We start from the raw sequence: 67,589 nt of genomic DNA, 5'->3' as shown, positions 1-67,589 counted from the left end.
GATGGACACACACTTATGGGATTGTCCGGGTCAGCTGTATCTTTGTCGTCTTCCGCGACATGCTGAACTTTTCCTCTGACTTTCGGAGAGACTTGCAGACCTTTCCAAATGGCCAATCTGTCCGCATTTACGACACTTGTGTGTCTTAGCTTTGCAGAGAGGGCAAAGTTTGCCCTCTCTGCAAAGCCTACAAAGCCTATAAGACGCAACTTTCAGTTTGCGTCTTATAACATGTGCACGCGCCACAGTGCTTTTCTCACCTATTCGAAGTGTTTGTGTCTTTAACGTGATGCACTGGTGCTTCATGTCGTGCAAGTTCTCTGGCTTCTTTTGTTGCTTGATCATGCTGTTTCGCAATGGTTAGGGCCCGAGAAAGCGTAAGAGACTGTTCCAGTAGAAGACGTTCGCGCAAATATTCGCTGGTAAATTTTTCTATGAGCTGGCCGCTTGTGATGTCGTCCGCCAAGTCACCGAAATTGCACGCTCCTACGAGACCTCGTAGTATGGTGTAGTCGTAGCAGCCTCACCTTGGGCCTGTGCACGTCGCCGAAAACGGTGACGTGCTCCAGTGACGTAGACAGAGCTCTTGTAAGCATCGCAATGGCGCGGTCGAACTCATCTGGGCCAGGAGACGTCAACGTCCCTCCAGCGACGCTCGAAGCCAAAAGGCGCAGGTCGTCCTCCGACGTCAGTGTCTGGAATATAAGTTGTCCTTCCAAGTCCAAGCAGCTGAGCAGAATCGCTTTCCGACGCATGGCAGGTAAGTCGGAGGCGCCCGACGCCACCATGCAGTTCTTGAACGCTTGAATCCGTTGCTCCCATGCATGGGACGACCGGGTGTCCAGGTGAGGACGGGAAAGGGGGTGGCGGTTGTAGCCCCGAAATACTCATCGTAGAGGATGATACGCAGCAATCGAAGGCACAGATAAAGGGCAAGCCGGTAGCACATGGGCTTTTAAATCCTCCTCGCCAAATATGTTGTATTGTGCATAATACTCAGTGCGATATCAATGGAGACATTACTCAGTCCCTGGCCGTTTATTCTATTTTCTTTCCTCAGGCGGCTCCCAGCACGTGCCTTCTAATGGCACTGCAGTCGGTAGCGACGCCCTTATATAACAATTATGATAACCATTGTCACTCATGGCACATACCCACCAAGAGGGATTGGTCAAGAAGCGAGGGGTACGTATCGTACCAACGCCACCTAGTTCTTTCAGCTGATCGCCGCGGGTTGACGACCTGGGTAATTTCCATAATATAAAACTTACCTACGACCGAGTATTGGTCGCGAAGCGGCAGGTACATTTAAAATAAGTTCGAAGAAACAAGTAAGTACAAGCCAATATAAGTTTTGTCCCATTTGTGTAGGACGGGTGCGCGAGAGAAAATGTCCATGTCAGTTCCCTTTACGTCAAAGAACAGTGAAATCGGCTATTTTAAGACGTTTCATTAGCGGCTTTACAAATGTTTCGCTTTATATCAATTTCAACATGCGAATTTTATGCGCACAATTTTCACCATAAGAACGCTTGCTTTATTAGACGAGCTTGATATCCTCCATCACGATGCTAATTACTGAGGCATCATACATCATACGTTACTGTATATCATGCGTTTGCATGTGCAGTTGAATAGTGCGGGGCTTAGCGTTCAATCATGAGGGACCTCGAAGGTACGTGTTTTGAAGACGAGCTTGATCCGCCGATTCTTCCATGAAAGCGTCATTGAGAAATTATGGCAATGTTTATATTCGTCTTTGTTAACGTTTACACATCCAATACACCTTTGAACTATTTTAGGGATAAGAACGATACGCCGAGTGGACTCACATGAACACCCTTAAACAGAAAACGCCCGTGCAATCAACACAATGGTAAAACTCTAACCGAACCAACCACCAAAACTTTGGTAATACTGGCTTATTGCAACACAAGTGCAAAAGCTTTGCTCACATATCATTGGCGCGCTGCTGCAGAAAGTGGTCATCTGGTATAGTGATAATCTATCGACTACGTCTTTGCGTTTTCACCGGCACCCCAGTAACCCAGATTGTTCCGATCTCTCACGCAGGCTGTGTTGCAGGCGATTCAAACTCGATACTCACCACCCCACCAGCTTTCACCGCAGCTGCCGATTGAAATGTTAGCTAAGTTTCATATTACAGATAGTAAAACGTGACGTGAGGAAAAAAACGAATTACTCACTTGTACAAGTCTCGCAAACAAATAGCCTATTTGAGTAGAATATACGAAAGGTAACTTTTATTTTCTAATAGTTGACAATTACGCTTCAACGCTTCAACGCAGTTGTCTTGCTGGCGCTTAACTGACATTTCAGAGCGACCATGTGTCTGCACAGCCGCATTATTCGACGACCTTCGCCATGCGAAAACGGTCGTCGAACTTCACCTTTCCTTCCCACGAAAATGCAAATAAAAGTTTAGGAAAAGAACTCTGACACTGCTGCTTCTTAACCTGCACCCTCCTCATGACGCTTTCGGTGCTCTATTATAGTTCATTCCCAGCGACATCTGTTCTTCCGCCCAAGTCAATATATGTGCTTACATCTTTTGTAGCCTTTCCGCCGGGCCCTGATGGTAGTTGAAGCCACGAATAGAGATATTTATTTAACGCTCTAATGCCCTATCAAGCACTTAACGAACGCCATTGATCTCGTTACGAGTCTATCAGATGATTATTGTAGGAGGAAGCCCTTGTGGAGACAAAAAGCTTGTCCGATAGCACTTGCAGGTGGCGCAAAAGTCTAATACATATCTATCGCATACTTGCGCTCGCAACTAAAACGAGTTTCACCTTAGATTCTGCCTGCTGAACTACTTCACCAACCTCTTTCTTTTACAGTGATATTTGTCCTTGCGCTGCTACAATTTTAAAATAAATTGTATGACTTTACCGACCCTGAAATTCATATAATCATTCAAGATCACCTCTCATTGTTACTTTTACAAAGCCAATTTTGTATATACACCCAGACAAAAAGAAAGGTAACTTCTATAACGTCGAAGACCATTCTAGGCCACCTATGGTTATGCCTAGATACGACGAGCTAAAATCTTCCTCCTGAATGCAATACTGTAATAGTAAAACCTTTCAAGTTTTTACTACTCCATTCAAGTGTGTCAGGACATTAAAAAAAAACTTGTGAGTGAAATGTTATTAGCAAGTATAGCAAAAAGCCATGTTTTCACCGTACTGTTTTCGCAAAAACCTCTACCACGGTAATTCACAGTGCAACGTAGTAGACATATATATATATATATATATATATTATATATATATATATATATATATATATATATATACTGTGCAGTGTAATATTCCTTAGAAATTGAACTCCATCAACAAATTCATAGCAAATACAAATTACATGAAACGTTTGGTCACAAACTGCTACGCGGGCGAGTGTTGTTTAGTATTATAAGAAGCGGTAGTTAGCCCATGAGTGAGTGTTATCGGAAAAGCAACTCATGCTTTTGTTTTATCTTCCACCAAATTTCGCTTCATATTTCGGGAAAAATATCTCGAAACTAGCCTCATCCTGAGATTTCGTTCCAAGTGGATCCGCCTTGCGAACTCCACGGCTACAATTTGTAAATTGCAATATGGGCAATCAGGTAATTAGTTAAAAACTGAATTAGTGATTTTTTGTTGATTAGTCGATAATGCATTTCAATTTTTTGTGCAATTAATGTCCGCCTCTTCGAGTAGACGAGCTCATCAACTAGAATTGTGCTATCTGCCAAAGGCAACTTTAAATAAATTTTGAAAGTGTTCGCCGAAACACCCTGTATAATCACATTGTTTCTACTGCTAAACAAAGGACTTTCAGCGATCTTCAGTTACTGTTTTCGCGCACCGTATCTTATGCCTGATAATGTATTCATCTCCTCACTCAAGCCAGGGTCCTTCAATGAAAAGTATTGAAGGACTCTGCTCAAGCTCTCTGCCATCTGCGACTAGGTTCCCCTCGCATGGACACTTCTCTCATACATAAATACACAACCAAGCATAGACAACGCCAATAAGCTCTGGTTCGTACTTCTATTGTAAACTAGAATACATACCACTCTGTACATAATCTGAAAAACATTATTTTCCACCGTCTACAGCCTGCACCTTCCGGTGTAATTCCATGGCTTGTTGCGTAATCAACCGCGGTTCATTTCAAGATCTTTCTTTTCCGCCATGTACTGCTTCGATAAGTTACTAGAAATATAATGCATTGATTATACACTTTCTAGCTAGCCTCCAATGCAGTTTGTTTTAGTTCTTAATAAATATAAGGCGTTCGTGTTTTCTGTAAAAATTTATTTCGTGGTGACGCAATTGCTAACAAATCGGGCTCTGAGCAGCGAGCATTTTGCTTTGAAAAATAATTCTTTTAATGACTAGAATGCTGAAATCTATGCAGTTGCACGTAAACTGTTGCTCTTAACTTAATTATCCAGCTCTTATATAAATTAGTGTGAATTTAGGAACTGTTGACATATATTTAAAGAAAGAACGTCCTTCATCCATTTATACCAGTATGCTGTCATCAAATATATACTTTTGTTAAATTATTGAGCGACATATGGTATAAGGTCGACATTTACAGGCAATGTGCGTCATAAGCGTTATCGTATAGCTTAAGATAGCACTCGAGGCAATTTCTGAGAATACGCCGAATGGGTGCCAATGCCATCAGTTGCAGTTGGAAGAGCCTCGCCTAGTTATACCTAATTTTTTTACCACAAGGTTTGAAGACCTGTGCAATACACTAACTACTCTATTAGAAAGAGTTTCGGTTATTTACTATTCAAAGAAATAGAACAGTCAGTATAGGTTCGTTCTTTCAAATTCTAGACGCGCCTACTCTTTGGCATTGACAACAAAACATACACCCACATTGTCTGCCATATTAAAGCGCTACTCACAAATCCACCTGCTTGAATCCCTTAGCAATGATCTATGAGAGGTCATTCAAATAGGTATATATCAATTTGCCTGGCCTTTGAAGAAGTAGGCCATGTCGTCTTTCTAGACATTTCAACGCTTGACTTATAAATCAGTGCTTATGAAGCTCACGTGTTTGTGTAGGCTTTGAGCCTTTGAAGTGTCAAACGAGGTATTACTATGCCTAGACTGTGTATGATTTTTCTCTGCATCATTATGCAGGGATGCACTCAAGGCGCCAGGCACCCTCCCTTGAAATGGAGTAAGTTATACTTCGTCCATAGTGCTATTATGTGCCAGTTCTTAGACCGGAAGTGCTAGCGATTATATGTTATGTAGGGTGCTACTCCGCATTTCCGTTATGCCAGGATGAATTATATTGTTTCTGTAGAAATGGAAATGGAGAGACTGAAAACCGTTCTTAGAACTAACTAGTTTCTTTTCCACTTTTACTGTATGCAACTTTAAGTCAATGGTTCAGAGAAAACAAATTATACCGGAGGGTAGCATCAAGCTGCAATAGAAAAGACAATGTGTCGGCCGGAAGTAAATCACCGGAGTTCATAAAAAATACTCAATATTCGGGACATTCATACCAGCTCCACCATTTGGCTGGGGCCGCCCTTCTTCCAAACGAGCTAGCTATTCAGCAGGCTAGTGAGGAGCGCGATGGCAACACAATGTCGAAATCAAAGCACCGGAGCACAGCTTGACTAAATAGTAGGGAGTTTTAGCGCCTGCGGTTTTCGGGTAAAAGCAAGTGGACTGGGCGTTTCACTGGATGAGCGGAGGCGCAAAGGTGAACAGCCTGCACAGTGCTCAGCCACGTGGTGGCGCAGAGCTCAACCAGACAAGCACAGCTCTATATTGCAGTAACCAAGTCTATTTTACTTTGCGGCTGGTGTAAATTTTGGCCGCAGCACGATTACGCCGCGGTGCCATGGCGGCTCCACTTTTTTCTGCCAGCTTTTCGTCTAGAGGTATTAATGTATAGTAGCTCTATGTTGACATGCACTTGACGCTGAGCTTAGCTACTTCCCTTCCTTAACTGCAGATGGCGCTAGTTGTCTGCTCCTTATGGGGTAAGTAGCTTGGTCTAGGGTACCTCAATGCGCTGCTGCTTTTCCCACGATAGGGGAGAACGCACGCGTCAAGGCTCTCTTTACTCGTTGAATGCAGACAGCGAGACACAAAAAACCGGCATGGTTCGAAGAAAAAGGCTTCGCTTTTAATGGTTAGATTTATGTGTATTGTGTTAGGAATATGCACTTAGTCTGTTGTGGGGAAGGGGTTGGCGCAAAGGAAATAAGCTGTGCCACTTAAACTCGGCCGTAGTCAAAGGGCTAGAGCCAGTGTACAAGGCCATTCTCTCTGGCTTACGCCAAGAAGTCGAGCACGGACAGTCACTTGTGAGCCTCTGGTTAAAACAGCAATGAGAAGTGTATTTTTTCCCCTCGATATATTTGAGATGGGAAAAAGATTGCAGAAGTGGCTAAGTGCACAATAAATCTAAGGATTCACTCATGCAGTAGCCAAAGTACAGAATATATGTATCTGTCAAGCATTTTTCTTAAGACATCTTGCCGGTCAGTTATTTATCTAGACGCTAAATCAGACTTGTTCAGATCTGAAATATGAAACAAAATGGTTCCTAATGCTGTAGTGTTGTGTAGACCTGTAAAAACGACGTTACCGAAAGTTAGCCAGTGCATTGTAAGCTTTATACTAATTCTTGCAAAAGGAATACAATGCAAGGCAGCGCACCCTTATTTTAGCAACGCTTTCATAGTGGCGTGGCTAAAACAGTACAAATAACTGTAAACAAGGAGTAGCTGTGACAAAAATTTTACGGTAGAATATGTGTGTGGATTATAACATTATTATTGTGCATATATTTATTCAATTCAGGTACTGGTGAGAAAGATATTGGTCAAGGTGTCAAATTAAAGGCATACATAATTTATGACACAAATAATTATACAAAACAAGCGCCTGAGACGAACGTAACAAAATACTTCACAGTTTTGCTCACTAAGGTAAGAACATTGAAGAAAACATACGATGCTGCACAAAATTCTTCGATAAATATTACGCTCTAAACATGTCATGCTAGAACGGTAAAAATAGGCGATGGTGATAGTGTGAATATGTCCCAGCTGAATGCCTAGCCCAAAGCTTTCTGTTAACTGATCACTGCAACAACACGCTATGCTTCCCATCTTCTTGTGTGTATAAATGTCTTTAATAATAGCCAGCGCGACGTCACGAGGCATTTCAGACAGAGCAACAGCCGCCGCACACCGCCTCTCTTAACAAGCGCCCAGACTCTCAATACTGCAACTTTAGAAATACACATCTTTTTACTTTAGGTTCAACGAAATAAATTTCATTTCACCCTTTATGATTGCAGCGGATAGACACAAATTAAGGGATTGCAGCGGATAGACACAAATTAAGCGCTTCCAAGGCAAAATAATTCTTAGGCAGCTTGATTAGTCCCAGGTAAACACTAAAATCAGAAAAACCCAGACGGGCGTTTTTCGGTTGTCCGCTAGCGCATTCCCACCTGTACATGGGTTTGCCCCCGTTGAATGGGCGTACAATAAAACTCTCATGTAGGTGGGCATTTCTTGCTCATACAACGGGAGTACCGTAATATTGCGCCGGTCAAGACTGACGTAGTTCATGTTGCCCGCTAAAGCCGTATCACCCGTCCGCTGATGCTGCACTCTGACCTGCCCGGATGATGCGCGTGTTTTCGCCCAGGGGGTAATGCCGCGAGACAAAAGAAGAAGACCGGCACCGAAGCAGAGGAAGTAGAGGTTGCTCCTCGCCATATTGGCTATTTCGTGCTACGCCTGTGCTACTCGCCTGTAAATACTTGTAAATATACTTTTTTGTGCAACAATATGACCAGTTTGTCCCCATTTGAGTGGGAAAGATTGCCTGGCACAATGGGAGTTTTATGATCCCGATATGGGAGCATGTGTGTGAAATAAGGTGGCCTTTAGGCCATTTTTAGTATAAATTCGAGAGTGTATTTATAGAACTCAAGGCGTTCTACTTTACGGGCAGCAAGAACGTCGCAAAACGCTTGCGCCGCCGGTCATGCTTCTAATCAGGAGCACACGGAAGACCACAACGCGATATGTCGGACCCCAGCGATGACGACACGAGCGAACGCATCCGTCCGGCGAGCTGCCGCTCGACCATCGCCGTCCAGAGCAGAAGGCGTTTCGATAGCATGAATACCGCAGTTTAAAACGGTCGCCGGCGCCTGACACTTCGTTTTCCTGTGTTCCGTCGGTCGCTGTGACGGCGCGCTTCACGCCGCCAAGCATTTCGCTGCGTGGCACAGGGCCATCGTTGATTTGACCAAGTCACGTGCACATGTGATCTAGGTGCGACTAAACTGCATCGTCATCTTTTCCTTTCACTAATCAACGAGCCCCTATTTGCAAACCTCTTGCTGTGATGCTGTCATCCTTGCGAAAATCCATGTAATCGGCAACGCCTCCGAGGACAGATTGTGCCTTTGAGAGCAGTTGCTGCGTGCTCAAATGAAAATTACATGAGACGCGTGCACCGGCGGAAAGAAACATTTATTATATACACCAAATGTAACAAATGAAATAAAATATTCTTGTTCACTTTCTAGAAAAAACAAGCACTTTCCCCTACTGTGAAAAACTCTCTAAGTGTAGATGAAAAATATGCTGTGCTTTGTAAACGGTGGCAGTCACTAGTATTCTACAGTTGCTGACACCGTAAAATTAGTAAAAGAAAGAAATGCAAATTTAACAATTCATATCTCGTCCAATATTGAACTGTAAATATAAATCCCGGTGGTTTAACTATCATTTTGTACAAAAATCCGACACTTCTGCCTGGACTATACATTGAGCTTGCATCACAAAGCCACCCAAAATTAACAGTAGATTTAACAATTCGGCAAATCTGTGGTATTTTGCATGGACTGGCCCCCCAAAATGTAATGATAAGTACCTTATTGCTAAATAAAAAATTTCAACTCATCTGACAAAGGAGCTATTTAATTTGGTCAAATGATTGCACTTTATTTCCGACCTCGCTATGCTTCGCGTTTTTGCTCATTTCTTGATTTCAGTAAGCTCCAAACAGAGTCTTATATGTTTTAACTTTGTACTTCATAATTGTGCGCAAATTGAATTATGCAAGGCCCATCACAAGCTAAAATCTATAATATTTCTCTTGGTGTGCTAAAACTTATTACAGGTCTTTGGACTTGATACCACTGAAACCAAATCTTTCTTGAAATTCGCATATGCCTTTAAGGTGGCGTCCATCAAAACATTAAAGCCAGATTTGTAGCTTGTCGATTGTTCATAGCCTTGTGCATTTCAACACAATTAGCCGCAAAACTATCATACAATATGTAATAAAGCAGTGCGGCAATTCTAGGAAAAGCGGTCATCTCCAATTACGATATATATTTGCCAGTACTATTGACAGTAATCAGTTATTTTAAGCAACATGCTTAATTTTTTCTGCAAGATTAAACAGCTCAAAAGAATGACAAAGATCACTTGCACACCGGACCAGTGCTGCACTACCAACTGGAATTACTATTAAGAAAAGCACACTTATATATATGTCACTAAAGCGGTGGGTGGTGGCGTGGAGCAGAGGTATGAACACCCGGCTTGTAATCTGAAGGTCGTAAGGTCGAATCCTCTTCCAGATCACTACATTTGCAGGCAAGGAGTGGCACCTGACACCGACAAAAACATACTAGTGGGCTCGGTAATAGCTAGCTATTGCCAGTATGAATGACGAACTAGCCCAGCCAGCCACCTTAATAAGCTAGTGGGGCTATACTAGTCCAGGTGCAACCAAATTAGGAAGGTCCACTAATCTTTAATAAAGACACTCCCTCACCAGAACAGAAATTGACCACCCTGGTGCAGTATCCGGCCACGACCTCCCATATGACTTGCAATTAGCCCATGGCCCTCAGTTGTCAGCAGCTACAGAGCACCTGACCAAGGCGGTGGTCTGTGCGACGCGACAGAGGGTGCTGAGAATCTCTGGAACCTGACACGCCGTCACTGCAAACTCAGCCTGCAACGTTTAACACGCGAACCCTATCTGGAAAGGGTAGGTTAGCAGGGCTCCTTTGAGGAATTATCAGGAATTGCCTGGGAGGTCATTGGCCTTACTGAGGTTACAACCTAGTGGACCACCAACGTCCAACAGATGTCGACCAGATGTCCGTAGTGGGACATTCGAACGTTCCTGGAACATACGTAGAAATGCTCTGGATCATCTCTGGATGTCCACAGGATCGTCCCACGCAGGCGAATTGACGTCGCTAGAAACGTCCCACGGACGTCCTTATGGAATATTGGGACGCCCTAGGGATTATAAATATGAATATTTCTTAATGCATCATCCCGAGAACGTCCTAAGGACCTTTTTGTCAGGATGTAGGGCGCTTCTGGGACACCTTATGTTAGAAATCACGCAAAGGACGTTTGTGAGACATTTGTTTGTAGATCTTGGACATCCTCAGGACGCACATAATGATCATAAATTAACCTAATAGGGACAATCCTCAGAATGTGCTCCAGGCGTCCAGCAGGCCTGCTGGATTTAAAACTGATGAGGCTTATACAGTGCTGACTAACAGCCACGTCCTCTGCTATACAAGTCCTTCAGATAAGAGAGAATACCGGGTAGCATTTCTAATTTATGTTCACAAAGCGGGAAACATTAATAATTCTACAGCGCCATTGAGAGTGTAGAATTCCGCGTAATAAAGTAAAATAGGAGATTAGAGGTAGCAAAAGCCCACATTACAACCTCCAACCATGATGATGAAGAAATGAAACAGTTTTATGAAGATGTTGAATTGCTAATAAGAAAGGTGCAAACTCAGTCTACTGTAATAGTGGGCGACTTCAATCCAAAAGGGGGGAACAGTCAGGCTGGCAAACAAGAAAGTTGCAACTACGCCATCGATCCTACGAACACTAGAGAAGAGATATTGGTAGAATTCGCGGAAAGAAATAGACTCCCAAGAATGAATACCTTCTTCAGGAAGCGCAGTAACAGGAAGTAGACCTGGAAAAGCCCTAATGGAGAAAAAAATTAATAGATTTCATACTCTCTGTGATCCCAGCATAGAGCAGGATGTAGATGTGTTACGTAGGGTAAAGGGCAGTGGCCATAGGTCAGTGAGGTCTAAGATTTATCCCAATCTACAGAGAGTAAGAGTAAAATTAGCCAAGAAGAAACAGGTCAACTTAAATGCGCTACATTTTGACTAGTACTTCCAAAGTGTCTTTTCGAAATCAGATAAGGGCTAGCAAATACCCATCTCATGATCGATTTTATGACGATCTCTTAATCACCCAGGCCAACATTTTAAGAATGCTTCTAAATCTTGACGTCAAGAAATCTGCCCGCCACGTCGGGTTTCCTAAGCTTTTCTAAACGTTATGCGGAACAAATCTCTGTGTTTCTAACCAATACTTTTTCCTGTAGTTGTGAAGTGCAGAACTACCACGTGATTGGAAGAAGGCTCGTGTTGTGCAAACATATTGATACATGCACATTGCGTGTTTCTTGTGACAGATTATCAGTTCGTATTAAGAAGGTGACGGATAATCAGTTCGTAACTATCGCACTGTTTCGCTCACGTGAAGCTGTTGAAACTTATTCAAACACACAATCCTTTCCGAACATAATCTCCTATCGCCGTACCAACACGTCTTTCGAAGGGGGATGTCGACCATAACGCAACTTGTAACATGCGCACACGAGTTTCCTTCTGTCCTTAACTTGGGTGGAGGCCAGTCATTGTATTGATCTTCGAGTTTAGCCTAGCGTTCGACAATGTACCTGACGGAAAGCTGCTCGTCAAGTTAGAATGCCATAAGCCTCCCTGTTATTATTTGGTTGATTGTAGCGTACCTTGTGAACAGGATGCAGTATGTACAAATTTGTTCTTCATCATCTGAGGCACTGAACGTTTCCTCGGTTTTCCCTCAAGGAAAGTAGTTTGGGTCTTTATTATTCTTAATGTATGTAGATGACTTAGTGTCTGTAGTTCCTGATGATGTGGCAATGAAATTATTAGCGGACGGCTGCACTTGATTCCAACGAATCTCATCACAAAGCGACCATTGCTCAGTGTACAGTGCAGTTTCCACTATTCATGAGTGGCGGCAGCGTTAGGACATGTCCCTTAACAATAAAAAAACTGCTTATGCGTATAGCACGGAAGAAACCTCCCGATTGTTAATCCTTTCAAGTACCAGGTAACTCTATTTCTGACATAGGAAATTACCAATACCTTGGCGCGATTATGGCCAATACCTTCACTGGTATTCCCACGTATTTGACATTTGTGCAATCGCGCTTCGCATAATATGTTATTTAAATATAAAACTGAAAAGAGCACCGGAAATGTGAATCTTCTCACTTTTAGCGCATACCAAAGAAGAAAGCTTGAATACACTTCTATTGCGTGGGTCCCGCCTACTATGATATATATTGACTTACGAGGTTAGATATATCTTTGGTAGTTACGGAAGAGAGGACTCACTATCTCATTTAATGCAAACGAATAATATCCGGATGCACGATGTTCGACGTAAACTTATTCTTCTAACATTTCTTCATATTATTCTATGTAAAATAATTTATTAGCCCCTTAATATCTGTAACCTCATATAGGAATCGACGGACTCGTCAAAGCTACAGCCACTCATTACCTCGAATATTTGCAAGAAGGGACAGTTTTTTTTCTGCGATCAGTTGAAGAGGTGAACTCTTTATTACTCGATCTTTTCTAGATAACTACTTTTATCTGCAACGGAATGCCACATTTATTAACCTGTGTTTTCATATGATGCTAACGGGAAGGGGGGGGGGGACATTTCGTTTGGTCCTGTTGATTTGTCCGTTTGAACCACTTGTCATCTTGTGTTATGTAACCCTTCAATCATATGCCAATTTCTGGCTTGCAGTGTAGTGAAGTTAAAAAGTTGTCGCAGTTTCACCTGAAAGGCGAAGCATCAATTGCGATAGCAAATTTGTAGAGAGCTATACGGAGTAATGATATTAGCTTTATCAGCTGTATAAACTTGGACATGCAGCAGCACCGGCAACACGCAGAACTGTTGTCGACGCCGTCGGCGTTTTGCCCGCGTTCGCTCAAAATGCGTGCGGCGTTGGTGACTGTTGCTGGAGCCTCTGATATAAATAGGCACTTGGTGCCGCAGCTAAACGTCGCCTCCCTTCCCTCCCCTCCCCCCCTCTCCCACGGCCTCTCGCGCGTCGGAAGAAGGCGCGTTTGCTCTACATACGTGGTGATTGTAAAGGAGGAAAGAGACGCCTACTTCTGCAGCCCTTAAGCGAACACGGTGCAGAACGCGCGTTTGTTCTCCGCCGTGCGTTCACTCCCCGTGAAAGCGCGCGCCCCTTGCGCCCTTTCACTCGCACATACAGCGTTCGGCGCGCGGCGACGATTTCATCTCCATTGACGTCATGCGGAACCTCACGGCGACGGCGACGGCGACGGAAGAAATCTTCTTTTGAGTGTCCATATAATTGCTATCGCAATAAAAAAAGAAAATAGGTGTAATGTTTTGGAAACTAATTATATTGATGCCAAAATATCATTTTTGCTTAAACTGTGCACTATACAAACGAAGTGTAGTGCAACAAACTGTGATTGTCATGGGAGGTGTCATTTAGAGCATGCGTAAGTTGACGACGGGTGCTTAAGTGCATCTTACTCCTGCAAATGTAAGATTATTGATGCTACCCTTTGATTTGTAGAAATATAAACAAAACTCCCAAGATCACCCTGCTCTTGTTTGTACGGCTGGTAAAAGTGCTGCTTACTGATAAAATTGTAATAATCTTTATCAAATTGTTAGAGAGTGTATGCGTGTAAACTTGTTAGATATCTTGCTCGCTCACCGTCTTTCAAACACGACCACCCTCTTCTAGAAGGCTAGCTGATCGCACACGTTGTCGTTGGCTCCAATCTCAACTGCACTTTCTCTCCTGGGCTTCCTGCCTATATTTCAAATATGCATTCATTCTTTGAACATGGATTGCCGCTTTTCACGCCGCAATTGCTTCAGAAACGCTACCTTTAGATGAATGTGAGAGCCGTAGAAACCACTTAGATGAATGAAGAGACCTAGGCACAATACTTAACAATTTACGAACGTTGAAGCTGTGGTTTCGGACGTTGTGCGTTGGTATCCTTTGTTGGGCTGGGCTCCAAGAAATGTTTTGTAATTGAAAGTACCGGTTCATATATTCAACGCTACAAAATATGATACATGTGTTAACTGTTTCATGTGATTCTGGAACAACGTTACGAGTGTCCTACGACCTCCACAATAATAAACAAAATCTTGTATATTTTTTTTCTTGTAGGTTGAAGAACACTTCCGAAATAACTCGATAATGATATCTATAAAAGTTGAAAACGTCAGTATGGTGAGTCGTAAGTCCCTATTTAGTGGCCTATTAATACAGTAATGTATCTAAAAACATATCTATAACGTTAAGAACAATATATTTGCCTTCAAGCAAACTAAGCGTTAAAAATTAAATTCCACGAGACCCCGGACAATGCAACAATTATATATTGTCCACCGATACAGTTGCACATCAATGATTGCGCCTAATATTCATACAAAGGAACCGGAGCTTCCGCTGTGTTACACACACACACCTATCTTTATTTGTTTATTTATTTATTTATTTATTTATTTATTTATTTATTTATTTATTTATTTATTTATTTATTTATTTATTTATTTATTTATTTGTCTTTCTTTGTTCCTACTTGTGTCCGCTTCTGCACGCCTGCCTTTCTGTACTGCCACATTTTGGAGCCAGAGCCAAGCACGCTACCTCAATCTTGGCAGACAAAGTTGTGACAGAAATATGGGCTAGAATAGCTGAAAACATTCTGCCACATGCTGCTCCTTCTAAAGGTGGACTGCTTAGTTATGACTGCTTTAGTAAGGTACTCATCCAGAATGGCTTTAATGCTTAACCATTAACCCTTAACATTTCAAGCAAAGCCTCTATGGACTGCATTGCACCCCTCAGATCTTATTTTTTCCGTTTCAAGCCATTTAATGAAAATTCCCATCCTCTGGCTGCAAATTTTCAGTTTGTAGACTGCTGAAGCGAGATTTAAGGAACCTGCTTGAAGAAATGCATTTTATTTGCTTGGGAATGTCGGGCGGACACTTTTGCACTTTGCTACTGTAAACAACTAGTGTGCACCTAGTCGTGGCGCCTTGCAATAGCGATGGAGAACCCACCACATCTTTGTTCCCTTAAAACATCTATAACTTATGTGCTTCTAATGTGCCCAAAAGGCACACGTCGGCGTTACACTAACCGTTCCACACAGACCGGAATAGGAAACTAATTTTTGCTTTGCCAACATATAGTAAATCCGCATAAACTACACCAAGAAATGATAGTGAAGCAACCTTCATAGAGCGCAACTGTCTCCTTTATCAAAAAGCAAAATAGCAGCTCTCGTGGATAGAAAACAAGAGATCCGAAAACTGCGTAGGATTTGAAAACAGACACAACACTGAAATAGCGGTTAAGAAATGTAAACATCTTCCGTTAGGCAGTTGAAATATCTTCATTTAGTGCTTGTCAGCAGTTCACACTTCGCGCAATATTATCACGGTTTAAGACATCCTTCTATTGCCTGTGAATATTGCGTGAAAATGGTTGTTGCTGCTTTCACAACTTGAACATTTAACAACTTTGCTTTCAGTGATATGGGTGAGCAGAGAGCGTTACAAAGGGCTGTGAGGAGTCAAGAAATTCTGCAGCCATGACATTGTTTCAGCTGAAGAAAGATTATTGCAACTGAATATCGTTGGACAAGGCGCGTCACCACCAAAGAAAAACAAGAAAAATATTTGTGTCTATGGGATGCGTATGTTAAAATATTCCCTGGTGGTCGCACAGACATCAAACTTGACATGAAATTCTGCATTATTCAATGATGCCGTCACACAACAAAAACTACATATTTTCCAGACATATGTACTGTGTACTAAAAGGTACAAGAAATGGTTCTACTATTTTACAGAACAAGGATCTGGAGGTTGTACAAACCAAACCGACAGTACTGAACGGCAATTCTACACTAAGGAAGCTACAGAACTACTCAGTATCTAGCGGTTTAACAAACGACAGTATTGTTTATCTCTATACAACGTAAGTATGGGCTTTATTTTTAGATCAGCCTGCTGTGCACTGTTGCACATCAACATTAACTCACTGCATCGCACTTCTTCATGCACCACTCGTTTCGAACAGTGAGATATTTTACTTTTTGGCGAAATTCCCACCGTTGATCTATATGAAATGATTTCTTCTGAAATTTTGAATGCGCGCATCAAGCAAAAACCCGAGGTTAGTGAAGTACCGAATCACGCGAGTTTTCCTGATGCATACAAATCGGATGAACGAGAAATTACCACTCAACTTTCCTCGTTTATAATGCACAATAGGACGCAGAAAAAGTTCACTGTGTGTTCAGGCGTAACTCCAACGAGAATATGTGAAGTGCATCTTCTTTTATCGCGCTGCCCGTATATAAGAAATACTTAGATGATAACCAACGACTCTCAAACAAAACAACATAAAATGTGCAAAAAGAAAACACGACCGCACGGGATTGGCATGGGAATTCGAGCTGTTGCGCTCCTATACCAAGCAAAGGAAACGATCATTTAAGGGAAGTTTACAAAGACAGGCGCTTGAGGTAATTTGGTGTGCGCCTATTTCAGTTCCTGCACAGCCGGAAACCCACCGGTAAAATGGATACAAGCGTCTCCTCTTTCCGAAGCATTGCTCCAACTCGTGGGATGTGCTGCTTAAGTAGCGCTGTTTTCTAACAGTTTCAGGAACCAATGACGCTTGGTAGCCAGATACCTGCAAAATGATTCGATTACTGTCATGTACTAGAGTGCGTAGGACCTTCATAATTTTAGCGCAACTACTATTCTTAGCAACGGAACATACTTTCGCAGTTGGTGTTCTAATATCTTGTATTAACGCACGAAACGTTTGACAGTGAAACAGGAACACAAGTTTCGGTTTCTGTCTCGCATTCAATTGTTTCGTGCTGCCATGCAAAATGTAGCATTCGTAGCCTACTTCAACCACTTTTCGTCGATCTACCCAGTTTCTTTACGCCACTCTTTTATAAATAAAATCCTTTAAGTTCACTACTCTTAATCGCGCCGCACGAGCTCCAGAAGCACATCTGCCATACACTTTATCGTAGTGCCACTAATGTCAGCTGGGGTCGCGATGGAATAATTGTCAGTGATAGCTCGCCCCGGCCTGCCACCAGTACAATCTCGGCGGCGACGCGAAAGAATACGGGGCAGTTCGCGCACGCGCTGTTAGATAACACGGCGTGTCCAGAGGGGAGCAGGAGGGAGGAGCCCGGCTGTAATGCATGACTAAGGCAAACGCATTTCAGCGGTGGAAGAATGGTGTGTAACGATATTCCTTTATTGCTAACTGAAATAACTTCCATAGTAAACTAGCAGCGTTCTGCCCGTATTTGTAATGATTTGATTCTCAAACTTGACAAGCTAAACACACAGTTAGCACCGAAGTCATGGAAGAAAGAACGCTGACAAATTTTTAAGCGACAATAATGTATAATCATTACCTCGGGCTTTTCCCCTGTCAAATGAAGTCAGTGCTCCAAAGCGATAAAAGGGTGTCCTCGCTAGCCGTGCCTTCACGCCCCCTTCAACTCCTACAAGTTTCTACCCACCAAAATTTCTTGCATCTGCTGTTGTTTTCAGGATCACACTCCCCCGTGTGTTCTGTATGCAGGCGCTTATCACCTTGATTTGCAAGTAGATGTAAACATTCCATTTTGAGGCGCTCTACATGTGTTCATTACAATGTTCTCTGTGCAAACAAAAGTTCACATTGGTACATTGGTACTGGTTCAGTGAGATCCTAAAATGGCTTTGACTATATAATGTCAAGTTGCATTCTTCTCTTTGCAGGAAGACGCCAATTGACAAGAGTTATTTTGGTGCAGCCGTTCCAGGCTTATTTTCAGGTATGAGCCTAAAAGTGAAATTTTGTTTTGGCCGACTACGATGGAAGTTTATTCAATTCTCTTGCTAACAATACAGAGAACACTGCAGTAGTAGGCACATTGCAGCATTGTCTATAAAGAACATTTGTTCAGACATTGCCTAATAATATGTTACCTGCATCTGCATGGAGGAATTAAGGCATTGGGGTAGTATACGATCGATTATGCTAGTTGCTTCTTCCCAATAGTACGTACATTTGACGCTTACGGTTAAAACTAATGTTCCATATCCGCCACCATGCTGATCGTTGCATTAACTCTGCATGTGTGAACGTTTACGCAAGCACCCCAGAAAGTGGAAGACTCGACAGCCATTGCAATAGACTAGTAAAGCTTCGCGTGCCTTCTGTCCAGGTTGTGTGTTCGACTGATAGCAAGGAGTAGTTAGTTTTTTTTTTGTTCCCAATTTCTTCCCCCAGCTCTTTATTCTTACTATTGCTAATTTATCCAATTCTTTTATTGCTAATTTATCCAATTTGTTTGTTCGAATATTTTAATTGAAAAAGCGGTTATTGCTCCCATTTTTGTTGACGGCGTTTTCTTTTGCCCAGATATCGTGTTGCTGTAACACGATATCTGGGCAAAAGAGCCCAAATATTTCTGCCACTTTCCTGAAATTTACCAAACTGCACAAAATCAGAAAACAACTCTCAAGAAATATTTTCTGCAGCAGAACTGTTAGCTCAACTGCCACTAAGTGCAGAGTGCAACACAACAGAAGCCTACTTCAAGCGAAATAACTGCAATTCCTTGGCGGGCCCGTCTTGGGGAATATTTCTTATATTGTGACCCAGAAAAATTTCTTAAAGTAACTTCCCCTTTAAATCTGTCAAATTTCAGGAGGAAAAAGAATGTCCACCTGCGGTGCAATAAATTACGGCAATGAAAACGGGGCATTTGTGGAAGATCTGGGCGTGCCACTGCTACTTGTTTTCGCCTCTTATCTACAGCGCCAGCAGTCGAACTCTAAGAAAACAAAATTCTCTCGGAAAATGTAAACACCAATTTACAACTACTCAGAACATATTCATACTAAAAAGATTGCAGACCTAAAAGGTGATACAGGTGTTTAACACAATTTAATATATGTATAAGTATTATCATTAGCACTCCTTGTTAATGAGCACAAGCTAATGAGGTGAAGTAAAGAAAAAATATGCAGACCGAATGTATATGTTGGGAAATTATTTGAAGACAATTGACGTGAAGATATTAATCACTACAACTAAATGTGAGGTGTAGCGTTTCGTTATTTTCATCTTTCTTAAGGTACAAGCCGATGCATTTTTGTTTCCGCACTCCACCTTGCAAAGCTATGCTGAAATTGAAACACCAAATCAGGCGCATATGTTGTGCAGAGAGATTGATGCAACTATATTAAGAGAATGAAGACGATGTACGAAGTCTGTGAGAGGAATAATAATAATGAAGGCTGTTAGCACAGAGAAGCCTGGCGGATCTATCAATATAATTAACAATTCTATAATCATTGTCTAACACTAGTACGTAACCTTTATTAGGACATATGCAACAAATGAGCCCATACCCATTGCTACATAACCGATTGCCAAAGAAGAGATTAGGCTGTATACACAGATGAAAGTTATGGAGACCAAAGAAGTCGGTCAATATAAGACACCATTTAACAGGTCGTCTAATTTAAATAGACCAATGAGACGAAATCACCTGTACATGTTTTATGTCGCAATTTGTTGTCAGGCAGAATAGAGGTGCGCTCATAAACACTACTGACAGGCTAAATTCAGTGATTCATGGGCTGCAGCACAGGGTGACACGTGAAAATTGTCCAGGAATAGAGTAGCAAATAAGAGATCAGGGCAATTTAAACGCCGTTGAATATTAAGCGTAATTCTGGTGTTTCAAGATGTCTCTGTGCTATATAAAAACCAATCAGCCTACAATTAAGTACACTTTATAATAACAATAAATTTAGAGGTACAGATTTAATGTCCTCGAATATGTATCCATTAGGCGTAAACCAGGTGCGCTCATTGACACTGCAGAATGGCTGGTGTACCTATCAGGCGAGAAATCTACGACAGCGGACCCATGCGAAACACTAGGAGGTAGGCGAAGTAAATTTCGCTTTAGACTATAGCTTTAGGAGAATTTTATTGCGTTAACCGAATTTATACGAATAGAATTTCTAACTCGACAAAACTTACTCCATATAAGGACTTCAACGGGATTCTAAGAACCGCCAAGTACGTAGTAGTGGCGTTGAAGAATAAGACCGTGGCACAACTAGTCACAAAACTTACTCTTTATTGCGCGAACTTGTGCTCACAAAACTACTAGCACTCAAACACAATTTGCGGCGAGTACAGGCGGAGATCGTCGTAATCTGATCTGCAGGTCAAGCACGCCGGCCGTTATAGACGACTCGTCGAAAGTTGCAGTGTATTTGCTCGTGTCCGTGTGCCTTCCAGAAATTGCTATGCAATTCGTGTGACGCATACAATCTGATTAGACAACAGACAATGGGTAGAATCATACGATCGATAATGTTCTGTTACATGTAGGTATGTCCTGCACGGAACAATATCGGTCAACATTCGTTAGCCAGTGAACAGTATTAACCTTAAAAAATATAAGCAAGGACACGTGTCAGTAACAATATTTAGCTCGATTAGGCGCAACGAGGGGCTCTTCTTGCCACTACTGTCAGTCCTGCCGAGGCAAGAAATCTACGGCAGCATAGTCACGCGAAACCCCTATCAGGTAGGCAAAGAAAAGCTTCACTTATTATTCACCGGATAAACGTCTCTCTTTGTGATTTTATTGAACTTTCTATAGGCAACGCAGAATCGAAGCGCTCCGTCTTTCTTTTTCACGAGGACCACCGGCGACGACCAAGGGCTTTGGGACGGTTGTATGACGTCATCGTGAAGCTTTGACTTGTGCATTATTCACGTTGCACTCTTTGCTGAAACGCGCAAAGGCCGTTTTCGTGTTCGACGAAAATCGGCATACGTGATTATTCGTTGTCTTGTGATGGGCGTCTGGCGTGCCTAAGAAGATGCGAAGCACTCCTTGTACCGAAGTAGCAATTTGCGCAGCACTTTGTGCTTTTGCTCCGAAAGGCGTGAATTCATGTCAATATTACTGAGTGTCGGAGCTGACCTTTCGATTGTCGTAGACGCAAAGCACTCAGCAACGCCTGCTATAGGCTCAGCGAAAGCTATAGCTGTAGGCAAAATAGGTGCTGATGTTCCTGGCTCAAATTCGCCACGAGGACTGCAGAACGTCCACCTGGAAGCAAGACGAGACTGCGGGCTGGACAGGCACTAGGGGTCAGCATATGAGAGAGATTGCCCTCTACGAGTGCTTCGCCGTCACCTAGGTGGTCACAAACGACCGCTAGCAGGACGCTTGCGTGTGGTGGTAACGTAACGTTACACTGTCAGCGTGAACCCGCAGCGCGTTACGACAGCAATTGTCGACGATGTTCGCTACTCTTTCTGTCAAGAAGGCTACTGTGGGTTCCCAGATGTCTATAATAGCTCCATACTCTCGCAAAAAGTATACGCCCAAGATGTGGTCCCTAGAACAATTGCAGAGTATAAGGAAGCTGGCCGGAAACGTACACCCACGAATTTGTATTCTGACCGCGAACATGCCTATTGGTGCTACGATATGCCCCCCAACAGTACAAATTTGCATTCCAGATCAAGGCGTGCTAACTTTTTTAAGTACCGTCCCTAGTTTGCCGCACAATACTGAGCAGTCGGCACCCGCGTCCAATCACGCACTAATGGGGTGACCGTCAAGCATAACAGGTATGTCTAACGGGAGTCTGTCCCCGAGTACACGTACAGCTACTGCAGTCGTTGAATCGCTTTGAATAGAGCGTACTCGCGTCGATGGGAACTCTTCGGAAGGGAGATTTTCAGCGGCCTCGCCCCCGAAGGTCATGTTCTTACTTTTTTTGGAGAGAGCTTGTCGACCGTCCCTGCGCTGCCATTGGAGAGTTTCGACGAGCTGGGGAAGATCACCTGGGAGACGGTGAGCTCGACTGCCGCGCGGGAACAGTGACATACTCTGCTGGTTGAAGTATTCCTCAATCGCCCTAGTCCTTTCGCCACATCTCAGCCTCGGTGAATCCGCGAAATTACCTTGCAGTCCAAGGCGACAGCATGGGCACTCGCGGTATACATGGCCGGCTTCAACACAGTGATAGCAGAGGGGACCTCTCTCCGTGCTACGGCAGAAGCCGCATTTCCTCTGGAGTGAGCGTCGATCTTCCATATGTTAAGAAGATATGATGGGAGCTGGACGTATGATGTGGCGTAAGACGTGGCGGGCGCGATAGGCATCGGAGCGTGGACAAAGGATCGGCCGAAAACGTCTGCTTACGATGCACGCTGCAGCTGTGTTGACACAGGTGGCGAATAACTTATGTATCACTAAGAGGCCTTTAGATCACTTGCTTAACTTCACATTTCTCACGGGAGCAGAAATGGAACCAAGCTTGGCCTGAGACGGGCAACAGAGCCGTTGAAGCTCATCACGCACCAAAGAGCGGATAATGTCCTGAAGTCAACATTTCCAAAAGCAATCGGGTCCGTCGGTGAAGCAGTGTTCACTTCCCTGTCATACACACCTGAGCGTGGGTCCATAGGTGAAGTCGCGTTCAGTTGCCTGTCATATAAAACTGAGCGCAGCGGTAACATCTGCGTCGTGGTGGCTTTGGTCAAGAATTCAGTCACGCTCTCTGGAGGGCTGCGAAAAAGGCAAGCAAAACGCTGTTCAACTCCACGCATCAAAAGGCGCAGGTTCTTTTACTCTGGCATGATCAGGTCCCCCCGACAAGAAAAGTGTGTCATATCCTCGACGTACGACGTCACGCTCTCATTCGTCAGTGAATGAGGGAGTGCATTCCCCGTTCGGCTGGTTCCCGGCGATCAGCATTGGTGGAGGTTTCCAGCAAGGAACTGCGGAACTCGACCCATGATTTAGTGAGCCCTTCTCAGTTTTTATACTAAGTGTGAACACCGTACTTCAAGCTGAAGTACACGTTTGTCAGCTTCGCCGCATTGCTCCACTTGTTGATCTCGGCAACACGCTCAAACTGCTCCACCCAGTCTTTTACGTCGTCGAAGATATTTCCGTGGAACGCTTTCGGTACATGTAGGTTCTGAAGAATTTACTGAGTGGCCGTTGTGTCCATGCCTTGCATACCGGTCTGTGATGACATCGACGTTTCTTCAGAAAAGTCCTTTCATACTTGTCCGTGGGCAGGCCAACGTTGTTTCGGAGATATCACGCTCCGGCGGCCATCTTCGAATTCGCTTGCTCGTACGTATGACAGTTGTGTTCACTAGTATTGGGCTGGTGCTGCTGCGACCAGGAAGGGTTGGTGGCATCGGATGAACCTTACCCAGCAAACCCGCCAGCTATGTCACGAAGTGACACTTGAAGATGTGCACAGCGTTGGCAAGAGAGACAACTGAATAAAGATGGGTCGCTCAGGAGTGAGCCAGATGTTGTGAGCCGCTCTTTTTAAAGAGCGAGTGGGTTCTCTCGTTCAGTGAGCCGTGCCGAACCATTCCCTCAGAGCCGGGTCTTCTACTTGGTGCGACTTCCGCGCCACCTATTAGCGGTGCGAGAAAGCAACTGCCCTCCCGCGCTTCCTCGCAGGAGTCGCCTCCTCCCCCTCGCCTTCGGCTGTCTTTTGAGCCTCTCTTCTTGAAGAACGAGTGAGTCGAGTGAGCCGTGGCTTAGTACGTGAGCGGCGGTTCTTTCGGAGAGAGGAAGCCGGTTCTCTCTCGTTCAGTGAGCCGTGCCGAACTGTTCCGTCAAATCCGGGTCTTCTGCTGGGTTTCGAAGTTTAGCTTTCTGACCGACCAGTGGTGGCCCACATGGGCAGAGTCGCGCTACTCGTACTCTCTCGCTGTGTGCGATGCGCGGCAGTGCCTTTGGTTTTTGTGCGTCCTATTGTGTGGCACACGATGCCACCGAAGGGAGAAGTAAAGATGCCTTAATTGGCAAAGGCTGGCACCGGTCATTCGTTGCCTGCTGCTGTTCGAACGATGGCTCATGACTCTCACCGATCGTGCATCGTGCGCTGGTTCAACAACGCTTCTAAGACGGTCTTGCGTGTCTTTAAAGACAACAGGTGAACGTACAGTGTGCGTCCTGGTCTTCGTTTGTGCAAATTAATGTAGTCATGAAAATGGCGCCCATGGCATCCACTTCTGTGCATTTTCTCGGCGTGTCTCATTAGCATGTCAATAAATCGAGGCCAATGATCTGTTGCGTTGTAATAGAAGTTCATTTCTCTTTTTTCTTTTTTGTGCTGGCGCATGATCCCCAGTATCAGGCGTGCGCTCAAGAAAAAAAAAACAATAAGTACGCGCGGCAGTTTTGTGGATCTTTCTTATGATTTTGGTATTGTACTTCAAGTAATGATTTCCACATTCATGTTGTATCGCGTTACAGCTCATTCATATTATACTGAGCGTGCGTATGTGAATGAGTCCATAAAGTAAAAAGATAATTTACAATAATTTTTGTTCTTTTTTTGACCAACGTTGATTTTAAGGTACCACCAAACCAGAAAAGCTCCTGTAATGACGATGAAGTATTATATATATTTATTTTTTGTGAAATGCGTACGTCGCATTCTGCCTGTTACAGGATCATTGGCATTTTTATCCCCCACATCAGAAAAGAAAGTTTCATTTCAACTAAAATTAACGATTTTAAAATATGCAAGAACATTCTCAAAACATAGTGAAAATACCTTCTTCTTCTTTCTGGAGTTTTACGTGCCAAAACCAGTTCTGATTATTAGGCACGCCGTAGTGGAGGGCTCCGAATTAATTTTGACCACCTGGGGTTGTTTAACGTACACGACAACGCAAGCACACAGGTGTTTTTCATTTCGCCTCCATCGTAATGCGGCCGCCGCGGTCGGGTTTCTATCCCGCGTTCTTGTGCTCAGCGGCGGTTGCAACGCCTTAGATAGTGAAAATACCATGAACACGGTTATTCAATTATGAATATATTGTTTTTTCAAAGCCAAATAACCATAGAATATGCATGAAACAGGTTACAGATTTAGGTGAACTCGTGAGCCGTTCAACTGAACTGGTTCATTTCAGTGAGCTGAGCCGTTGCGAGGCGCTCACTGTAGTGAACCGTTTTGCCCATCTCTACAACTGAACAAGACAGAGTTAAAGTACTCAAGCCTGTGTCCTCAGTCTACACGTCTTCTTTTTGGGCACCCGCATCTCGCAAACCACGCTTCCCAGTCGTAACTTCTTTCTTAACGCTGGCTCGTGACACCTAGTTTCAATATAGAAAAAACACGGGGAATGCAGGATATCGAAATTCAAGACGATCAACAAAACGAGAAGAAAGTGAAGGCAGAAAACAACGTTTTTTTTTTGTTTTTGTTTTTTTGCCGAGGGGACCATATGTCGCCTTGAAAAAGACAAGTCCCCTTGTCGAAACGTTGGCTCCTGCTTTCACCTTGTTCTCGTTTTGCTCATCTAGTTTCAATATGGCACTTCCCCACAACGCGTGATCAGCCGCGAAGTGCGTGCGCTCGTTGATTAGTAAATAGCACACACCCGTAGTTGGCTGAGCGAGAGAATAAATGTTTTCATTGTGTGAACGTAGCTTCGAAGAGGCGTGCTCATTCCAGAATGCCTTGAGCTCGGGCCACGTCCCGGGCCCTCGCGACCAAACTTTGCTGATCCCCGAAGTCGGAGCTGGCCAAGGCGGTCTCCCAAAGCTCTTAACGGGATGGAAATCGTGCCAACCCCAACTACCTCTTTGAGATGATCGCCACGTGCTAATTATAAATGTGATATCCGTACTATGTCACACACCCACAACAGGGGATTTGCCAAGAAACTGGCAGTACAGTGGCACTCGCCCACAACAGGAGATTGGTAAAGAAGCGGCCGGTACATTTAAAGTAAACCATAAGAAAGGAAAAAATAAGAAGCCTGCTTATGCTTTCTAATATGGCGCCGCAAGGTTTCACGGGAGCACATACACCTTTCAGTTTCCTTTGCGCCACTGCCGCAGAAATGAAATGGGCAAATGTATAGCACTTCTTTAACCACCTATCGAAGTATTTTCGTCGCATAGATTCAAACATGTGTGTTGGATTTGCATCATTCTTTTGTTATCTTTTCTATTGCATAATTTTGATCCGGCCTTTGTTCTTTTGCGTTCACGTTATACTGTGATCTATAGTTATGGAATAGTTCATCTTACGTGTGCAATGTACTCGCACTTTCTTTCTTTTGCATGCTTCTGCAGCTCTATTTTTCTGTAAAAATTAAGTGGTAAGCTCTTGTGTTTCATAATTTAGCATTAATTGAGAATCTGTATGTGACATCATGTTAAAATACAGTTAAGTTATCTCTTTTTTATTCTCTCTGCAGTTTTCTCCACGTTCGGAACTTTTTGTAGTAACGTCAGCAGCGCAGCCATAATAGTACAGACGCCAGGAAGTCAGAGTCATTGGACCACTGTGCAAGGAACGGCGCGAGTGTGAGCAGGCTTCTTTGTCTCTCAGTTTTATTTCATTTGCCAACGATAAAATTTGTGGCAGAGAATGAACTTGGTAAGACAGTCTGAATACGCAACTGGCTCGAATCTTGACACTGGCGTCGGTGGTTCCAGAAACCCATAAGTTGCCGGTTTCTGTGGAAGTTTTCCTATCTTGGAGGAATTCCTTTATACAAACAGGCTTAATATTACTTATAATCTCTTTAAGCTACGATAATCTTAGGAACAAAGTAATAATAGACGAAGGCAAAGAAGCTGACAATCGCAGTTTTTTTACATTCGTTGGAACTTTGCTCTTCAAGGAAGCATGTCGAGTTCTTAAGCAAGAGTCGGTCTATTGTAACCAGCTCAAAGCATTGCCTAATTACTAGGTTTATCACAGACAAATAGACCACAATGTCTGGCCCAACAAGGAAGTGTGGCCTAGAAAATATAATCCAGTTATTATGTCCCTTGTTAATAAATAAAAAACGGAGTATAAACATTTTTACAACACCATTGCTCATGCTGATTTCAATGGTCCGTGGTTTTTCAAGCAACCTGATGTTATTTTGTTCCATTTTCAGATTTGGAACGATGAACTTCGTAAAGTTTACGGAGGAAGACATTCGGAAACTGAACACCACTCTGTCGTATGAAGAAATTGTTTTGTTCTCCTTGCGGCCGTAACAATACCTCTAAATTTTACGTGGTGGTACCTCTGAGGCACCATGAGTCTTTTCCGCAGCTGTAAAGATAAACGCTTGGCCACAGATCAGTTGTTACAGAACTCTAGCTATTAGCTATTGGTTGTTAAAAGCGGGAATGAAGAATATTTTCATTTCAAGCAAGTTCTAGACTCGAGACTATTCCAAAAGTCTCGTTGGATTGATGCACATTTTGATATAGCTCAAACTCCAAAAACGATGTGGTTTGCTACAAATGAAGTTAGAATTGATAGGCGCTCGGTGGGTTGTGCAAGCATCCCCACACTGAATGATACAAATTTCTAGTTAGCTGGACGACAATGAGTCCGTATTGGTCCTCTTTGACACTTTTTTTTTTTGTTATGGAGTGACCAAATAGCCTTTACTAACTCACAATAATATTAATAATAATAATAACAATAACAATAAAGCTGTTTGCCTGTTTTTTTATTCTATTTTTTATCCAATACCTTCCAGTCGCAGTTTTACATTTTCACCTTTCTTGTGTTTTTGTTTTTCTGTGCACCAGCACCCAGACCTCAGTGTTGCACATGAAAAACAATATTGGTGGAATGATTGATTATTGTTATTCATCTTATTTTTGTATTCTAAATGGTGCAGTTCACTCACACTACAAATATTTTTCACCTATACTTTCGTTGGCTGCATTAAATGTAGGCATCAAATGGTTGTGGCTAACAAAAATTGGACTCCACGGTTTCCTTCGTCTTAATAATTTTATAGTGAGGGTCTCGAATCCAGCCGGTTTGATGTCTTCAGGTAGCATACGACGGTTTAGGGGTCTACTGCCCGCTGTAAAAAAAAGTTCGTGCACTGCGGCACGCCTTTGTTCAAAGGAATGTTCTAGGTTTGAAGTCATGGGCTTGAATTGCGCTGGGTAACACTCCAAGGGTCATATCTTGTACACAGAAATACGCAACAATGTGGCCATGGGAACAAGTCGTAGCGCAACGCACACGATGTTCGGCTCCAACCGGTGACTTGTTTTTTTTTCGTCGACTTTCATTCCTGTTTCACCTATCATACCTTTTACTCGTGAGTGCTTATCTTTCCATGTAGCTTCAGTAAAATTATGCAACAACAGCTCAGCTGACAGCACTGCCTTATGTAATTGGCAGCAGGTTAGCGGCAACTTAAGCAGTCCTTTTTACAAGGTAGAAATTTCAAGAAAATGAAATTTCAATTTTTACAAGGTCTGCCGAAATTCCAATAATACGTTTTCCTGCTTTATATTGCAGACGATGCCATGCGAACACTGCCATAAGCAAGGAATCAGAAGAAGAAGAACATCTCAAATAACCAGTATCATCGCTGCCCAATATAGCAAGAAAGAGACATCTGTGGCCTATGTCAAGGGAAGAATAAATCTTTACAAACAAATAAACCAGAAGTTTGTAATCCTATGTATGATTCATATACCATTTAATGCTACCAACCTTTTAAAAAAATGTTTGAAAACGAACACTTCCGTTGGGACGCAATATCTAATTTTTAAAATTGATTCCTGATTCAAGAAATCAGCCATGCGGATTGTTTGAATGTGCAGGAGCTCAGAAATGTTTTAGCACACCGGAAATATGTTAGGATCTAGCTAAATTCGCATTTACATAGCACAGTGAAGCTTCAGTAGGTTTCAGCTATATTCATAGCAGGCAATATGTTTTTCTCATAAAATAGTATTTTCAGAACTAAACAAAAAAATGCATAAAAATGTTATAAAACGACCCAAAATCACGGAAATGTTAACGTACAACATTAGTTACGGTTCGATGTATATATATATATATATATATATATATATATATATATACATTGTGAGGGGGTTTATTTATACAGCAGTTAGGGCTACGCAACAGCCTTGTCTCAAGAGCGTCGGTCGCTGTCTCGCGCTCTCCGGGCTGCTGGACTTCGTCCTCCTCTCTCAATGGCTGCGGACTCTCTTCCCCACTACAATATATATATATATATATATATATATATATATATATATATATATATATATTGTACACTACACTCTGTGGACTCGAGAGTGTTCAGCTTTTTCTGCCTTTGACTTTACATCTTTGGCTGACGACTTTGGTTTGTTGTTATTTATTGTTTCCACTATTAGCAACTTTAGCTAAATAATGGTTCCCGGTTCGAAAGTTGCTTTGCACTTCTAAATATTACAAAATAAAACCAAGTCAGACGCAATGTCATGCTGTAATGCTCCCCTAGCTCCCACAAACCACTAGAGGCGCACGTCCAGCTCACTTCATCCCAACGCATGTAGATTTCTAGAGCAGCGCATGCCGGTGTGTACCACCGGGTATGAATTCACACACGCACATATATATATATATATATATATATATATATATTGTAATGAAGAAAAAGACGCACCTAGGCTCGGGCGCTCGGACTGCGGGCGCGCTCAGAAAAAGAGAAGACGACGAGGCAAAGAATAGAACAGAGGAATTTAGGGAAGTCACAACACAAGAACTGGCGGATGTTGTTCGCTATCTGCCTTCTTCAGCGCCAGGACCAGATGGAGTTACCACAGCCGTGATAAAAATTCTGTATGAATTGTCCCCAGAAGAAATTTTGAATATGGTAAATTACTCTTTAAAAAATGCGTGGGTACCTTCAGAATGGAAACTTGCTAAGGTAATTCCGATACTTAAAAAACAGGGAGGTCGATATGATTTAGATAATATTAGACCAATTTCCCTAACATCAAACTTAGTTAAACTAATTGAACGAATTTTAAATTGTCGAATTACGACCTACATTTCTGAAAACTTAATACTTAGCCCCTGTCAAATTGGTTTTAGATCAGGGTGCTCGATTTGGTGTGCGCACGTAGATTTAGAGAGTCGCATAAAACTTGCTCGTCGCCGAAGAGAATATTCAGCATTAGTGACCCTGGATCTAGCAAAAGCTTATGATTCCGTGGAACATAGCATACTGATAAAGCAATTAGAGAATTACAGGTTTCCGAAATACATCACGGCGTGGTTGTCAGAATTTTTAAGGGAAAGAGAGTTCTACTGTTTTCAAAACGGCTGTTCATCGTCTAGGTATAAGCAACAGAGGGGAGTACCACAAGGATCAGTATTATCTCCTGTTTTATTTAATATATTTTTAAGCTCCATCCCGCTGCTCCAGGACATTCATGTGTACGTTTATGCTGATGACATCGCTTTTTTTGCATCGAATGCTGATCTACATTCACTTTATCAAATGTTACAAAATTACTTATCTATGCTTGAAACTTGGATTGAAACCATACATATGTCTCTGAACGTTAGTAAAAGTGCACTCCTTCTCTTTCCTTTAGATGTTCCCGTTCACATTTCACTGATGTATCGTCAAGAGTTCATTCCTCAGGTGGATTCTCTTAAATATCTGGGAATTACATATGATGGAACACTAAACTGGAAAAGCCACATTGATAACGTCGCGTTTAAGGCAACTCGGGCTGTAGGATGGTTGCGTAAAATCAGTAACCGACGATACGGGCTGCGAAGAAACACATTAATTATGATATATAAAATGTATGTCCGACCAATCATGGAATTTGGCTGTGTCTTATTTTCTGGGTGTCCAGCTTATAAAATTAAACCTTTGGTACTATTAGAAAAGGAAGCTCTGCGTTTGTGCCTTGGACTCCCTAAGTTTGTTGCAAACAACGTTCTGTATATGGAAGCGCGACTACCATGTTTAATTAGTAGATTCCAAATCCTTACTGTCCAAACGTACCTAAAGTTTTACGATTCTCCCCAAAGAAGATCAATGTATGTTTTCATTAATGAACCAAGTACGTTTTTTAATACTCATTGGTCGCGACTGCACACCCCTCAGATCGTATTCGTACAGGCACAGCTATCACCACTGAATGTACAAATTCAATGTATTCACCCAATAAGTCAATCCAAGAAAATCCTCCAAATTGAATTTGACGATATCTTCCCCTCGAATGCTAAACTAATGCCATTCCAATATTTAAATGACCAATTACAAGATTACCTCTCTCACCAGGAAACAAACAATATAATAGCCACGGACGCTTCAATGTTAAACGAAAAGGCTGGCGTAGGCATCTTTTCTCCTTCTCTTAGTTGGTCCTTTTCTATTCGCCTTCCGGATTACACGACTATTTTCATAGCAGAATTATTGGCGATTGTTTTAGCACTGCGCAAACTACCCCCGAATCAATTATCAGCTGTCGTAGTAACAGACTCTCGGTCGGTATGTATGTCGCTTTCCTCGGCAACGAATTCAACTATCTTAAATGTGTTTCAAAATTTAATCCCTACAACGTTACAAAAAATTAATTTACTCTGGGTTCCTGGACACTGCGGTTTATACATAAACGAAATGGCAGATTTATTAGCCAGAACATCTTTAAATGGACCTGTGCTTCATATTTTACCGGATACAGCTTACGTCACTGCATCGAGATTCAGAACGTTTAGCCTACGAAATGACTTAATCAAATTATCGCTGATCCCATCTACAGACTTTCAGCATCTCGGTTTTGGCTGGAATAATCAGTGGTGTCCTTCTCGGCAGTTAGAAGTTACATTCTCCAAATTACGTTGTCGCATCCCGGAATTGAATTTCTATTTACACAGAGCTGGTCTGACGATGTCCCCTCTGTGCCAAAATTGTAAGGAAATTGAAACAATAGACCACTACTTTTTATCATGCCGACGTTATTCAAACCAGCGAACGAAATTACTCGAAGCTCCACTCTGCAAAATTGGATTAAGATTAAGTACACCAGTATTATTATCATTTGGGGCCTCCTCCCTCGGCTATTGTCACAGAGACGTTTGTTGCGCAGTCTTTCAATTTTTAACAGAAACAAGACGATTACCCTGTTAATTATAGTAACCTTATTCTACCTATCAGATCAGTATTCATTTCACTGAAATTTGTTTCTCCAAATTCGTTAGTAACATTGTATTTTTTCTGACCTTGATAATAACTATATTTTTCACCTTTCGGTTAGTCTGACTGCTCGTTGGCACAATACTCTAGGTATACAAAATTTTCTTTGTTTTTGATTGTGCCTTCTTTACTTTGCGTATCTCATTGTCAAAAAGAATTTTTTTTAGCTACCTACTGCCGCCCGATTCTTGGCCTATCCCCCTCAGTGGGTGCGAGCCATGGTGAAGGATCATCATCATCATCATCATCATCAACAGCCGGCCCAGGAACGGGTGCTGTCTCTGTGTCTCCGTGATTGCATTACAATGGCGCAATCGACTACAACGGACCTGACTTGCCGGCCTTAAGTGTTTCCTCGCACGGTTCTTCAGCGTGCCCGGTCCCTCCTGCGCAGGAACGCCGTACACGCTTCCTCAGCTATGGAGCCGGCCACCCTACCACCGTCGCAAGCACCCACCGCACCACCCGGGGACGGCGTCCAAGCCTCCTCATTGGCTCTTGGACAGGACTCTACCGGTGATCTCGTCCAAGCCATCGCCAAGCTGAATCACCAGCTCACGCTTTTGACGAACACCTTCGCATCCGTCGGTGGTTGCGCCGTTGCACGTCACACTGAGACAGCGCTTCGGCCCCACCGTGTTGGACCTGTCCTGCCTGGGAACGCCGTACACGCTTCCCTTGGCGAGAATATCATCGTGAGCACTACTTCGACTCCTCAGCCACCCAGGTATGCCGTCCATGCTTCCTTAGTGGTAGAACCGGCTGCCGCGACTACCACAACGACCGCACTGTCCGTGGACACCGGCACTGGTTCCTCGGGCAGCTGGACAAGTAGCCTGGCTGATTTGAGCCGCTGCGACTTCCAGCAGCCGGCTTACATAAAAATACCGCCTTTTCGCAGCTTTGAAGATGACGTCACCCTTTTGGTTCACACCATCAATGCCTTGGGTGATCGGCATGCTTGGCCAGACCACAAAAGATGGCTGGTGGCAGCCAAACGACTTTTCGGGGCCGGAAAGGCATGGGACACCTACGAAGGTATCAAACAGCGATCCTGGACTGAGTGGAGTGCGGCTCTAATAGCTGCGTTCGGCCAGCTACCTTCTGCCTGCGGTGAGCCCGACCAGCGAAGTTCGGCGCACGGAGCTCCGGCGAGCTACTGCTTCGATGCTGCGGCAGGTGTGCCCAGCAACGCGTCGACAGAGTGGTCCGCAGGCTGCCTCGCCGCAGACGCCGGCTCACCGGGGCTCGCCGTCTGCTTTACCCCAGACGACGGGAAGCGCATGATGACCACCGCTTTCGCTAGTATCCCGCTTCCGATAAAGCCATCTGGTGGCCGCCCGCTCCCTTATGCCTGTGCTGCCCCTACATTCCCGAGCATTAGCTGCGGCTCGTCGCCGTCGAAGATCGCAACCGAGAACCAATGGTTTCGCAGCAGCGGCGGCGGGTCCAGACCTCAGCCGCCACCGCATCGGTCACAGGCCTCTCGTTTGAACAGCTCCTCGTCGGCGTCCTCTGCCATCTATGGTGGGCCCGGCGGCGAGGCTTACAAGACAGCGGATGAAGGTGCAGGCGAGATGACCCGCCAGCCCGTCTACGAGACATCGTTAGACACACGTGTCAAGCAGCGAGAACCCGACCAGGGCCCGGACCGACCGGCCCAGAGTCCCGCGATCACCCTCCTCGGGCCGCAGCAGCAGCCGCGTGCAGGTCCACCCCACCCGGTGCCGCCATCGCCCTCGCCCCCGGGAGTGTCAGCCACACCAGGCCACAAGGGAGGCACCACAAGACAGCCCCCACCGCAGGACGCCCGCCTCCCGAAGCGACCACCACACCAGGGGAGCAGCCGCAGCGCCCGGTATCCTCCAGTACCCAGCAGCAAGCAGTCCCAACACCCCATGGTTACAGCAGCAGTGGCGGTGGCAATCCCTCAGCACCGACTCCCGCCACCAGAGATCACGACCCGGTGTTCAGGCAAGCGTCAGCGGCCATTGACCAGAGACATCCACCACCATGGTCGCCCACCTCCGGGAACGCCCCCGCCCGGGCCATCGCCGTCAAGTGCAGCATCCACGCAGGCGTCAAGGCGCTCCCCCTAGGATCAGCGCGGCGCCCAAGGCACAGCGGCCACCGCAACGAAGCGCCGCCCCAGAATGGCTCCGACCATGCCCTCAAGCCACCCAGAGCACCACCACTCGCGGACAGCCTCCCAAGCTATCCCTGTGACAGTTCCCGAAAGCCTGAGGAGAGAGGGGAAGACCGGCAGCACAACCCACAAAAATCAACGGAGCACCCTCCAAGGGAATCTCCCCAACCCCGCCCGAAAACGACAACGCTCAGCGGCAAGACAATCGACGGCAAGACGCGCGACCAGAGCGCAACAGTCAGTGCCGACCCCCCGAGGAGCTGGTTGCGCGCTGGACGGTCTCAACGACGACTACTTCCGACGATGACTATGCAACGATTTTGCAGCATCAGCGCGCCCTCACAACCACCAGAGCTGTCTTCAGCAGCGTGGCCAAGTATAATGAAGAAAAAGACGCACCTAGGCTCGGGCGCTCGGACTGCGGGCGCGCTCAGAGAAAGAGAAGACGATGAGGCAGAGAATAGAACAGCCGGCCCAGGAACGGGTGCTGTCTCTGTGTCTCCGTGATTGCATTACAATATATATATATATATATATATATATATATATATATATATATATTGTGAGCATTATATTATCCCTTCATCTTCTTCATCTGTATATACTCATCATCATGGCCAGCGCCATTCGCTTCAGCGCGCGGCCTGCATAGTAAACCGTCGAGGTTGAACAGCTGTCTCGCAAGTGGTGGAGAGTGCTCTCGATCCCTTGGTCCTCTACGACTTCGAGTTTCCCTGGAGCTTCGTTCCGGTCGCCGCTTGCCCCGCCTTTCCGCCACCATGCCCCAAGAAGATCCACCAGGAGCCCCCAGCGTCACCGTCTCTGCCCCACCGGCCGTTCCTTCATGGACCGTCAGCACGCGGCAGCGCGATCCCACCATGTTCGCTGACCTTCCTAGTGAGGACGTTGACGACTGGCTGGAAAATTATGACCGAGTGAGTGAGTCTAACCGGTGGGATGATTCTCACAAGCTTCGGAGCGTCGCATTCTACCTAACTGACGTTGCCAGGACTTGGTTTCTTAACCATGAGCGCTCCTTCCCTGACTGGGCGGCTTTCAGACACCAGCTTCGGCAAATTTTCGCCGCCCCCAATGTCCGCTCTGAGGTAGCCGAGAAAAAGCTTGATGCACGCATGCAACTTCCCGGGGAAACATACACCTCTTATATCGAGGACGTCCTCGCCCTTTGTCGCCGGGTTGACACAGCCATGACTGAATCAGATCGTGTTCGTCATATCCTCAAGGGCATTGCCCACGTCGCGTTCAACGCACTGGCCATCAAGAATCCAAATACCGTTAACGATGTTATCGCGACTTGCCAGCATCTGGACACCCTGCAGGCCATCCGTTTACAACCTGTCGCCTGTGACACGCCTCCTTCCTCCGATACGGACCTGCGTGTCCTGATTCGGACTCTCATACGCGAGGAGCTCCAAGTGTACGGCCTGCGCAGTCCTCCCGTTCTTCAGCCGCAACCTTCGGTTCCTGGCCTGCGCGACATCATCAAAGAGGAGCTGTCCTCCATGACCTGCACTGTGGGCTGTGTCGCTCCTTCGCCGGCGCCCTCGTATGCTCAGGTTGCGGCTATGCAACCAGCATTCGTTCAGACAACGCCTCCTGCTCCTGCTACTCCCAACCATCTGGCGACTCTGGCACCTCGTGCACCTGCCACAGCATATTACCCTACCCGGCCTTCGCCCCACCCCATTTGTTATTACTGCGGTATTCGCGGGCACATATCGCGCTTTTGTCGCAGACGACAACAGGACGAACGCCGTGGTTACGATGTTTACAAGCGAGACCCATTGCCTCTTCCAAGTCTCTACCAGCGCCGGCTTTCCCAACGCTCACTTACTCCGCGTCCAAATCCCGAAGAGCCTCGCAACTACCGTCCAGGGCGCCGCCGCTCGCCTTCTCCTCTCCGACGCTCGACATCACCTCTGCTACCGGCCTCCCGTACTCCTGACTACCGATCGGAAAACTAGATGGTGCAGTTTTTGGAGGGAAAGCTGCATGGCCCGCACAGACTACAATTCCTCCAGTGTGCCCGGCCAATACTTTATTAGTGTGTGTAGAAGGTGTACCCGTTCCTGCATTGATTGATACGGGCGCAGCTATTTCTGTTATTCACGCTGACTTGTGCTCTCGTCTACGCAAGGTTACTACACTTTACAATGGAGCTATTCTACATGGCGCAAATAATGTTGTGATTCGGCTATCGGAGCAATGCACAGTTCGAGTTTCGATTGACGGGATTCGCCACCATATTCACTTCGCAGTGTTGACTTCCTGTGCTCACATGCTTATACTAGGGTGGGACTTTCTCTCTTCCGCGTCCGCTTTTATTTCGTGCCGTCAACGCCTCGTTAACTTGACCGAGACCGACAATTCCGACGACGTGCCCAACTCGCGCCTTCGCTTACGAACTGCTGACGATTGTATGGTGCCTCCTGGCCGCGAACAACTTCTTGTAGTTAACGCTGACATCGCCGATGGTGACGTTTTAGTTGTACCATCAGCTCGTTGCCTATCCAAAGGGATTGCTCTGGCACCTAGCCTTGTTCGCTTCACCAACGGTACGGCCACTGGCTGTACTCAACACAACCACTGAGCCAGTACTTCTTCCTAAAGGCGCTGTTGTCATTTGCGTCTTGGACACTCAGCCTGTCTGTGTGCTTACCTCGACTACTGCTGTTTCACGGGCACCTACCGCTATGGAGCCAGCCCCTGCTTCTATTCTCGCTAGTGCAATCAGCACTGATCTAACGCCACAGCAGACGGAAGAGTTACTGGCGTTGTTATCCAAGCATAAAGACTCCTTCGACGTGCACTCTCCTCTTCTGGGACAGACTTCTGCAACGGCTCATCGCATACACACAGATGGAACTTCCATCGTGCGCCGGCGGCCATATCGTGTTTCTTCCGCGGAACGCCAGATCATCGATACCCACGTTGCCGACATGCTGAAACGAAGCATCATCCGCCCTTCCTCAAGCCCTTGGTCGTCACCTGTCGTTTTGGTGCGTAAGAAAGACGGCTCAGTGCGATTTTGCGTAGACGCAAAATCGCCTTGAACAAAATAACCCGCAAAGATGTATATCCACTTCCCCGAATCGATGATGCGTTAGATTCATTACAAGGCGCGGAGTATTTCACCAGCCTTGATCTACGCTCCGGATACTGGCAGATCCCCATGCACGAAGAAGACAAGGAAAAAACTGCCTTTGCCACTCCCGATGGACTTTACGAATTTAACGTAATGCCTTTCGGCCTGTGTAATGCTCCCGCCACATTTGAGCGGATGATTGACACCGTACTACGGGGCCTAAAGTGGAAGACTTGCTTATGCTACCTTGACGACATCGTCATATTTTGGTCGACCTTCCATCAGCACTTGCAGCGCCTCGACGAAGTCTTGACATGCCTCTCTGCTGCTGGCCTTCAGCTGAATACAAAAAAGCGCCACTTCGCCAGCAAAACCATTAAAGTACTCGGACACCTTGTCAGCAAGGAGGGCATTCGACCTGACCCCGATAAGATTACCGCTGTCCTGCGCTTCCCCAGGCCTCAACGCACCAAAGACTTGCGTAGCTTCCTTGGCCTAGCCTCGTATTTCCGGCGCTTCATACGTTACTTTGCCACCATTGCGGCGCCGCTCCATCAACTACTTCCTTCTGGAGCTCCCTATATATGGTCGAACGAATGCCAAACTGCTTTTGACGCCCTCAAGCGTGCCCTCACGTCCGAACCTGTGCTTTGTCATTTCGACAACACCGCACCCACACTTCTACATACTGATGCCAGCGGCCATGGTATCGGCGCTGTTCTTCTGCAACGTCAGCAAACTTCCGAAGAACGTGTGGTCGCATACGCAAGTCGCACGCCAACACCTGCAGAGAAAAATTTATACGATTACCTAGCAAGAGTGTCTTGCCGTTGTTTGGTCAGTCCAAAAATTCCGGCCTTATCTGCACGGCCGCCACTTTACGGTCGTTACTGATCACCACGCCTTGTGCTGGTTGGCGACGGTAAAAAATTTAACAGGCCGTCTCGGCCGTTGCATACTTCGTTTACAAGATTACGACTTCGACGTCACCTAAAAGTCTGGAAAGAAACAGCAGGATGCCGATGCTCTCTCTCGTTGTCCCCTACCACCGTCTTCAAACACTGCCTGCTTACCACCTTCCGTCAGCAACCCGCCGGACGTCTCTCCTGCATTTCCTTCACTTGCAGCTCTCGACCGGCTCCCACCTAGCCATTCTCATACGTTTGCAACTTACCAACGTAGTGACCCCTACTGCCACTCCGTTATGGAACGTATTCGGGGATCCTCTCGCACACCTAACGCTCGACTCCGTCGGCAGTTGAAGAACCGCAAGATTCAAAATTCGGTGCTATACCGGTACGTGTTTCATCCCGAAGGACACCGTTGGGTCCCTGTAGTTCCCCGATCACTTCGGACCCAGATACTGGATACCTTTCATGACGATCCCACTGCCGGTCACATTGGTTTTCATAAAACCTATGAGCGAATTCGCAGCCGCTTCTCTTGGCCTGGACTTGCAACAAGCGTAGCAAAATACGTGGCTTCCTGTTCGATCTGCCAACACCGCAAACGACTGACCTCACCTCCGGCTGGACTGCTACAACCTGTATATATATATATATATATATATATATATATATATATATATATATATATAGATATATATATATATATATATATATCAGATGCAGTTGAGTTTGGTTGATTTTCGAACGCCTTTAACGCTCTCTGGGAACTAACCGCGAGTCCCTTTAACGGTGGTAAGGGGAGCGTTCTCGCATTCTTCCCTCGTAACAGGTGCTGCACGACAGGGCCGTGTGTTGAATACCGGCTACGCCCGGTCCCTTTCATCGCGACCGCCACCAGCAGACCAACCAGACCACGCACTAGACTTTCTATCAAGCGGGACAAGGCACCGCGCGAGAGTGAGGGAGAAGCATTACGTCACCCAAGGCACTCTCGACCCAAGCGCGTGGAGCGAGATAGCAGCGCCCCGTTGTAGCCAGGCAGCCGCTCCCGCCGCCGGAGCCGTGGTCCGTTTACTTTTCTGGCCGATAGTACCTATCTATATAGCTACATATGTCCGTAACCCTTTTCAACCCAACTTGGGTGACTGGGAGTGGGTAGCCCATAGCTTATTGGCTAGCAGATCGGGTTTCTCAGCAGATGAAACGAGGTTAGAAACCAACCGTCAGATCAACTTGAATCACTGGGTAGGTGGAATTGGGTAGGTGCCGCGGTTTGATACCAACTTCGATACCAACTTTGATACCAACTTCGAGCACTGGCTACGTTCCCAGAGAACCTCATGCCAACTTGTGCGCAACTCTTTAATTAATCTGTTTGAGGCCAATTTTGACAACTGAGCATGCGCTAATGCGTATGAGGCGCGCTTCAATGAGAACAATGTGGGACAACTCAACTCACGATGAATTTCGACATTAATGCGTTTAGCATTGAATCTATATAGCGAAACAACGTATTGCCGCCGTAGAAACGAGTTACGTATGAGGCATGTACTGAAGCGGGACTCCCGTTTCGCGCTTCCGTAAGAACACTCGGCGCCATCTGGCGCCGTGGTCGCGAAGCCAGCGCTTGGCCTCTAAAATTGTTGGCGCAACGGTGGATGCGAAAGCTCAGAAGTCCGTTACGCGGCAACCGGGTGCCTCTCTCGCCCTTCTTTCTGCGCAAGCTGCGTCATATATTGGTGCTTTTGAGAAGTCTCCTCTTGGCCTACGAGACGAGAAGCGTTGCGCGTCGGTGAAAGAATGCAAGAATTGTTCCCTCGTTTACCCCAGACTCAGTGACACGTAATCAATGACCCAAGTCGGCGAGTCGTTTATTGAAGAGCGACACATACACAGTGCATTAAAGGGACACTAAAGAGAAACAGGACGTTCAGCCGGAATAAAAGAGGGACCTTCAGGAATGCATTCAGTTTTTGTTGGGTGCAAAAATAGGAGTTATTAGTGGATAAATTCGTAAACAAAGACCAAATATCTCTTCCTCAATTTCACCCCAGATTCGGCGCTGAGGCTGTATCGTCACCGATTGCATTGCTCTGGATGGATGGATGGATGGATGGATGGATGGATGGATGGATGGATGGATGGATGGATGGATGGATGGATGGATGGATGGATGGATGGATGGATGGATGGATGCTATGAGCGTCCCCTTTGAAACGGGGTGGTGGGTTGCGCCACCAAGCTCTTGTTATTATTTTGCCTAATGTCCTACCTTTATTTTTGAGAAACACACAAATACAAAAAATTCAAGGCATCAACCTTTTGAACCATTACTGAGAACTCTGTTTCTGTACGCCTCCGTTGTTTGTGGTCTCCCTACTTTTCTGCCACCAAACCTCCAACCACTCTTACTAATCTCTACAGCTGACATGTTTACTTTGCCCGTGCTATCCTTGAACCCAAGGACTGCAAGGAGGTCAGAGGAGTCTAGACTTGCAGCTGGGTAGATCTCTTCACATTCCAATAAAATGTGTTGCACCGTTTCTCTAGCTTTACCACAGCAAGCACATGCGGCTCCGTCCTTGGTGTACTTCGCTTTATAACTGCGCGTTCTAAGGCATCCTAACATCGCTGGGAAAAGTAAGGAGCTTCCCTTTGAGTTATCATAAAGTGTTTCTTTCCTGATTTCCCTTTTTCTTTTGAGGCAGTTAGTCATAGCAGGTTTCTTTCCTATTGCCGCCACCCATAACCTTGTCTCAGGCTCTCTAACTTTGCGTTTGACGTTCATTGTTGCCTTGTTGCTGGCCATACCGGTCGCATATTTGCTGGTAAGCTTCCTAGTTCTTTTCCTCCACTGTGAGTCAATGTTTTTCCCGTACAAATACCTGAATACTCTTGCACCCCATCTACTTCCTTCCATTTTCCTCAGTCGTTTTTCAAAATCAATTTTACTCTGAGCCTCCCTTGCTTCAAAATTTGTCCAGCCCATATCACCCTGCACAGCTTCATTAGTAGTTTTCCCGTGGGCGCCCAACGCGAGGCGTCCCACTGACCTTTGGTTGCTATCGAGTCCTGATTGTACTCCTGACTTCAAGCGAATCAGAGGGCGCCATGACACGTCACCGCTTGCGTAAACGGTTGAGGCACTGGCTGCATCATAAGCTACATGGCCGCTGCATTTGCGTATATAGGTGTTCTGTGGCTTGCGTTCGCTGCGACTTTTGCTTAGGTGTTCTGTGGCCGTGATGGATACCGTTGCTGACGCTGAACATTACAACAAAGAGCTCGTCTGGGAAGCAGGACTGCATTTCAGGGACTTCAGTGAAACGGAGCGCGAAATAATCCTGCGTGCTCGCGCGGCAGGTGTTTCCGCGTACGATGGCGGTGAGCCGTTGGCCGCGCCGACGGAAAGCGAAGCCTCGTTTTTGTCGACGGAAGGCGCCTGAGGCGTCCGGTCCGCCAGGTGACGGTGTTCCCGATAGAACAAGCGTAGAAGGTTGCGCGTGTACTCGGTATAGTTTTTTCGTGCCTTTTTTAATGACATTCAGCACTCACCGAGCCGCCAGTATGCTGATGCAGGGGCACCAGTAGGGGATTTGATGAAGGCGACATTGAAGGCACAGCTGCTCAAGGAAGGACTGGCTTCAGGGGCACGTCAAGAGACTTTCCGAGAGCAGGATTATATACATAATCCGAGGGTAAGAAATGCAGAAGGCATACCATTGGTTACTCAGGCTCTTCTACCTTTTTATCATCGGCAGAGCACTGAGCCATTGCGAACTCCGGGGCTCATCGCGCGGCACCACATGAAAAGACAGTCGGGTCAACACTGACACTGCCCATGAGCAAGCGGCTTGGGCCGTTTATACAGCACTGAACACTACACACACGAGGCATTTTCTGGCTGTTTCCTGCGAAGCCAGCGTTTTTCGAGCCACGCAACCAAACACTGCAACACTGTAGACCGGACAAGGCGCACGCGATGATGCATGGAGCAAAAACGAAACTATCACGACCGCATGTAGCGCCATGTCATTTGTTTTCTTTTTATTTATTTATTTTGCGTTAAACTTGTACTTCCTCGCTTAAAACAGTTTAAAAAGTTTGCAAATGCTGTTTATGTACGTTTAAGGTGTATTTCATTTTGCGTTTTATTAACAGCGAGAAATCGCTCTCGACCAATCGCGCCCGAGCTGCGTTTGGGATCTCCGACGTCCCGAACGTGTAGTGCGGGAAATACCAAGGGGCGTCAGCACCTATCCTTCAGTTTTTCGATATTTTGTCGCTTATTAAACGTCTAGCAAGGTAGTGCGTTGGGCGAGTTGGTGCATAGCTTAACGAATGAATTGTGGCGCAAGGAAACGAAGGAGGAAACCAAGTAGCAGACAGGATAGGATATTAAACCTCTGTTCGCACTAAGAATTGTATGACTGTGATCGTGAAAGGATAATCTACCGTTAAAGCTCAACTTCCGGTTTCTGTTTACTGTCCCTTTAATGACCACGCTCGCTAAAGCGATGGCGTGAAAAACGTTAATTCAAAAGCGGCACATACCCAGTGCATTTGTGGCGCAGTCTGCTGAAGCGTAGGGTTGCTGTCCTTGAGGAACCCTTGGGATGTGGCTTCGATTTTGCTCAGCCTCGGAACACATCCTCGGTTCACCGAGTCGCCTTCAGTGACTCTTATGGAACAGCAGTACTTACCCAGTCACGCATTTACAGTGACCTATGTCGACGTCAAATGGTTTCGTTGAAGGGAAGCACATATGTGCGCATAGTCACATTGACCCATTCGACAATGGACTACACAGTCAGCCATGTAGACGGAAAGATGGTTAGATGCATACATATACTGCCAGCCCCCGGAAAGTGCGCGAAGTACCTTAAGAATGCTAACGCTATGAAATTCTTAAATACCTCGAGGACATCGTCTCTAGCAAAGCTCATAAGAAGCGCAGTATTCGCTACTTACGTCGGGGATCCTACGCTGGTGACGCTGCCTAGAGCACTGCACAGGCTCGGCCTTAACCGAAAGCCCGGGCTCGGCGCGGCCCACGGGCCAGGCAGGGCCGGGCAGGGCAGCTTTTTCATGGGCTCGGGCACGGCATGCATTTTTTCCTGGATCCGGGCCGGGCTCGAGTATTTTGACGCGGGCCCGGGCCGGGCTCGGATTTTCTGGTGGTGTGCATGTAACGTGCAGCGACTTATCCTCGCGCGTCTCGACTCTGAAAAACCTGTTGCCCCGGGGCAGCTGGAAGCTAGCAGTGCGACTCCTGTGTACTTCCCTTTTCTTCTTCAGTCGTATTTTGAGCTGTTTGAACAGAATGTAAAAGTAAACCAAAGGATGCCATTGTATTCCTTACCTAAATTAATGTAATAATGCTTTCAGCGTGGTGCGAGCCGAAGTAAGAACCCACCTACTTACCGCAAAGTGACAAGAATGCGGCAAAGAATGCTTCTTAATAAAGTTTTCAAATGTCGCCTTCATATGCTAGTCCTTATTATTATATGCTGGACTCAACTGCTAAACAACAAAAGAACAACTACGAAAATCAACACAAATTAGCCAATAAATTATTTATTGAGCTCACAATGGTAATAGCGTTGTGCAACTATTGAGCGAACTCAATGACTTTCGGAATTTTGTTGGAAATTCGTTGATTCAACAATTACACAACAATGCATCAATGGTAAATCAACAGTCATTTTTGTACGGGGAAGTCTCTTGTGACAACGTTCCCCGCATCTGTGGGTAGAATGGAAGTGCATAACACGTTGTGCAGCCCTGGCAAGCAAAAACTGCATGGAGACGCAGTATAAAATTGCTACGGCTAAGCTCAGCTAACCTTGTATATGCAAAGCGAAATCTTGGTGTTTTTTTTTGTTTTTTTTTCGTTAAAAGCCTGCTTTTGTCGACGGTTGTGGTCCCGCTTTCGGCGTTTTGCGAGCCGTACGGCTCGGTCTTAGTTTCCGACGCTAGCTTTGTGCGCTTGCCATTCCGGACCCTCTCCAGTCAAGCAGTTCGCCGGGCGATATCCACGAGGTGGTCGACGCCGCTTGCTGACGACGGCTCAAAGCCTCCCGCTCCCGCGCAACGCTCAGAAAAGACGACCCGGCCTCGCTCTCATCCATGGTCAAATTCGCACTACTTTTTCTTTGTAGGCGAGCGCGGCGCTCCTCTTAGCCAAATGCGCGGCGAGTCACGTGGTCAGGCGGTGACCCAGCTGCGGAGAGCGCAAACACCAAGCCGGTGGCGGCGGCCATAAAGGATGGAACATATAAGAGAGAGCATACCGCAACGCGATTGTCGCCGGCTGTGGTGGCCCAACACGTTATAAAAACGTCACTGCACGGAGGATACGTCAGTGCGCGCGGTAGGTTTTAGTACTGCCGGTTGATTTTTTTTTCAATTCTCATTCGAAACCATTTGAAACTCTTGAAATAAACAAAACGAAAACCAAGGAAAAAGACAAAACAAAGAACAATCTATTTCCTTCCTGCATGTGAGCAGCTGCCGGTCGAGCGCGTAGCGAATAAAATCTACCGGTAACCAAACGTCTCGGCAAATCTCGATTCTCCATGATCTCGACGCAAGAGGTCACATGTTGGGCCACCACTGCTGGCTACACGAAGCGTTCGCTTGCCAAGGCTGGCTGTGTGACGTAATGCTCCCTCCAATATTTTCTTCCTTCATGGCGGTGGCAGAGCTCGGCGCGGCGAGTCACAAGCTCGCACTATTTTTCTTTTTTGTAGGAGAGCGCGGCGCTCCTATTAGCCAGACTCACTGCCAGTCACGTGGTCAGGCGGCGACCCAGCTGCGGAGAGCGCATGCGCCAAGCCGGCGACGTGATGCGTTGCCAAGGCTATGGCGCAGCTGCAGTCAATTGAAGGTCAAATTGCTGGCGACGCTGAAACTCCGCTCTACGTCCTTAGTAAAGCTTTCGCCTTAAAACTGTAGACACTGCCCTAAAGTTACCTTTCAGGCATTTATCTATCGTCTACAGAGCGCGAGTAAACGCTGCTTATCAGATATGTTCTAGCGGAAGCTCTGCATGATGTAGCAGTGCACAGCAAAGCCACAGAAGGAACAGAACTGTCGTCTTAGTGTTCTATTCTTCTACGCAAACGCTTAGATACATAAAGGCCGACGGAGGGAGAGAAGCTCGTCCCAATCAGGCAACCAATTGTTTCAGCACTTTCTTCAGCATCAACTTTGACGATGAGAAAGGGGCTAAAAATTAATATTGGATCTCATCAATCAGCCGTAAACTGTTTCAAAGAGGAAGGCAACGCAGAAACCTGAAATTAGCTTTGGCCACTCTGCCCTGTTCCCTAGTGAAGTATTTTGCACTTTACCAGAAATATGCGTTGATAAATTAGACCCTCGACTAAGAGGAAAAGGCGGCTTGTAGCATTTGCGTCAATCAGTGCCTTGACCTAAGATTGTCAGAAAGTACGTGAGCAAATACTTAATGCAACATAAATCCTGAACTTTTGCACCAACACGAATATTTGCTACAATTAAAGCAAAGATATGCAGGTTTCCACGTACAAGGGCACCGGCTATCGCGTGTCAGGATGTTGTGTTAAATTCAGTTGCTTTTGTTACTAAAACACCAAATACATGCAATAGACAATGTGGTACACAATTACTTGACAGTAGAATAATGGGCTAGCACAAGTCAATATACACAAACAGATACATAAAGCAATAGGAACATCTTAAGCGGCACTCCAAACACGACCAAAGCCGATGCCGGGTTTTGAGCTCCGCTTTCAATGAGCATGTGCAGTCGAGTGCAAAATTTTAGAGACCACGGGAGCGGCGGCTAAACTGCATCGCTACGCCTTCTGACAGCTGCGCGCCTAAGTTCGTAGCGCGTACTGCGCACGCGTGTCCTTTTTTATGTGCCAGCCAGCTCGTTCGGTCGCTTCAACCGCGCGCGCACCGGTACGCGGGAGAGAGTTCGGAACGCAGGGTGCCACTTCTGCAGTCTCCGCGGAATTGTAGAGCGCAAAAGACATCGCTGCTTCCTGATCTTTTCACATAATTCGATTTCCGAAAAAGTGACGCAAAGCATGTGTTCCGCGCCGCGGAACGTCTAGAATCAAGGCGCAGAGGGAGGTGCGCTCTCAGCGCTGTCAGTACAAATGAAGTGTTTTCGTCACGATATGACGATATCATCAATCGGGCGATTCCACGGCGACTGCAGAAGTGGCACCGTGTGCTCTCGCCCACGTTCCGGTGCGTGCGCGGTGGACGCGACCGAACGAGCAGGCTGGCAGGTAAAAAAGGACGTACGTGCGCAGTGCGCGCTCTCGAACTTAAGCGCGCAGCCGTAAGAAGGCGCAGCGATGCAGTTTAGCCTAAAATCCCTATATAAGAAAAGTACCGCCATCTACTCTTTCCTCCGCCGCCTCCTCTCCTAAAGCGCTTGCTCTTTTCTTTACTTTTTGCTTGCGAAAGCCAAGTCGACGGTGGCACACCTAGACAGTCCACGTTGAAGCTTTCAGGCCGGGCGCGCGCCGCCGCCGCCGCCGGCGACTGCGGCTGCGCAGAGGACTTTCAACATGGCTCTGAGGCGGAAAAAAAGAAAGTATAAAGAAGTGAAAAGCGCGCGCTATCATCGTCCAATCGGATATACAGGAGAGAGAGAAGCGGCGTTTATCAAAGGATGGCGGAACTTTTCTTATACAGGGACTTTAGTTTAGTCGACGTTCGCGTGGTGTGTAAAATTTTGCACTCGACTTTCATAAATCTTCAAGAAAGAAAAACTATTCTCCGAGGCTGCATGAACGTGCGGAAAGGTAACGGTTCACTGTGGCTCAGTGGCGATGATTTTACGCAGCTGAGCGTGAGCTCATAGGTTATATTTTTGGCCACTGCGAGAGCACTTATAATGGTGCGGACTGCAAGACCGCTCGTTTGTGGTGCATTTGTTGTACGCTAAACAATCCCAGATGATCAAAATCAATCTGCAGCATCCTACTGCAGCATCCTCAATAGATCATTGAGCCCTATGCTTGGTGACATTAAACTAAAGAATTATTTCTTTAGACTGCTCCCACCTTTCCCGCATGAAATATGACAGAAAAAATGTTTTGTTGTGTCGATAGGAAACATACTTTTGTGACAAAAGAAAAAAGTAAGCACGGCATCCGTCAAGATATTCTTGTGACTGATCGCTATCTACAGCGAGACATAATTCACACAACACGTGATAATTATAGAAAAATGTAGAGCGATATGTGACCTCGTTGCCATCTAATTCATTTATCTCAGCAAGTTCGCTTAGAGGCATGCGAATCTGTGAGGTAAATCTTCAAGTAGCTTGATCAAACTGGGAAAAGCAACAAATAAGAACAGTTTTGCCTTCATGGACTAAAGTTTGAAGGGACTGATTGCAGATCATAATACCTAAGAAGGAAAATGAACGAAAGCAGTTGGCGTTAAATATGTAGACATCTTTTGATAAAAATGAATACCGAACAATTTGTGGGTGTCAATTCAATAACGCCAGATATTCTCAAGGTTCCTGCGAAGACTTCCGGTAAAGGAGTGCATTTGTCTTTACTGGCGATTCATGGTGTCAAATAAGCGAGGCCTGCATCACATCTTAAGTTTTGGAATTATCTATCAGTTGCGTTTTTCACAGGCTCCAGTTATTTCTTATGGGTATTTTTTTATATCAACCAATCCAGCTATGGGACATAATCGATTTTCAAGGTGGTTTTTATTGCCTACTGTTATGTTATGAAGGAGTGTGTGTGTGAAAAGTTTTTTATTTACAAAAGTCCTGAGGCTCGACTATTTCAAGCCGAGGCGGGCCGCACCCACAATGGCACCGTTAGGGCCCAGCCCTTCAGCGACATCGTGGGCCCTTTAGACAGCCCGTAGCTGATCTTGAAAAGATGAACACTGTAGCATCTTCTTCCAATGAAGGTAAGAAACAATTTTTAAAATATAAACACCAGTGTTAGATGCACAAAGCTGCGTAAAAAATACATAATACGTAAAAAAATGCATATCTCAATCATCCCCTCAAGTTTGCCATAATAAAAACTGCATTTCATTGCCTAAACGCAGAGATAGATGGAACTACGTCTAGTACATTGCCATGTTGCTGCCGCGTCCGGTATTTTCACACAATCTCAGTGATTTCCAAACAAACCTCAAGGTTGCTGTCGGCTTTCCGGGCTGACACAGAGGTCTAGATCAATTTAGTGTCAAATTTCTCGAAAGCGGTTGAGAAGAATATAAGTAAACCACTTCTTTACAGTTACACATGGACCGTAGTGCACATGGACTAAATGAATAATTTGTGTAATCCATTCCGAGTGAATTTTGTAAAAAATGTTGAAGGCAATGGGCAATGTATTGTACAAGGGGTTTTAGGAGGTTATTCCTTTTTATTCTCGATACGGTTCAGCTTCACTGACAATAAATGTTTACTGTGAGTTGTTAGGGCCTTTCCTTGCACATGGTTATCCGTATCTCAAAGTATAAGGAATCTGTTCCCTTATTGTATATGCTGATGTCTCTAGAATAAAAAATAAAGCACTGTTAGCCCTTCGATCTAGTTTTCCAGGGAACATTTCGTTTTATTGCGGTTTTGCAGGGCAACGAACAGCGTTCAAAGCAGCCCTGCTAGTTTTATGCGAATAGCTTTGACGGTGTTGTAAGAGCGGTTTCTTTTCGGCTATCTATCTAACCATTTTCGTGGACTATTTCTAAGGTAGTGCAGTCTGAAAAATGTGGGCCAATCCTGCCGTTGATGCAATCTAAAATTGTTGTTCAATCTCGAAGGTAGTGCAGTCCAAAAAACGTGAATCTAACATTGTTATTCTATTTTTTCATCAAAATAAAAACCTGCTTTAGCGTTTCTTAAATTTATTTTCATCTCGAACGAATGCTATTGGTATACCCGGATAGTACTTGTAGATACGTTCTGTCAGGATGTCAGGGTTTTTTTCAGTGTGTGAACAAATACGAAAAGCAACTGCAACAGCTTAGGTAAGAATAAATGTCACAGTTTCGCCCTAAGGGCGAAGCAATGAATGCGATAGCAACACAGCAATGTCATACGAAGTAAGGTGAGCGGCTTTGGTAGCAACAACACGCAGAACTGTTGTCGACGCCATCGGCGTTTTGCGCGCGTTAGCTCAAAATGCGTGCGGCGTTGGTGACTGTTGCTGGAGCCTCTGATATAAATAGGCACTTGGTGCCGCAGCTAAACGTCGCCTCCCTTCCCTCCCCCTCCCCCACGGCCTCTCGCGCGTCCGAAGAAGGCGCGTTTGCTCTACATATATGGTGATTGTAAAGGAGAAAAGAGACGCCTACTTCTGCAGCCCTTAAGCGAGCACGGCGCAGAACGCGCGTTTGTTCTCCGCCGTGCGTTCACTCCCCGTGAAAGACGCGCCCCTCGCGCCCTTTCACTCGCACATACAGCGTTCGGCGCGCGGCGACGATTTCATCTCCAAATGACGTCATACGGAACCTCACGGCGACGGCGACGGCGACGCCGACGGCAGAAATCTGCTTTTGAGTGTCCATATAATTGCTATCGCAATAATAGAGTATTCGCGTCGTGCAGCGACCTAAACACGCTAAGCTTATGCCACAGCACAAAATTCATAGAACATTTAGCGTGGTAAAATTCTACGCGTCATTATTCACCTTTCGACCGCATTTGATCTTTTAGAGTTGTGGCAGACTGATATATCTCTTTTATTCTAGTAGCGTGTCGCCGATTTCGCTGATAACTCAGAGAGGCATAGAACGAACCAAACAAGAAAGTATTAAAGGTCACCGAAGCTGAACATCGCCGTACAATTCTGAACAATGGCTGCAGTTCCCCCAAATGTTGTTGTTTTTCAAGTGCTAATGCTGTGACAGCGTCTAAGAGATTAAAAGTGCATTTGCCGCGCCTGTTCTTTCAATTACGCCATTTTCATCACGTCGTCATGCGGATCTCCTCACTTTCAACGACACCAAATGGATGAAAAAAAATCTGTCCACCACCACTACCACTGTATATCGAACTCAAGTCGTTGCTGCAATGTTCAGCTTGCTGACGGAGCAAATTAAATCCATCGTCCACACGCAAGTAGCGCAGCTCTCCACGCAAGCAATAATCTTGAAGTTTTGCTCAAAGTCAAGCAATTAAAAAAGTCACAGCATATCGACGGGGTGAATGATGATGAGTGGGCGAAGCTCTGGAGGGAATCATCGGATCTCCCGCTTAAGGGGACGCTAGCACAAACGCGTTAGAAACGTGCAGTACTCTCTAGTAAGGGGGAGCGGCCACAGCGTCTTACGCAGCCATTTACACATGCCGGTACGTGCACCGCGTTTGCCGACGCCATCACATGACTGCTGAGAGAGTATACCCCCCGTATTCATAAACGCTCCTCGACTTGAACTTGACTTGCCACCGCCTTGGGCAGCGCGTTCGAAACGCGTTGAAGGTAAGGCGGAGAGGCCACAGCGTCTTACACCAGCTTCTTACACGGGCCGTAACGCGCTAGCACAAACGCGTTAGAAACGCGCTAGAAACGCGGCCTTTCGTTAATGTTGGGTATTTATTGCCATCGTGGTGCGTGTGTCTATGTGCGCTTCGTGGCGTAGTGGGCTAACGCCGCGCGCTCGGAAGCGAGGGGTCCCTGGTTCGATTCCGCGCTACGGACACAACTTCGGAATTTTTAAAGACGATAATCTTTCTTGGGGAACTTAAACGCTGAAAATTTGGTCTGTCTGTCTGTCTGTCTGTTTGTCTGTCTGTCACCCGATTCAGCCACCCGGCCAAAGTTGGACCACTTGCTTACCGCTCACAGTACTTTAACTGGTACGGCTGTTCATACTTGTGAACGTTATCGATCACAAAGTAAATATTACGCATACCTGAGGCGTAACATCACTAGGTAAGTATTAGGAGGTGTGTTCCTTTAATAGAAAATACATAGATACGTAACTCTAAAGACCCTAGTTTCTTAAGCTGCGCTGAAAATGCCATGCTATGCGCGCATACGAACGACGTTCCCCGACTGCACGCCGACGAGCGCCCTCTGCCATGGAGGAAGGAAACCCTCTGCACAAGCTCATGTTTCCCGATGTATTGCCAGATGGCGTCCATGTCTCACGCAGCGCCTCCTCAATTTTATCAATGCCAGCCAGATGCGGCCGATTCAACATAAAGGAAGCGCTGTCTGAGGCAGGGCAAAACATAAATGGTCGCTTGATGAAAAAAGTTGTCGCAGTTTCACCTGAAAGGCGAAGCATCAATTGCGATAGCAAATTTGTAGAGAGCTATACGGAGTAATGATATTAGCTTTATCAGCTGTATAAACTTGGACATGCAGCAGCACCGGCAACACTCAGAACTGTTGTCGACGCCGTCGGCGTTTTGCCCGCGTTCGCTCAAAATGCGTGCGGCGTTGGTGACTGTTGCCGGAGCCTCTGATATAAATAGGCACTTGGTGCCGCAGCTAAACGTCGCCTCCCTTCCCTCCCTCCTCCCCCCCCCGCGTCGGAAGAAGGTGCGTTTGCTCTACATATATGGTGATTGTAAAGGAGGAAAGAGACGCCTACTTCTGCAGCCCTTAAGGGAGCACGGCGCCGAACGCGCGTTTGTTCTCCGCCGTGCGTTCACTCCCCATGAAAGCGCGCGCCCCTCGTGCCCTTTCACTCGCACATACAGCGTTCGGCGGCGCGCGGCAACGATTTCATCTCTATTGACGTCATACGGAACCTCACGGCGACGGAGACGGCGACGCCGACGGCAGAAATCTGCTTTTGAGTGTCCATATAATTGCTATCGCAATAATAATGCGGTAAAATGAAATCTGTTCAAACAAGCCTCCATTGCATTTATCATGCCAGGACGGAAATGGTACGAGAACAGCATCACGGGTGGACGCGGATCAGACCAGCACTCATGTAGTACGGCCGGCAGAAGACTATCGTCTTTCGACGACATTTGCAGCGAAGCACGCAGATACGCGGCACTTCTTTTTTCTTATTTTTCTCAGACTGGTTACACACTACTACTACTACGACGGGGACGGAACGGGTGCCGCTATAAGGAGCTTTGCTCCTAAAACAAGTATTTTCAAAACGGAGAGAATCAAGTGTGTAACCATTTACACATTTACACGAGAGTAGGGACAAGCAATTTCGTCTTTTAATGAGAAGGCAAAGAGAAAAATTGATAAGTAATAAAGTGAACGGTATTAGAAATGACTGCGGTAAAATATTTTCCCTGATAGTACGAAGTCTGTAGCTATTTTGATTTAAAACATTATATTAATAGGTGTTTTCGCAACATAGTGCTTATTGCCGATTGCAATTTCTGCTTTCAGGAAATCCTTCATTATATACCACATGCGTTATTTTTGCAAGAATAATGAAATTGTGGTTCCTTGAAACAGCAATGACCACAAGTATCACATGTTGCAAGGGGATTTGTTTTAAGGCACTTGCATTTCTAGCTGTATCTGGTGTCGCAAGCAAACTACAATGAAAAAGGCATAGCATGATCCCATATAAATGTCCTTGAAATTCCCGAAAAAACTTGTGCGTCAAAGTTCGCACCGTTATCTTGCGCTACAGCTCATTAGTATTCTATTATCGTGTCCCTTGAGGTCAAGATAGCCTCGAGGGTGTGGCGGCAAACGAAGGCCGGCTGCCATCACAAGCAATGGATTGGCGGACCGGAGCCCAGTCTCCGTACGACAGAGAACCGTTGGCCGCAGAACCCTGTATTCACTCAGCTCCTCGACATTTTAGCGTCCAGAGGGCGCGGTATCATCATTTGGTATTGAAATTTTAGTGGCGTAGAGTCTATGGCGTTTCGCTACTAAACCCGAGGGCGCAGAATCCAATCTCTGCGCCGGCTACCGCATTTCGATGGATATGAAACGCGAGAACGTCTATGTGCCATGCGTTTTATGCACGTTAAAAAGCGCAGGTGGTCCTAATTATTCCGCAGTCAATCACTACGGCGAACCTTATAAAGAAATCATGCGTTTGGCAAGTAAAACCCTGGAATTAATGTTTTAGTTTTAATAGCTGATGCAAAAAACAAGCTTTTTGTTCATACAGATAACTGAGGATTTGTTATTCCCTACCACTATTATAGGGACCGCACAGTGAGTGCTTATTTTAGGAATCACAACATGTTCAAGGCTGAATGTGCGCGTGTCTCTTTAGCGTGTCCAAACGCATAAACAATGGTCACTCTAAAACCGACAACGATGCAAATCAGGCCACCGTCCAAAGGCAAATTGTGAGACTGCATGCAATGTTACAAACGCAAGGGTTCTGCATATCCTTCAAAAAGAATGAAGTAGTAGCTTGTCACTTCTTTCTCGCGACAAGTACGAACATCTCAGACGTACAGAAAATGCGAAGGTTCTTGAAGATGAAATATGAACCGGGCTTGTAACCTTCTTTGACATCGAAGTAAAACACAAAAGAAAGCGCATTACCCTAAACGCACGAAAACGTACTGATTAACATGTGGACAGACTCATTACAAAGGGCATCGGTATATACAGGGTGTTTCAGCGAACACTTTCAAAAATTCCTAATTGCTGCCTGCGGCAGATAGCACAATTCTAGTTCATGAGCTAGTCTGCTCGAAGAGGCGGACATTACTTCCACAAGAAATTGAAATGCATAATCGAATAATTAATAGAAATTCACTAATTAGGTTTTTAACTAATTATCTGATGCCCCATATTGCATTGTACAAATTGTAGCCATGGAGTTCGCAAGGTGGATCCACTTGGAACAAATTCTAGGGATGACACCAGTTTCGAGATATTAATTCCCGAACTTTGCGGAGAAATGCATTGGCGTTACAGTTAGGTTCTTAACAAAACGTCGCTTTTTGCATTGAAGCACAAAATTGACAAATTTGCTGTTAATTAGTCGATTATGTATTTCAATATTTTGTGCAAGTAATATCCGCCTCTTCGAGTAGACCAGCTCAATAACTAAAACTGGGCTATCTGCCACAGGCAACCTTAAATAAATTTTGAAAGCGTTCGCTGAAACACCCGGTATATATATATATATATATATATATATATATATAATTTTTGCTGTATTTGAGCAATGAACAACGCTTCTGTTGAAATTAGCATGAGCTTCGCCTCAACGCATTGCCCAAATCACAAAGATTTCGCTTTTTCCCCAGTGATTCTGACAGCCACTATTCTCGCGGTTAAATATACGGTTATTTTTCTCGTTTGCTGCCCAAAACGTGAACAAGACGCTGGCGTTAGGGTTACTAGGGGTACAAACGTTAGGGTTACTGCAGTAGCGGACACAATGCAAAGAGGCAATATGAAGGGTGTTTCAGCAAACACTTTCAAAAAGTTTTAAAGGTTGCCTGTTGCAAACAGCACAATTCTTGTTCACGAGCTGGTCTACTCAAACAAGCGGACATTACTTGCGCAAAAAAATTCAAGTACATGTATTTGAATTTTTTATGATTATGCCTAATGAAGTAATTAAAAATGCACTCATTAGTTTTTTTAACTAATTACCTTGTTTTAACTAATTACCAGTTACTTTTATGCTTCAATGCATAAACGACGTTTTCTTAAGAATGTAACTGGAATGCCAATGTATTTCTTCGGAAAGTTCGAGAATTAATATCTCGAAACTGGTGTCATCCTGAAAATTCATTCCAAACGGATCCGCCTTGCGAGCTCCATGGCTGGTGCTTGTAAATTGCAATATGTGACAAAAGGTAATTAGTGTTTGCTGAAACACCCGGTATATAGGGACGCTTGTCTTGTTCCAGGCACGGGAGGAAAACTAACGTGGCAGAACGAACGCTGAGGTCATTCTTCCCAAATGGACTCCTACGCACCGATATTGTAAGGTCACTGTGCAGTTCCTGATGGATGTAATGCGCTATCGCCGGAAACATTAGCACTTGGGCGGTAAGCAGAACGAGCGCATCTTCGTATGTCAGCTATATTTTCCTCGATATTATGCATTCGGTCCTTGAACTTTCTGCCTGAGGTTGTCCTCTCACATTTCATAAGCACTTTTTTTACGCCTAAATGTCTTCTAACCTTCGTTCACTTTAATTTATTTCTTCCTTCTAAGAGACTAAGTCTGATTATGCATCCGCGTTGGTTCAATCGCTTTCACAAAGTGAGTTCTTGATCAATATTTTCAATTAAAATGAAAGAAACATCGAAGGACAAAATGGGACGTTTTACCGTATATTAGAACTTGTTAAATGTCTGAGCTCAGACATTCTTAATTTTTTAGGCAGTTGTAGCTGCGGTGAAATAAGATACCACCTCTAAGAATATTTAGGAGAGGTGTGCAGAAGCGCCTGGAACAAACGTTTGCTTTCTACAAATCACGGTCTGCATCGAACCGAAGCTCACGTATAAGGAATATAACGTGGAAAGGCCCGATGTAGCTGCCACCAGAAATATTTGGTAACTGGCAGGCAAGATATATTTTGCACGGTATATAATCCTGTGAAGTGCGATGATTGGGAGGATCAGTGCATGGACGGACAGGAGGGCCGAGCGATACCTTTTAAGGAAGACCACAGGCACTACTAAAAGTACAGCAAACAACGTCACTTCGGATACGGCAAGTAGAAAAAATATCCTTAAAACAAATTAAACGAACTCGTCATAATAAGAATAGAAAGGAGCGAAAGACGGATATAATCAGTCGCATAAACATGCATTTAGCAGAAAAGCATTTAGGTTGAGGACACTCAGTGTCAAGCGCGCAAGAGCCGACAGTCATAGTGAAATTTGTTGGGAAGGAGTAAAATCAATAACAGTATAATGCCGGGGTCGTCAGTTCCGTGACTTCCGCACATTGGCACTCAAGGTGGAGCCACGGCAAGCTCCAGATATAGGCTATGAACATGAGGGAGGGTGCGGCACCCGCAGCACAGGTGGAGGAGTTCGTGGGTAGCACTAGAACTCGGAGCATCGAGCGTCGTCGGTGAAAAACAGCCTGTACCTGTCATGAATGGAGGCATCTGCCCCGCGCAAAATATAGCTGGCGTTGTTCATCCTGCCAGTCAAGGTCGTCAGCATGGGAACTAAAAAGATGCGATGCGCATAAGTTAGACTGCGGCGGCAATCCCATCGGCATAAGCCTCATCGGCTGTTTCAACTTTCAGTGACGGCTCATCTACATACCTATTGTCAGCAGCACACCCACCAAACGTCTTCACAAGTCTGCCCTACCGCAGAAAGCGGCCAGGTTTATTGGACTAGTGCACATGAAAGCCCTTCAGTGATTTGGACGAAGGCTTCTTTGCCACTTTTACTCTCGATGCACCCGCAACCAACCTGTTCCCCCGGTGAGACGCCCTACCATGTCATTAGTTCCTCGCGAGCCAGTGTAATCGTCTTTCTGGATGGAATAGTTATATCTCGATTCAGTGTCACGTGGGCAAGAGCGCACCGCCTCAAGGACATTGTGCAGCATTGAGGAAATTAAACGTAGAACGACATACCGCAGCTTGAGTCCGAATACCCGGGTGTTTGCTTTCGGGATTTCCCGGAGACTTAGAACATACAAAATCAACATATAAGGGGGATGCGCAGTTACAGAGACTAAACTAGGTGATTTGGAGGACACGCAATTCATTGAAGACTACATATGGGAGGGCTAGAAGAGGAAAAAAGGAGACAACATAGCTGGAGATGCGCCTTTCACTGGTGTCAAAGTTCGTAGACATTAAAGCTCACCTATAAAGAACATCTATCAGTCGCAGGCACAATCACGCGGGTGAATGCAACTCTACAGGAAGCCAAATTATAGCTAGCAATTACACCCAAAAAAGGAGACAAAATTTTTGCAAATTCTCTGCTTCATGAGACGACATGGGAACCGGAAACATTGCTCTTGTCTACGGATGTTACGATGTGGTAGGGGATCAAGGGCTACTGGCCGTTGGCGTCACGAGGCCAGGCGGTTGGACAGAGAGAAAACGCAGACATTGCAAAAACCTAACAGTTTATAGACATGTTTATCGAGTGAGAGATGAGAAATAAAAGAGAAAGTGTACAAGGCTGAGCCGCTTACACCGATTTTTGTGAAATCGACCCTGTGGGAACTGGCGAAATTGGATTAATCATGCACCAGTCGAATTAAACAAGATGCAGAGAAAGCATAAAACACACTCCTTATTCATTTGGCAGTAGTTCCCCCGATTATAACACGTCTCTGATTCAAACGTGCACCCACATTTTATGGGTGTGCGCTTGTTACGGGTGCTCATTGTCACACTATGGGTGAACTCGAGCTATCGTCATCTGGTGTCACCATCTTGTGATGGCATTGTAGATAATGTTTCCAAGGCTGTCTCTGACGGTAGGCAGTTGCAAATGCGGATTTCTTTTTGTATCGGATTGTTCTCGGTGCCCAAGCAATTTCTGGATTAACTTGCATGAAAAAAATTCCGTGCTTTCAATAGGGTAAATACTGTAATATTTCACTGTGAGCTACCACTATCGATTTCAAGTTTTCCTGGGACAGGCAGAAAATCGGCATTGACAAATATCACGTTCCCTATTGTCCTCTAACAGTAGGTAAACTGTCTGTCTGGTGGGCCAAAGGTTTTCTTCCCGAATGTGAGATATGCATTATTTTCGTGCAAGAAAAACGCAGCTCCCAGGTGTGGCACTTGAATTCATCAGGCAGAAGGCCAACTCGCTGCACTTCCCATAATTCCACGAGACTATCCTCTCGCCGGTGGCAGTATATCTTTTCTCCCGGGCCACCGTAAACACAATAAAACCCACGCAAGGGCGTAGTGGTAAACGTCAGTGGGTGTGCACCATGCCACGCCCAAGACTACTATAGATGAGTCAGGCACCACGCTTTGCTTCTGTTGAAGTGGCAAAACATAGCATCTCCAGCGGCGGAGGTAGATTTCAGCGCACAGTGGTCATTACCTACTGTACTGAGAGATTGCAGTTAAACTTCGTTCTTGTGCCGGCATCCTGTGCCGGCTGTAGAAGTTGGAAATGGGCCCAGGAAATCCATCCCAACTTGGGCGAAAGGCTATCCTGGCACCTCGACTGGATGTGATAGACTTGCAGGCTTGCAGGGAGGTGCTTTGCGTTGTTTTACAGCAGCAGGTAGCTTTGGCCAATAGTACTTGCGTCGGAGTTGGGATAATGTTCTCGTGTAGCCTAGATCACCTGAGATGGCTTCATTGTGGAATGCTTTTAGTATTTCTTTTCGAAGTGATGCCGGTATGACAAGCACGTACGTGCTGCCGCTGGCAGAAATGTTCTTCTTATAGAGAACATTGTTCCGCAAACACAACGACGGCAGTCCCGTGACATAGAGTCGCGGGACGTCTGTACTTCGACCTTCCAAGAAATTAATGAGTGTGAGCAGCTCTGGGTCATGGCGCTGCTCCTGTGAAATGGTGACGGCCTCGACGACTCCGAAAAATGCAGCGTCCACGTCCATGCCATCGGTACCTGCGGGCTCGACGGGTGACCACGAGAGGCAGTCGGCGTCGGTGTGCCTCTTCCCTGATTTGTAAATTATGGTCATGTCGAACTCCTGAAGTCTAAGACTCCAGCGTGCCAGACGACCAGACGGGTATTTCAAGTTAGTCAGCGAACAAAGAGAATGATGAGCGCTGAGAAGCTTGAATAAACGGCCGTACAAATACGGGCGAAGTTTGATAACCAACCACACCATGGCGAGGCATTCCTTCTCGGTAGTCGAGTATCTTTCCTCCGTAGGAGAGAGAGTTCGGCTGACGTAAGCGACTACTTTTTCTGAGCCGTCTTGCCACTGCACCAGTACTGCACCCAGATCAACATTGCTCGTATCGGTGTGAAGTGCTGTAGGTGCTTCCTGGTCGAAGTGCGCAAGAACTGGAGGTGTTTGCAGGCGGTGGTGTAGTTCGCTAAGTACTACTTGCTCAATTTCACCCCTCCGAAAGGGAACATCGTTTCGTGTAACGCGTCTTAACGGGGCAGCAATACGGGAGAATTTCGAAATAAGTGGTCCGTAATAGGCGCACAGCCCCAAGAAGCGCCTCAATGCCTTCTTTTCGGGTGGTGTTGGGAACTTTGCCACAGCGTCTATGCCACAGCGTCACCACAGAGCGTAACTGACGAGGTGGCCGAGGGAGCACAGTTCACTGAAACGAAAATGACATTTCTCGGGTTTTAAAACCAGGCCAGCCGAGCGTGTGGCTTGGAGAACAGGGAGTAACCAGCTTAGGTGCTCCTCGAATGTAGCTGAGAACACTATAAGGTCGACTAGATAGACTAGGCATGTTTGCCAGTTCAGGCCTGATAGTACGGTGTCCACTAGACGCCGAAAAGCGGCTGCTGCTGAGCACAGACCGAAAGGAAGTAGCATAAATTCGTAAAGACCGTCGGGGGTCATGAAGGCAGTTTTATCACGATCTCTCTCATCGACCTCTATCTGCCAATACCCGCTTCGTAGGTCCATTGATGAAAAATAACTTGCATGCCGCCGCCTATCCGGTGAATTGTCTATGCGTGGAAGCGGGTAGACGTCTTTCTTCGTGACCTTCTTAAACTTGCGGCAATCGATCCAGAAGCCCAGCCGATCCAGAAGCCCAGCCTATTGACGAATGTTTCTCTTCCTACGAAATGTGCTCGGCGCTGCCGGCAACCAAAGTGCCGACATCATGCTTAGCAAGAGAAAGTCATAGTTATTCAGCCAGCACTGCAGGAGTGTGATTCAGGCTTGTGTGTGTGCCGCATAGGTGGATTCCACAACCAAGCTCACAAGCATTTTTGGACTGTCTTAATGTACGTCACATTTGCTACAAAATAGGCCGTTTTGAAAGCGACCTGGGGATCTGTCGTAAAACTACGTAATTCGTATTACGCAATAATACTAATACCGCCGTCCCTGTCATAGCCACAGCGATAAATCCCTGTGAAGAATTTGTACTTGCGTAGGCTAGTCGCGCGGCACTTCACGCGTGCTTTCGCGAGCTTTAGGCCCACAATCACTTCGTGATTACTTGTTTAGATTTGAAGACTAGCCGTATTCAGACTAACTGTAGCTCACTCGCAATCCGTGACATCAGCACTGTGAGAGGGAATTTATGTAGGAAAGATGGGTACGTTAGCCAGACTGAGTCTGGTTGGCTCCCACCTACTAGGGAAGAAGGAATTATGTAGGAAAATAGCAATAAAAGTTCACAGTATGCATGCACTCCCACAGAAATAAAGCTTTAGATTTCACATCGTGACAATCAGCAATAAAATGAATACAAGAATGAGGGCATTGTGAATACCTTTTATCTATGCAAGTGACTAACTACGCTCAGATACAAGCCAAAGCAATAGGCGCAGCCGACAAAATCCTTACTGCGCTCGATGCGCCACACTGATGTAAAAAGACACAAGCCGCAAAGAGAACCTCTCGACAGCCTAAGAACCCTTTTAAAAACCATCTCCACGACTTTAAGTTGTCACGTTACTCAAACGTCTACGCGTTTGTTCTTGACTTATTTACAACCCATAGTGAACAATGATAAGTTTACTCTTGAAATGTTCACCGCTTCATAGCATTGAATAATTGATGTCACAGTGAAAGAGGAGTCTCTCCTGTCTTTGCATTGTGAATTGCTAGCTTGGCAGGAATGAGGCACGGAGAAATTGTCGGTCTTCAAGGCCAGAACACTGTCCTTCGAAAAAACAAATATGCATATTAAATCTTGTTCGCTCCTTGCAGTCGCCAACGCCGTTGAACCTTCATAGGTCGTCAGCAGTGGCTTATTTGTGTGCATTTCGTGGTTCGGCTCCTACCCCGCAGAAATGTCACCCAACCCAGCCATTCACATTTAGGATCACTGCTCTATGCGGCAATGCGTATATATATCGAATTGTTAGCTCCTGTGTTAGTCTTTGATTTTATCTGCATTTGAGCGCTTGAGAACTTCCTGCTATGCTCCGACAATGCATCCTCCTTTTGTGCGTTTTATTTCTGGAGTGCCGCGCCCACAACACAGCTTCACGTAAGTTTTCATGTTCTTTTTGTTCTGAAAGCTCTCTTTTGGTGCGTGGTAACAACCAGGAACCTTCACATTTTTATTTATTACGCATGGCTTCTGGGCTTTCAGAATAGCTCTTCAAGCTTCCATTGTGCTGGAGTATCTTGTGTACGGAAATGTGTTTCGTCCTCCAGATTGTATGTACGTCATCTACAGATCGACAATTCGTACAAATAAATTATATGCGTATAGTTATGAGCGACAAAGGCTAGGAAGGTCAAAGACTTCATTTTTTGCTGTGATAGCCACATACAGCCAGAGAACCATAAAGACAAAATGCATTCAGGATATTAAGCTTTTCAGATTCATTTCTGTATTAGTGTACCGTAGGAATAAAATTGCGTAAGACTGAATGTTTTAATTCAAGGGAAACGAAATCCTAGTGAAATACAAGTAGTGTTTCACTATGGAGAAAGCCTCGAAACATGACATTGGCACATGCACCACAATATTGATGGAGCCTAGATACAGCTGTTCGCATCGGTGTCAGCTTATTTAGACTTAATTTCAAAAGAAAAGCGCAAGTATGATGTGTAACATAGGTAATATTGGTAGAATTTCTCAGATATATGTCCAGTAGCAAAACATCACCAAAATACGGCACTATAGAAGATAAAAGATGACAGTGATGACCTGCCTTGCACCAAAATGCACCAAAATAGTATCACTGCTATAAGCATATAGCAACACAATAAATTTAGACATGTCACTTTAGTAAAGCGACTCATAATTTATTCTTTAAGCATTGCACCTCGTGTAGACGTTAAAGAAAACCCAGGTGGTTAAAATTAAACCTAAACCTCCCACTGTACGTGACTCAAAATCACCTTGTGGTTCTCGCACGATAAACTCGAAAATGTAGTTATTGTTTAAGTTTGTACGTGTAAACAAGAGACCGCTAACGGTTATAATGAGCAGCTTACCCTTTCTTTCCCCTTTTCTGCTTCTCTTACGTAGAGTAGCAGGCCAGATACTCCATTTTCCGGCCGACCTCTGCATTTTCCAATCAATACACTTCTCCAAAACCAGAATAAACCAAAAGCAATAGTTATACGCGGTCATTATTTCCACGCCAGTTCACGGATGACGAGGCAGCACGCATAGGTATGATAGACAGGAAGCCCAGCTATCAAACTACGGGATTATAATTTTTAACTTTCCCGGAATTTTTCAAAATCGCCTTTTGGAGATCACCTAATTCTAGTCATTGAGCTACATTATTCAATGACGTGGACATTATTCGCAAGAGACATCGAAACACATATTCTACTAAATAAAAAAATTCACTGAAAAATTTCTTCATTACTTACATTGCGGCACATAATTAAATGTACGAATTCTAGCCGGTGAGCTTTCAAGGCGTATCCACTTATAATTAATTTTCAGAGTGACACCAGTTAGCCATCATACTCACCAAAAAAATGCAATGTTGTTCCACTTACTTTTCAAAGCGAAGCTTTTATAGGCTAGGTTCCAGGAGGTCGCGTCTGACAACGGAAGTAGATAGACCGGAAGTAGATAAACAATTTTCGACTCCATGTGCGTGGTGGTTTCCTGCCAGCTGTGCCTTAGCACGGGTGTCAAAACGGTTAATGGACGGCCCATTGTTATACCCCTCACCATCACCGATGCCTGTTCCCCAAGTGTCGCGATGCTCGGCAGCAGACATCCCACCAATCGTAGTGTCCCTTTGTCTCGTGACGTAGAGATCGAGCTAGCGCTGTTAAGAGCAGTTGCCCTTTCGATTGGCAATGGCACGGGCGCTCATTTAATCACATCTCTCTGAAATGTTATTTTAAATCTTGTTTATAAAACGTGTTAAAAATCGTATTGCCTGGATGATATTCTCAAACTCGAGCTGATTGACCATATAGTCATCTAAAACGTGATGACGGTCGCTTTCTGGTTTGATTGACCGCAATTCTCGTTTTGATATCACTCGGAGCGTGCTATTTTTTCAGGAAAATCGAAAAGACTGGTACTCACAAATCACAAATTTCGTAACAGACGAGTTTCAATTTGGCACTGCGTTGTAATGTATGTCTAGTAAATCTATCATCAGCCATGCCCGTATGTGACCTTCAAGAAAAGTGTAAAATCATGCTTTCACTAAACTGCAGTTCATGATGTTAAACCAAAAAATATTTACAGGGTAGAATAGAATCAATAGTTTGCTGTTGTTCGGTTGGTACGCGTTTTGCGTAAATGCGCTAAGGAGATAATCTGCGCTTCTTTTAAGAGAAATGCCGCGGAGAAAGAGAAGCAATCTTACTAATAATTCAACAATAAGCTTAGGCTCTCCTACCAGTAGGTCTACACATGCGCATGACCAACGTAAATGGCCACCTTTGCCTGCACATATATCAAGTAATTTTGGACATTGCCCTTCGTTCACCTTTTGAACTTCACCGCATTTCACTAGTGTAACTCAATGAGCAACATTTAAAAAAATATATTTTAAAAGCCGCCCATATTTCAGCAACTTTCAGTTAGCAACGTCCAGAGGATACGCGTACTTACGCCATAATGTCGTAACTTCCCTGCTGAGTCATAGCAGAATTTCGATCCTCACAAAGGCCCCTTGTTATAATGTAGGAGTGAGGCTACGACATAAGTTCCGAAAATGCGAAAGATTTTAAATATTATATTTTTATTGCTGGCCATCGAGTTACCCTGGTGATTTGCGGGATGGGCGACAGATTACCGAAAGGGCAAATTCCAAAATTCCTGGGTGTGAGTTAAACCTCAATTTGACAAACGCAAGTGAATTTGACAATTACTTCTTTAGACAGAGAAATCATTAAATCTATAACGCCTAAGACGCTCGTACACACAGCATTGTATTTATGCCAGAGGAAGAAGTTGTGTATTTTAGCATGGGAACGCATTTACCCTTTAGAATAGCTGACAGTTGGGCAGGTTCGTGAACTTTCACGTTGGAAAAAGCACCACTATAACGAAGACTTAACAAGGACACAGGACAGAGCGGTACTAGCAACTGGAAAATTTTTATTAGGAAAGGTGCTCTTATATACAGAATGAATGTACGTCATCACGAAGCCACTGTCGTTCAAAAACAGAATTCAACGCATGATATCAATACGAAGCCAGTAGCGTTGAAACCAGACTTCAACCCGAGATATCAAGTCTTAGCTTTAAATGGGTTCCACACGTGCCTTGGTTATGATTGAAGGCACACGTGTTTGGTCGTGGGAACCCCGTTGACGCCATGTGTAACGTCAAATAGTTGTTTTTTCGATGAATCGAATAGAAGTAGATAATTAGAATTGTCTTGTTTAATATGCAATCCATTGCAATGATTTTTATTATGAGTGCTTAGCTACTAGTGACATAATTATAATGAGGAGTCGTGAGGTCATCGGGCTACTACTTGAATATCCCGCTGGTGTCGCAAATGGTGTCGGGCATTGGGCTCAATTTATCAACTGCTCAAGCACTGTTGTCGATATTATTGATGCATTAGACTTTTTCGAGGATTATTCTATCAATTTAGCTTGTCTCATTATTTGCCTTTAGTGTCCCTTTAAGGTCGACAGTCATCAGGAGATGGCTTCCGCAAGAATGTTTTTTATTATTTTTTTTTCTTGCCTGATTTTCCCTCAAACAATTGTGCTCAACTACTACGGGTGAAAAAAAACCAGCGGTTATATAATTTTTAACAACATAGAAGGTGTAGCCGAAGAGAAATGCAAAATTTTAAAAATATATGTGACAAACACCAGTATTTGTATTTTATATATGGCAATTATAAATTATGTGATATTAATGAAAGAAAGAGGTGTGGACCAATATTTTTTTTTACTTTATCTTATTTGTCATGTTTGTAACTTTCTTGCAGTGTTGTATTGTAATGCGCTTTGCGGGATTCAAATACTTGCGCAGGCTGTCGCACTCTCAGACACTCCATATCAAAGTCGGTTAGATTCATTTCGTTCAGATGTGTAGCCTTATGGAAACTTTGGTTCGCAGCTGAGTGTCTTAAAGCTTATGAAAGTCCTTTTTTTGGCGTTCCAACATTTTAGCATTTTAATATACTTGATTCACACAGCTTCGATGCATCATGATTATTGCCATTTATCGTTCATTTTTATTGTGCATGATATAGTCAGGGTCCTTCAATACTTTCTTCTGGTCATGAAACTCCCGCCGAAGTTTCATTTAGGGACAAAAGCTGCCACCAGAGGCGCCGCCGTCTGTAGAAGGGCACCGATCTTGGAAGGGCAGTCGCGCGTTCGCGTGGATGTTTCCCCCAAAAAACACCTCGCCCACATTTTTATTTCACTGTGTCCGCTAACTGAACATAGCAGTGCTTACTCTTGAGCAAATAAGCTAGCATGCGAGTTGTTTATTTCTTCAAGTCATTGATTGTTAGCAATATTTGGTTCACCCAAGGCTGCCCGTCAAGTGTTGCAATTTCGCTTGTGCTCGTACCTATACCTACGTTTCTTGATTCCTGTGTAGGTGATTAAAACCGTGCTTAAATTATACAGAGCGCCATGACTAAGCTTAGCTGACCCACAGATTAACATTGCTTGCGCAAGAAGTCATTGTGCACCCTACCACGCGCTGGCAGTCCGCAGCGCTTATTCTCCTGTTAATTGCCTGTTTATTCTGGGGCATCGCGAAGCTGCCAATGGGAATTTCGCGCGCCGAACAGGCACGTCTGAATAAAGTCATCTTGGCACTATTTGCAGCAGCAGCTGTGAACTGCGCGTGCTAGATATAGGCAATATGTGCGGTTTCTAAGCGAAAGTTCTTGCATTTACGCATACAAATTTAACCATAGTTCAAACCTGCGCGAGTGTATTCTTTTTTCATGCATTCAAATTTAATGTCGCAGCGACCATCAGTTCAAGGTTGGCGTTTCACTTATAATCACCCGAAAACACCACCCGAGTCTTTTTATAAAAAATACGAGCGTAGATTGAAACCAGCTCGGAGCTTCCATCGTCACTAGGTTATTCAAGGCTACATTTACCGATCAAACTGAATAACTATATTATTTTTTGCATGTTTCTCTTGTTTGTCTTTATACTCAGTTTTCTTAATCCAACTAGAGCCTAATTTTTTGTATTATTTTTTCTGCCTAACAGAAAACAAGTTTGCGCAAGTCTTTGCGGATAGCATTTTGACTTGTGCTAACCACGCTACCCCTTGCAGGACAGTGTCTACTTAGTAAAAGGGCGGAATGGAGGGCATGGTGTACGATTATTAGGGAGTAATTACTAGCAACCGTCAAGAATCAAAAGTGCCGCAAGCACTAGTACACATATGGTTGAAATTAAGATTGCGTTTGATAGACTGGCAGAAAAGTTGGTGGATAGAGGGAATGAGACAAAACACCAGGAAAAATAATTGGCTAGACAGGATGAACGACCACCAGCACGAAATAGTCTGTTCCTTAATTTCGCGTGTAAAAACATGCAAACGGCACTTAATTAAAAAAATGCACAACTTCAGCCGTAGTGCGTACAAAATGTGTTGCGCAGCCAACACTGGCCGACGAAGTACGGTCGTCCAGCAGGATGTCTTCAACAATGTTCATGTAGACGTTGGCACAGGCTATATGTATTGTCCACGGTGCACACTTCTATGTGCTCGTCCACAATTTGCAGAAGGCAAAGCAGCTGGTCTGATGGCACTTGAACAAAATCTCCTAGTCTTTATTTCGGTCAGTGCACTTGGCTCTCGGGAGGTGCTCCTCAGTGTTTGGAGGCAGTCCTTGCAGCTTATTTTAGCAAACATTCTTGCAACCTAGCCACCAAGGTAGTCCAAAATGCAGTCCTTCGTTGACTCCGGACGATTGATATCTTGCAGGCACTTAGCCGGCTCCAGTAGTATATCGCCCAAAAGAACTACCAGGGTATCAATCTGAAACATAAATATTTTGCTCTATCACTCAGTGAATGACATGAGTGAGAAAGTTCATACACTAGAAAGCATAATAGATCTTCACTGCATTTAAAACGAGATGTGTATGCTATTAGCATCAAATGGCTAGACAACCATCACATTTCCA

At 45.1% G+C, this 67,589-nt stretch overlaps 2 protein-coding genes across 2 annotated transcripts; both read left to right on the top strand.

The window, feature by feature from the left end:
* The first annotated feature begins 6,879 nt into the window (after positions 1-6,879).
* On the top strand, positions 6,880-28,752 carry LOC119464868 (uncharacterized). Its single transcript, XM_049656055.1, has 7 exons — positions 6,880-6,994; positions 14,397-14,459; positions 16,093-16,220; positions 18,041-18,096; positions 26,559-26,667; positions 27,252-27,317; positions 28,631-28,752. The coding sequence occupies exons 2-7, from the start codon at positions 14,427-14,429 to the stop codon at positions 28,689-28,691; spliced, it is 453 nt and encodes a 150-aa protein (XP_049512012.1). The 5' UTR covers positions 6,880-6,994; positions 14,397-14,426; the 3' UTR covers positions 28,692-28,752.
* A 4,861-nt stretch (positions 28,753-33,613) lies between these two features.
* Positions 33,614-34,426, top strand: LOC119463773 (basic proline-rich protein-like). The gene has a single exon (XM_037724598.1). The coding sequence runs from the start codon at positions 33,614-33,616 to the stop codon at positions 34,424-34,426; it is 813 nt and encodes a 270-aa protein (XP_037580526.1).
* The last annotated feature ends 33,163 nt before the right edge of the window (positions 34,427-67,589 follow it).

The sequence above is a fragment of the Dermacentor silvarum genome, chromosome 9 (assembly GCF_013339745.2).
Source record: "Dermacentor silvarum isolate Dsil-2018 chromosome 9, BIME_Dsil_1.4, whole genome shotgun sequence".
Taxonomy (NCBI): Eukaryota; Metazoa; Arthropoda; class Arachnida; order Ixodida; family Ixodidae; genus Dermacentor; species Dermacentor silvarum.
The sequence above is the reverse complement of the archived record's forward strand: the minus strand, read 5'-3'. Positions and strand labels throughout refer to the sequence as shown.

What these genes read in the sequence shown, in the direction of transcription:
- LOC119464868 (XM_049656055.1), top strand. Translation starts at nt 14,427, where the DNA reads ATGATATCTATAAAAGTTGAAAACGTCAGTATG. An exon ending in CGTTCCAGGCTTATTTTCAG is followed by an intron (nt 18,097 to 26,558) that starts GTATGAGCCTAA and finishes TTCTCTCTGCAG; the next exon opens with TTTTCTCCACGTTCGGAACT. An exon ending in AAACTGAACACCACTCTGTC is followed by an intron (nt 27,318 to 28,630) that starts GTATGAAGAAAT and finishes TTTATATTGCAG; the next exon opens with ACGATGCCATGCGAACACTG.
- LOC119463773 (XM_037724598.1), top strand. Translation starts at nt 33,614, where the DNA reads ATGACCACCGCTTTCGCTAGTATCCCGCTTCCGATAAAGCCATCTGGT.